At 44.2% G+C, this 68,211-nt stretch overlaps 1 long non-coding RNA gene across 1 annotated transcript; it reads right to left on the bottom strand.

Annotated features, from left to right (window-relative positions):
- Positions 1-7,556: 7,556 nt before the first annotated feature.
- LOC138855461 (uncharacterized) lies at positions 7,557-43,272 on the bottom strand. Its single transcript, XR_011394701.1, has 4 exons — positions 43,119-43,272; positions 41,829-41,962; positions 39,298-39,478; positions 7,557-7,692 (listed from the first exon to the last, which is right to left on the bottom strand). It is a non-coding gene; the product is annotated as an uncharacterized lncRNA (long non-coding RNA).
- Between the last annotated feature and the right edge of the window lie 24,939 nt (positions 43,273-68,211).

Raw genomic sequence — 68,211 nt, 5'->3', positions numbered from 1 at the left:
AGGCAACATGCTTAGCATCTAGTATATAATAAATGGTATACAATGCCGACAAATTGATATGATATAATATGGTGTTTTGGTACAAGGGGTGTGTCTTCAGCAACTCTTGCTAACAACTATTTAGCATGACCTACTTCCACTAGTGGACCAGCTCACCTGTGACCTCATCTCCAAGCTTGCTACACCTCACCTGCCTGTGTATAAGTTTATTGACGAAACGTCAATAAAGAGATCTTTATTGATACGTCAATAAAGATTCCTAGCGTTGTACGTATGTAACTTATCAGATACGTACACGTTAGGAAGTACTAGCAGTCTCAGGGTTGTAAATGGAACGAGTAAGAGAAGGTATTAGAGGCGAAGACCACACACATTCATGAGCCAAGTATGATTACCCCTGGAGGACAGGAATTATTTAAGCAGGGACGAGACCAGAAGTAATGATACGACCTTTACAAGCACAAACTAAGAAAGGTCAAGAGTAAGATATTAAGAAACAAGGTAACGCTTTCCGGCGCAAGATCATTAATAAGCAACCGATTGTGTTAGAACCAACGGATAACCTCCCCCCTCCACACACACACACATCCCACGGAAGACGCCAGTAAACAAACGCTTTTCTAGGATCAACGACTACTACTACACTCGATATTCCTAGAGCCAATAACAAATACAGTGGAACCCTTGTGTTTGAACTTAATTGGTTCTTAGGTGGAGGTCGAAGTGCGAAAAGTTCGATGTCCGACACAGTATCTCCCAAGGTTTTATCAGCCTCGCATACTGGAAGATGTTGAACTGACTCTTCCGAAAGTCTCTGAGAGTTAGGTCAGTGTCAGAGGTCACTTCAAAGCACTTTTGAAACAGGATTTTCTTGTAAAGTATTTTTAACAGCTGAATTTTAAACAATCCGACAGGTTTGGACTCCAGAAAAACGTTCAAAGACCGGGTCAACTTTTTCTGAACAAAACTGTTCGAACTCCGGTTTGTTCGAGGTCCGGTAAGTTCGAACAACAAGGTTACACTGTAAATTATTTACGTTGTGATTTTTATATGGTCTGACTCAAGTCCAAGTTTTCAGAGCAACTTAACTTTTTTTTTTAGCATAAACAAATACCTGGAGATACCTGGAGTATACCTGGAGAGGGTTTCGGGGTCGACGCCCCCTCAGCCCGGTCTGTGACCAGGCCTCGCTAACGTTATTATATAAATTCCACCATTAGCATTTTGCAGCTATATTAACCCCTAAAAAGGTATACTTATAAACACAGTTTTCATCCGTTATACCCGGGTATACCTTTGATATACCAAATAAAGTCATGTCTGTTACAAGTGTTTAGTCTACACAATGGGACTGCAGAGCTGCCAACACTGACGTTACTGATATACAGTACCTTTGATGAGTTAGAGTCTTTCTACTCCTGGAGCCCAGCCATGGGCCAGGCTTGTCTGGTGCTAGCCTGGTCAACCAGGCTCTTACTACTGAAGGCCCAATGACCCACATATCCATCACAGCCTGGTTGATCTGGCACCTGGTAAAGATACTTGTATGATACAGGTATGAGGTGTCCGCTGAGCACAAAATATTATAATATAGTCCATTTAATCAGAGTTTACTGTTAATATTGAGGAACATAAAAAGTGGTAACTAGTGAAGTGAATGTGAGATTTATCACACTCCATTTTCACCATCCACCACCACTATTAATGCTTATTTTATGCTATCGAAACAATCTATTATATTGTGGTTATGATATAACAAATATATCATAACCGCAGTGTAAACAAAATAACTAAGAAGATTGGTTGCAGTCCAAACCACATGTAAAATTTGTTCCAAGTGATAGGGATTTTTTTTCGTTATTTATGATAAGTTCTTAATAAAGCTGGATATTCAAACCGCTCAAGCGTATCCACCGCAATACTGATCGTGTTGGGGGGGGGGGGCACAACCATGCCACCACCGTAAGCCATCCACCGTCGCCAGCAAAGAATTCATAGATTTCCACCCCCCGTGGCTTGTCTTGGATTAAGATCGCCTGTCTGCGATTGTTATATATATATATATATATATATATATATATATATATATATATATATATATATATATATATATATATATATATATATATATATATATATATATATCCTACTAATAATCATTCTCAAATCAATCTCTCTCTCTCTCTCTCTCTCTCTCTCTCTCTCTGTTTGTAAATAGTTATAAATTATTTATAATCATGGTTGAAGTCAAACAGGGAGACCTGGTCTCGGACCGGGCCTGGGAGGGGGGGGGGGTGACCCTGGATGTCGACTTCAGTCAGGTAAGCAGACGGGACCTGCCGTCACTTACGTCCATATTCATGACGTAACATACATCTCTGCGTGGTTAGTACATTTCTGTAACTGTTTCAAGAATACACAAGAATGAAGAAACACTACAGTAGGCCTAGTGGTCCCTCTAGCCTAGGCAAGCCTAATTCGCACCCACTCACAACTCAAAAGTTCTAGCCTCTATGACGCTACATGGGAGTCTGTCCCATTCATCTATAATAATATTGGCAAATCAGTGCTTCCTTTAGTCCCTTATAAATCTAAATTACTCCAAATTGAATCAACCGCTACGAGTTCTGTCTTGGTTAGACACTTTCAACACTATTCAGTCTAAAAGTAGGAAGAACGAAATAAATTTATCAGAAGAAACGATACTGATTGAAGGCGCATCTAATATAGCGTAGAAGTGGAAAAGTTGATTGTGGTGCGGCTTGTAGTGGGAAGATGGAGGAGAAGATATATGGTTGATAAGAAGATGAATTACTCGAGGAGGAAGATAAATGAAGGAGAGGAGCAGGGAAGGTTAAAAAATGTTTAAAAAAAAAGGTGAAGAAGAGGGATAGCCGGGATGAGCAATTGTACGCACGGGAGGTGTGATGGACAAAGTTAGAAGGTGCCCAGGCTGTGTGCTGGTGGTGGTAGTGGTTGTTGTTGATGGTTTTTGTTGGTGGCTGTTCTTGGTGGTGGCTGTTGTTGGTGGTTGCTGGTTGCTGATGATGGCTGTTGGTGGTAGTGGTTGTTGTTGATGGCTGTTGTTGCTGGTGGTAATGGTCGCTGTTGATGGTTGTTGGTGGTAGTGGTCGTTGTCGATGGTTGTGGTGGTCGTTGCTGATTGTTGCTGGTGGTAGTAGTCGTTGTTGATGGTAGTGGTCGTTGTCGATGGTTGTGGTCGTTACTGATGATTGTTGCTGGTGGTAGTGGTCGTTGTTAATGGGTGTTGTTGTTGGTGGTAATGGTCGCTATTGATGGTTGTGATGGTTGCTGGTGGTCGCTGATGATAATGGCTGATGGTAATGGTGGTGGTTGTTGGTGGTGGTCGTGTTGGTGGCGGTCGTGTTGATGGTTCCATTAACTGTGGGTCAATCACGTTAAACAATAATTGTCAACATCATTAAACTTACGAAGATTAACAAAACTCTGCACAACAAGATTTAACACCGGCGATCGCGTCTGTTAATTTTGTTCCCATTATTACGAAACGTGTTTAACATAATGCATTACGACACATGCACTAGGGTCACTAACTCGTGGACCTTGCGCTGTATTCGACGCTTTAACTGATATTTTGAAACCATGAAGTTGCGTCAGATTTCACTGATCTACAGATGGCACAGTAAGGTTACTTGCGTCTCAGGGTCAGCATATCACCATCACGACGGTCACTAAATCTCTTATATCTAAGTTTAATAATTTACTGATCATTATTGTGATTAATATTTCAATTTATGTTTGACTAAAATGTCGGGACACTTCAACAAAAAACAGGAAATATTACAAGTTACTCCTGACGTAGGTCTCAGTCATATTATGACCCACCATTGCAGCTTCATGGTCATTTAACCATGACCTTCCGCTGGCTTATCTGTCCACTTCTTTAAAATGAAAGAAGTCACTATTTAATGTTGTGTGTTAAAAAAAAAAGTTCGTGACTCATCCCTTAAAGTAGTTGAATGCATTCAGTATTCACACTGATCGAAGGTTAAGAGACTCACCACCTCAAATATACTTCTTCAAGGCTAAGCAACTAATCACCTATCCACCTCTCCACTACTAAAGCTGTTTCTAATATTGAAGGCACCTCTGTATTCCCACTGAAGAAGTCTGTAGAGCAGGCGAAACGTCTCGGCAATAAGAATACCAAACTACTGGACATGCTTCTTTCTCATCTACTTGTGGGTACTGTATACCATCGATGCAAAGATTACCACCCTCGCTGCCTGATACCTCAACGAGGTAGCAGAAAAAAAAAACAGGAAATGTTTAGACCTTAACGTTTATCACTGGTGGTGAGAATATGGGCTGCAAACACCAATACTAACGTGAAGACTATAATAACACAGCCTATATTAACAGTATAATAAAGGGAAAACACGCAAGATTTTCTCTATTCAGCAAGAGCCCAACCTTTTTCCTGGCTGTTTACCTGATCTGTGCTCGAGGATGCTTCTTGTCCTTTCAAACACACACGAGCTTCACAAACAAGGCACTCATCCCCGGCACCCTATTCTTGCACCCCCACCCAGCGCTCACCTATGAGTGTGCTTCTGGGGTCGTCTTGACCCCTTCACAAAGTCATTCCAGGCACGGTCTCCTGGCCCTCCTTCCAGGCACTTCACCTGGAGTGTACTTGCAGGTTTATCTCGCCCCAGCTGACTAAATGATACCAGCCTCGCACCCCTTTCCTAGTGCTCTCCACTGGCACCATTTCCCGGATTTGACACCATCCTCTGTCACTTAGGAAGGGTGGCAGTGTGTGGCACCCTTCCTAGTCAATCAGGAGGCAATGTTCCGTGCCACTTGTGACTATTCTCCTCCCCTCACTTCTTACTGGCCCTCACTGACATACACAGGACATTCCTCTCATTACCTCACACAGGTGGTACTGCAGTCAGTACTTCACATAGGTGGTAGTGCAGTCACTGCCTCACACAGGTGGTAGTGCAGGCACTGCATCACACAGGTGGTAGTGCAGTCACTGCCTCACACAGGTGGTAGTGCAGTCACTGCCTCACATAGGTGGTAGTGAAGTCACTGCCTCACGCAGGTGGTAGTGCAGTCACTGCCTCACACAGGTGGTAGTGCAGTCACTGCCTCACACAGGTGGTAGTGCAGTCACTGCCTCGCACAGGTGGTAGTGGAGTCACTGCCTCGCACAGGTGGTAGTGGAGTCACTGCCTCACACAGGTGGTAGTGCAGTCACTGCCTCACACAGGTGGTAGTGCAGTCACTGCCTCACACAGGTGGTAGTGCAGTCACTGCCTCACACAGGTGGTAGTGCAGTCACTGCCTCACACAGGTGGTAGTGCAGTCACTGCCTCACACAGGTGGTAGTGCAGTCACTGCCTCACACAGGTGGTAGTGCAGTCACTGCCTCACACAGGTGGTAGTGCAGTCACTGCCTCGCACAGGTGGTAGTGCAGTCACTGCCTCGCACAGGTGGTAGTGGAGTCACTGCCTCACACAGGTGGTAGTGGAGTCACTGCCTCACACAGGTGGTAGTGGAGTCACTGCCTCACACAGGTGGTGGTGGAGTCACTGCCTCACACAGGTGGTGGTGGAGTCACTGCCTCACACAGGTGGTAGTGGAGTCACTGCCTCACACAGGTGGTAGTGGAGTCACTGCCTCACACAGGTGGTAGTGGAGTCACTGCCTCACACAGGTGGTAGTGGAGTCACTGCCTCACACAGGTGGTAGTGGAGTCACTGCCTCACACAGGTGGTAGTGCAGTCACTGCCTCACACAGGTGGTAGTGCAGTCACTGCCTCACACAGGTGGTAGTGCAGTCACTGCCTCACACAGGTGGTAGTGCAGTCACTGCCTCACACAGGTGGTAGTGCAGTCACTGCCTCACACAGGTGGTAGTGCAGTCACTGCCTCACACAGGTGGTAGTGCAGTCACTGCCTCACACAGGTGGTAGTGCAGTCACTGCCTCACACAGGTGGTAGTGCAGTCACTGCCTCACACAGGTGGTAGTGCAGTCACTGCCTCGCACAGGTGGTAGTGGAGTCACTGCCTCGCACAGGTGGTAGTGGAGTCACTGCCTCACACAGGTGGTAGTGGAGTCACTGCCTCACACAGGTGGTAGTGGAGTCACTGCCTCACACAGGTGGTAGTGCAGTCACTGCCTCACACAGGTGGTAGTGCAGTCACTGCATCACACAGGTGGTAGTGCATTCACTGCCTCACACAGGTGGTAGTGCAGTCACTGCATCACACAGGTGGTAGTGCAGTCACTGCCTCACACAGGTGGTAGTGCAGTCACTGCCTCACACAGGTGGAAGTGCAGTCACTGCATCACACAGGTGGTAGTGCAGTCACTGCATCACACAGGTGGTAGTGCAGTCACTGCCTCACACAGGTGGAAGTGCAGTCACTGCCTCACACAGGTGGAAGTGCAGTCACTGCCTCACACAGGTGGTAGTGGAGTCACTGCCTCACACAGGTGGTAGTGGAGTCACTGCCTCACACAGGTGGTAGTGGAGTCACTGCCTCGCACAGGTGGTAGCGGAGTCACTGCCTCACACAGGTGGTAGTGGAGTCACTGCCTCACACAGGTGGTAGTGGAGCCACTGCCTCACACAGGTGGTAGTGCAGTCACTGCCTCACACAGGTGGTAGTGGAGCCACTGCCTCACACAGGTGGTAGTGGAGTCACCACCTCGCCCACACTACCACCAGCTCCCTCCAGCACCACCTTCACTCCCACATTCTGTAGTCTCTCTGTGATCGATTCTAGGGGTTTCTCCTCCCCGCAGCCAGGCCTCCTGGTATATTTTTGTTAGCCGGATCACTTAAACTGTTGATGCTGGCTGCACGCACTCCAATGTAGGTATTACAGCCACCATCTGGAGGTGATAAACCTCTAAGCAAACTACAAGGATCCTGAAGAACCCGGCAACTCAGGAACTGACTTACCTGAGACGCTCTTGAAGACAGCTATGGGGCTGCTGATAATTCCCCTTAAGTATGATGGGAGGGTGTTGAAGAGTCTTGGTCCCTTTACATATATCACTTTAACTCTTCAGTGTTTTCGACGCGCCTGCATCACTACCACCACCACTAATCAGATCCAGCAACATTAGCACCACCAACACCTCCCACCAGCATCACCACCAACACAATCTCCCACCAGCATCACCACCAACACCTCCTACCAGCATCACCACCACCGTCTCCTACCAACAACATCACCATCACCATCATTTCCCACCAGCACCACAATAAAAATGAACAAGAACGACATAAATGGAGTCATTAACGGAGTGGCCTTCACAAGAGGCGGCCAATGGTAGCCTAGTCTCTGCATGTCCTCAAATTCCAAGAAGCTACCTAAATCTCTATTACCTCTCCAAAGCAGGAGTAGTGGGCCCATCATTACGAAATTAATGAAGACGAAGAAGTGAGCTAACGGGCTTCCGGAGGAAGTAATTAGTGGTTAATGTTATAATCTGGTAAGTAATGTGCTTCCACACCTGATTAACGACTTGATACATACTTAGCAGATTTTTTCTTCTCGTATTATGGTGTGGTAAATGAAGCAGTAGCCGCCCAGGCTGCCACCTCCACGCTCACATTCTGCCTCTTGTCTGCTGATGGCTCCTTCAGATCATTGCCCCCGCGGCCCGCTCTCTCAATAACGACTATTAAGAAACAAACAGGAAAGTGCAGGTAATTTTGTACTGTCATCATACACCTCTACGAAACAGACTTAAGCTTCACAATCGTATGGAAAATAGTAGTAATATTAATATGTACTTATGATGCACTGTGACCGTGTACTTGAAATTGCAACACACAAAAAAATAATAAAACTGGCAATAAAAACAACAACCATACACACTCAACACAATAAATACTATCGTAACAAGTTAAGATAACAAGTGTCAATTAAAAACTCCATTAAATTATTAATGTTAAAAGACTACCCTAAAAATAGCCCTCGAGGTCCCTACAAGCACTTCGGCAATTATAAAAACCATGATATATGAAGAAAGGAAGAAGCTGTGAACGAACTGTTAAAAGGTATGTCACAGTCTGTGGCAAGCTACACAGAACAGGTGGCTATGGGTGAAGTGCATGTGCCTGATCCTCAGACGATAGAGATTCGTCTCAAAATGATATTTTTTGTTGAAAAAGGATCAAACCTTGTATAACTTCTTAGTCTGCAGGACTCAGACCCGCCACTTCCCAAGGAAGTATCTGTGGATATCGTCCATTATGTCACTAAGGCAAAAGTCCGCTGTAGTGGGGGTTGCTACAGCTGCCTTTGCTTCAGCATACGCCCGTTCATTTCCTGGGACACCAAGAGCCTTCCACAACCTTGCCCCGTATGTGGAGACACACCAACCACTCCTGGTTCTTTTGGACCAGAAGCATACTTGATAAGGGCAGACGGAGTACACTGGGAATTTGAGAACACACTCATATGACAGAAGTGGCTGTCTAATACTACTACTATTAATATTTCTACTACTACTATTATTTATACTACTAGTGTGGAGGAAGGCTCATTCACATGACAGGAGGGCTGTGCCTCCCTGGATGGTTGGTGTCTTCCAAATTACTACCTGTGTGGGTGTTTTCACTGGTGTGACAGCTTAGTCCCTTCTTGAGGGTGACAACGCTTGTTCTTCCCTGTACTGATAACTGCCTAAGTTACGAGGCATACATGAAAAAAAAAAACACATTACCCAAAAAGCTTTGGCAGGAAACTACAAATTCGTGAGACAATAATAGCGTTAATTGTAATAAAAATAAAAATCACAACATTTATAATAATACTAATGGGAATAATAATAAATAAAACCAATAATAATAATAGTATATGCAACCATAATTGATAAAGCAACAATGGTTGTATTGAGAAGGGCTCCTCCCTAGCCTAGTGCTCCACCAGAGTTTGTCAAGACAGCTTCATTTATCATCGAGTACACAAATGCTGTCGTCTTCAGCTTTAAACCTTTAAAGCTGAGCCCGTGCTCATTTCCATACCCAATACACGACTTGCCTTTAAGAGGATTCCAGTCGAATGTGTATCCAATAGAGCGATATTCTGCCCCTCTCCCCAGAAAGCCTCCTCCCGCCAGCCTTGCCCAGACTATTAATATACGAGGCTATTCAACCTAGTTTTTTTTTCACAATAAAAGATCTATAGAATTTACGAGGATTCTTCCAGACCTCTTGAAACCCACTTGAAAACTAATATTTGTCAATTATAGAGGTTTCTAAATGCATATCAGACCCCATGATATTTTATATTATCTTTTCTCATCCTTGGGAATGTATTCAGTCTTTCTCACCCCGGGGAAAGTGCTCAATCTTTCTCATCCCAGAGAAAGCATGCAACCTTCCTCCAGCATCCTGTCATGAGTTTAGCTATTTATGGAACTCATCAGTCAAAGTGAAGACCCTCAAGAACGTCGAGAAACACACGTTCTCCCGGGTTACAAGGGGGTTCCACTGGATGGTCTCCACCGCTCCTGGATGTTCTCCACCACCCCTGGATGATCTCCAGCATCCTGGATGGTCTCCACTACCCCTGGGTAGTCTCCAGAATCCTAGATGGTTTCCACAACCCTGGATGGTCTCCGGAATCCTGGATGGTCTCCACAACCCTGGATGGTCTCCAGAATCATGGATGGTCTTCACAACCCATGGATGATCCCCACCACCCCTGGATGGTCTCCACCACACTGGATGGGGGGGGGGGGGTCTCAACGCACCTTCCTAGCAGCTCTTTCAGTATTTTAATGGATTGTGCGCCGTCAATACCGCCCGAGCGTAATTTTTCAATACTGCCAAGCTTCCTTCAAAACCTGGGGGAGGGGGGGGGGAAGGAAGTGTGCCATGAGACTTGTAAGGGGCTCTTAGTCCGAGGAATCAGAGTTGTCCTTCACTTCCCTAGATCAAAGCTAACGTATCTTCAAGTGTAGAAGTTTTCAAGAGAAAACTGGACAAGTTTCTTCACCAGGTGCCAGATCAACCAGGTTGTGATGGATATGTGGACCAGCTGGCTTCCAGCAGCAACAGCCTGGTTGACCAGGCTAGCACCAGACGCGCCTGACCCATGACCGGGCTCCCTGAGTAGAAAGATTCTCGAAATTCATCAAAGTTAAAAACAGGTGCACTGTTTGCAAAATAAGGGAACACTGTATCAACATCCGTTGTCCCGGAATATTTAACATCTTACAATTTAATTGGTTATTCATCTGGTAATAAACATTGTCAGTGCTCAATAATAACCCACATAGAGACAGAAATTCAGAAGTTGAATTGGTCTGCATATTTCGGGTCGAAATATATAGACAGAAGATGATCCCAGCAGGGGGTCGAAATATACAGACGAATTCATCTTCTGGGTTTGTCTCCATGTGGGTTATTATTGAACATCTTACCAGATATAAAAAAAAAAAAACTGCCAGAACTGTCTTCAAGAGGAAATTCGACAAGTTCCTTCGCCAAGTGCCAGATCAACCAGTTTATGATGGTTATGTGGGCTAGCAAGCCGCCAGCCTGAGTGGCCAGGCAAAAACCAAACAAACCTGGCCCAGAGCCGGGCTACGGGAGTAGGAAAACTCTCGAAACCCGTCAATGATATTTCAAAAGTAAGGGTAACGCTCCTTCTCCTAAGAATACTGAGTGCTCACTCTAGTGGTGCTTTGAATGGTCAAATATTAGAATAGAACACAATTCTTGGTCAAGTACTGGAATGGAACACAATTCTTAGTCAAGTACCAGAATGGAATAATTCTTGATCAAGTACCGGAAAGAAACACAATTCTTGGTCAAGTACAGGAATGGAACACAATTCTTGGGCAAGTACCGGAATGAAAATTCATGGTCAGGTACCGGAATGAAACACAATTATTGGGCAAGTACAAGAATGAAACACAATTCTTGGGAAAGAACCGGAATGAAACACAATTCTTGGGCAAGAACCGGAATGGAATACAGTTGTCAGGTCCTGGAATAGAATACACATTTCTTGTGAGTCCGGGAATGAAACACAGTTCTAAATCAGGTCCAGGAATGGAACAGTTCTGAATCAAGTCCAGGAATTGAACACCTTATACCTTTACCTTTGATGAGTTTCGAGAGTCTTCTTACTCCCGGAGACCGGCCATGGGCAAAGCTCATCTGGTGCTAGCCTGGTCAACCAGGCTGTTGCCGCTAGAGGCCCGCTGCCCCACATATCCATTACAGCCTGACCTGGTACCTGGTTGCTCTGAATCAGGTCCAATGGAACACAGTTCTGAACCAGGTCCAGGAATGGAACACAGTTCTGAATCAGGTCCAGGAATGGAACACACAGTTCCAGGAATCAATTCTCGAGACTCAAGATCAACTTGTGTGTTGGTGGAAGGGGGAGCCGAGGAGAGGGGAATGGGAGAGAGGGGGAGCCGGGGAGAAGGGAGATGAGAGGGAGGGGAGCCGGGGAAAGGGGAATGGGAGGGAGGGGAGCCGGAGAGAGGGGAATGAGAGGGAGGGGGAGCCGGGGAGAGGGGAAAGCGAAGGGGGGGGAACCGGGGAGAGGGGAATGGGAGGGAGGGGGAACCGGGGAGAGGGAGCCGGGGAGAGGGGAATGGGAGGGAGGGGGAGCCGGGGAGAGGGAAGATGGGAGGGAGGGGGAGCCGGGGAGAAGGGAGATGGGAGGCAGAATGAGCCGGGGAGAGGAGAATGGGAGGGAGGGGAAGCCGGGGAGAGGGAAGATGGGAGGGAGGGGGAGCCGGGGAGAGGGAAGATGGGAGGGAGGGGGAGCCGGGGAGAGGGAAGATGGGAGGGAGGAGGAGCCGGGGAGAGGGAAGATGGAAGGGAGGGGGAGCCGGGGAAAAGGGAGATGGGAGGGAGGGGGGATCCGGGGAGAAGGGAGATGGGAGGGAGGGAGCCGGAGAGAGGGGAGGGAGGGGAAGCCTGAGAGAGGAGAGATGGGAGCAAAGGGGATAGGTAGTGGGAGATAATATTGTCTTCACCTCTTCTCTCACGTCTCCCTCTCACTCCCTCCTCTCCTTACCCACGTCTCTCAACCATCCCTCTCTGTCTCCCGGAAAGTCTCTCTCCCTTGTATACCACATCTTTCTCCTCCCACGTCTCTCCAGCCAGCAAGACTAAGAAAACAGCAGTAATGAAAATAACATTTTCTCTAGACAATTGAATTTTTTTTAATGAGGTCCAAGAAGGCAGCTGTCACCTGCAGCCCCTCACACCCACTCTCATGCCCTAAGTTGTAGCACTGGCGCAAACTTGTAGCTTTCTCCCCGTCTCTAGGTTGTAGCTGTGTTCCTAGGTTGTAGCTGTGTCCCTAGGCTGTAGCTGTGTCCCTAGGTTGTAGCTGTCTCCCTAGGCTGCAGCTGTCTCCCTAGGTAATAGCTGTGTCCCTAGGTAGTAGCTGTGTCCCCAGACTGTAGCTGTCTCCCTAGGTTGTTGCCATGTCTCCAGATTATAGCTGTGTTCCTAGGTTTTAGCTGTGTCCCTAGGTTGTAGCTAGAAGTAACTATGACAGCTGACTTATCTTTCAAAGAACACAAAACTAATATCACGACAGTCAGGAAGATGACGGAGTGGATAATGAGAACTTTCAGAACTAGACAAATAGTGCCAATGGTGACACTTACCAAATCGTTTTTATTCTCTCATCTGGGATATTGCTCAGTATTGAACGGGGCCGTTCAGGGCAGGAGAAAAATCAAAGCTGGAAGAGACAGAGATCATTTACAGTCCGCATAGAGCCAATAAGGAACTTGAATTTCTGGGAACGCCTTAAAGTTTTCAATGGAGTGGAGGAGAGATACATGATAACATACACCAGGAAAGTTCTTGAAGGCCTTGTCCCAAATCTGCACATTGCCATAACATACTGGAATGAGAGATATGGGAGGAAGTGCAAAATATACTCAGTGAAAAAACAGGGATGCGGTGGGTACAATAAGATGACTAATCAACATCTTACCAGAAGATATAAATACTGTTAAGACAAGTGTAGAAGTCCTCAAGAGGAAACTGGACAAGTATCTTCACCAGGTGCCAGATTAACCAGCATAAAATCAAGTGGCTCATTCAATCAGACGCGATATTAATCCTTTTCCCAGACGCTTTAAAATTGAGGAATCTCTACAATGTGAAAGCCATTGAAGGTATCCTTGTTACAATCCAATTTACGAGTGAGTAGGTTTACAATGAGGAATTCATCTCAGCAGTGTTAGAAAATTGCGCATTTATCGTATACATTGTGTGATGTAATAGTTTGGAAAACCGACAAATTAAAGAGTGGTTGTCTTATGGTGTGGATGTTTGACTGACATACTAAGTAATTAGTCTGCTGCAGTCAGGTAAGGCCTTCTCGGACCGGCACCTGGGTCAAAGTAATCTATGGATGCCTGGGTCAAAGTAATTCATGAATGCTTGGGTCAAAGTAATCCACGGACGCCTGGGTAAAAATAATCCACGGACGTCTGAATCAAAATAATTCACGTAGACCTGTCAAAATAATGCACGTACTCCTGCGTCAAAATAATCCACGGACGTCTGGGGCAAAATAATCCAAAGACGATTGGGTATAAAGGTTCTCCACGGACACCTGGGTCAAAGTAATCCAAAGAATGCCTGTGTCGAATTAATCCAGGGAGGGCTAGATCAAAGCAAGGGAAGAGACAGCAGAGCTCGCAGGGCTGTGACCAGAAACCTTCCAGGGGAAACGTTACGCCTCATAAACAAGATGACTTTGAAGGAGCCTCGGCTGTGACAATCATCGTCAAATACGACGCTCTCTCAGGCAGGACCATAACAACTGATGGGGTAATAAATGGAGGAGAGGGGAGGGGATGAAGGATAGTGGGGGGAAGGGGGATTGAAGGGAGGAGGAGGCAGCTCTCCTCTCGCACGCACACCACCGCACAAAGGAGGCTTTCTCTGGAATACGACCGGTGGCATACATCAAGTGTTTTCGTTTAACTTGCGCATATAAACGATATGTTTATTTAAGCCCGGGGTTGTTGATTGGTACCTTGATGCAGTGTTTAGCGCCTCTGGTCTAGTCCATCTCTCCCTCCCCTTTATTTCTCTCTATCTCTCTCTATCTCTGTTGCATGTTCTCTGGGAATCGCAGATACTTCACTATAATTCACGTTTAGTTCACGATGAGTTGTTTTAGAGCTTAGGAGTGAGGTGGAGGAATCTGAGTGTCCAGGCTGCCCACTCCTGTGTCCACATTCTTGAGGCACTTGAAAGACAGGTAATGACATAAGATGGGTATAATTTCCAGCTATGCTGGAACTAAACCACTGAAGCGCCCGTAGCTGATGAACCCTTAACGGAATGCTTGAGGATATCCTCCTCACAGCCCTACTGAAATCTCCCAGCTCAGGCAGACAGACTAACACTGTATGAGCCCCAGTTTGCGAAATAAATTATGACTGGGAAACATACACAAATAACCCGCACAGAGGAGACTGAAACTTATGACGGGTTATTTGTATATTGTTCCAGTCACGGTATTGTGCCTTTTTTTTTTTATTCTTTACAGGGAAACATAGTTAGCTTTTGTTCCCACTGTGTAACTATCGTATAGAATAAGGTGGCAGTACAATGCTGACGTATCGAATTTTGTAAATAAACAAGGCTCGCCTTGCCTGTTTATCTGTTGATATTTCAGGGATCATTATTTCCGCAGCTCGATATCAGGTCAGGCCTCCCTCTCAATGGCTTGATCAATCAGGCTGTTGGTACTTGCTGCACGCTGTCCGATTGTAGCTGTTTACATTTTCAAAGGTAGGCAAATTGCAAATCAATCTAAGGAGTTTGACCTTGAAACACACAGGTTTAATCAAAAGCCAAATGTTAGATCAACCAAGCTGTAACGGTTATGTGTGTCAGCGGGGTGCTAACAGGAACAGCCTGGTTGAGAGGTAGTCAACGAAGAAGCCTCGCTTCAAGTCTGACTACGAGGGAAGAGAAGTCCTCGAAACCGATCACAGGTAAATCACTAGTAAGTAGAGACGGGAAAGAACATCGCCTTAAACTTGTTGATCATCTTCACGATGCATTTAACAGGCAGTAATAATGGTAAATTACCTACAAAATATTAAGTAAATAGACACAGATACAACTTATGTGACATTTAGCCTTGGTAACATTTCGCTAAACGTTGCCACAATAAAATATTACATTAATTGAATCTTTGTCCATTTATCTAGAATTAAATAGGTACCTGGAGTCTATCTGGAGGGTGTTTCGGGGGATCAACGCCCCCGCGGCCCAGTCCTTGACTAGACCTCGCGGTGGATCAGGGCCTGATCAATCAGGCTGTTACTGCTGTCGCAGGTGGTCCAACGTATGAACCATAACCCGGCTGATCGGGTACCGACTTTAGGTATCTGTCCAGTTCCACCCTTGAAGGCTGCCTCTTGGAGGTACCTCAATGTTGTGAGTGGCGTTCTCAGAGGTGGGAGAATATCTCAGGACGAATATCTTCACCAGGTGCCAGATCAACCAGGCTGTGATGGATATGTGGGCCAGGGGGGCCCCCAGCACCAGACGAGCCTGGCCCATGGCAGGGTTCCGGGAGTAGAAAGACTCAAAACTCATCAAAGGTATATCAAAGCCGAGGTAGGATAGTAACCCTAAGCCTTTAAATTGAAAGGTTTAGAAAAATATTATATATATATATATATATATATATATATATATATATATATATATATATATATATATATATATATATATATATATATATATATATATTATTTTATTTTATTTTTTTTTATTATCACACCGGCCGATTCCCACCAAGGCAGGGTGGCCCGAAAAAGAAAAACTTTCACCATCATTCACTCCATCACTGTCTTGCCAGAAGGGTGCTTTACACTACAGTTTTTAAACTGCAACATTAACACCCCTCCTTCAGAGTGCAGGCACTGTACTTCCCATCTTCAGGACTCAAGTCCGGCCTGCCGGTTTCCCTGAATCCCTTCATAAATGTTACTTTGCTCACACTCCAACAGCACGTCAAGTATTAAAAACCATTTGTCTCCATTCACTCCTATCAAACACGCTCACGCAGGCCTGCTGGAAGTCCAAGCCCCTCGCACACAAAACCTCCTTTACCCCCTCCCTCCAACCCTTCCTAGGCCGACCCCTACCCCGCCTTCCTTCCACTACAGACTGATACACTCTTGAAGTCATTCTGTTTCGCTCCATTCTCTCTACATGTCCGAACCACCTCAACAACCCTTCCTCAGCCCTCTGGACAACAGTTTTGGTAATCCCGCACCTCCTCCTAACTTCCAAACTACGAATTCTCTGCATTATATTCACACCACACATTGCCCTCAGACATGACATCTCCACTGCCTCCAGCCTTCTCCTCGCTGCAACATTCATCACCCACGCTTCACACCCATATAAGAGCGTTGGTAAAACTATACTCTCATACATTCCCCTCTTTGCCTCCAAGGACAAAGTTCTTTGTCTCCACAGACTCCTAAGTGCACCACTCACTCTTTTTCCCTCATCAATTCTATGATTCACCTCATCTTTCATAGACCCATCCGCTGACACGTCCACTCCCAAATATCTGAATACGTTCACCTCCTCCATACTCTCTCCCTCCAATCTGATATTCAATCTTTCATCACCTAATCTTTTTGTTATCCTCATAACCTTACTCTTTCCTGTATTCACCTTTAATTTTCTTCTTTTGCACACCCTACCAAATTCATCCACCAATCTCTGCAACTTCTCTTCAGAATCTCCCAAGAGCACAGTGTCATCAGCAAAGAGCAGCTGTGACAACTCCCACTTTGTGTGTGATTCTTTATCTTTTAACTCCACGCCTCTTGCCAAGACCCTCGCATTTACTTCTCTTACAACCCCATCTATAAATATATTAAACAACCACGGTGACATCACACATCCTTGTCTAAGGCCTACTTTTACTGGGAAAAAATTTCCCTCTTTCCTACATACTCTAACTTGAGCCTCACTATCCTCGTAAAAACTCTTCACTGCTTTCAGTAACCTACCTCCTACACCATACACTTGCAACATCTGCCACATTGCCCCCCTATCCACCCTGTCATACGCCTTTTCCAAATCCATAAATGCCACAAAGACCTCTTTAGCCTTATCTAAATACTGTTCACTTATATGTTTCACTGTAAACACCTGGTCCACACACCCCCTACCTTTCCTAAAGCCTCCTTGTTCATCTGCTATCCTATTCTCCGTCTTACTCTTAATTCTTTCAATTATAACTCTACCATACACTTTACCAGGTACACTCAACAGACTTATCCCCCTATAATTTTTGCACTCTCTTTTATCCCCTTTGCCTTTATACAAAGGAACTATGCATGCTCTCTGCCAATCCCTAGGTACCTTACCCTCTTCCATACATCTATTAAATAATTGCACCAACCCCTCCAAAACTATATCCCCACCTGCTTTTAACATTTCTATCTTTATCCCATCAATCCCGGCTGCCTTACCCCCTTTCATTTTACCTACTGCCTCACGAACTTCCCCTACACTCACAACTGGCTCTTCCTCACTCCTACAAGATGTTATTCCTCCTTGCCCTATACACGAAATCACAGCTTCCCTATCTTCATCAACATTTAACAATTCCTCAAAATATTCCTTCCATCTTCCCAATACCTCTAACTCTCCATTTAATAACTCTCCTCTCCTATTTTTAACTGACAAATCCATTTGTTCTCTAGGCTTTCTTAACTTGTTAATCTCACTCCAAAACTTTTTCTTATTTTCAACAAAATTTGTTGATAACATCTCACCCACTCTCTCATTTGCTCTCTTTTTACATTGCTTCACCACTCTCTTAACTTCTCTCTTTTTCTCCATATACTCTTCCCTCCTTGCATCACTTCTACTTTGTAAAAACTTCTCATATGCTAACTTTTTCTCCCTTACTACTCTCTTTACATCATCATTCCACCAATCGCTCCTCTTCCCTCCTGCACCCACTTTCCTGTAACCACAAACTTCTGCTGAACACTCTAACACTACATTTTTAAACCTACCCCATACCTCTTCGACCCCATTGCCTATGCTCTCATTAGCCCATCTATCCTCCAATAGCTGTTTATATCTTACCCTAACTGCCTCCTCTTTTAGTTTATAAACCTTCACCTCTCTCTTCCCTGATGCTTCTATTCTCCTTGTATCCCATCTACCTTTTACTCTCAGTGTAGCTACAACTAGAAAGTGATCTGATATATCTGTGGCCCCTCTATAAACATGTACATCCTGAAGTCTACTCAACAGTCTTTTATCTACCAATACATAATCCAACAAACTACTGTCATTTCGCCCTACATCATATCGTGTATACTTATTTATCCTCTTTTTCTTAAAATATGTATTACCTATAACTAAACCCCTTTCTATACAAAGTTCAATCAAAGGGCTCCCATTATCATTTACACCTGGCACCCCAAACTTACCTACCACACCCTCTCTAAAAGTTTCTCCTACTTTAGCATTCAAGTCCCCTACCACAATTACTCTCTCACTTGGTTCAAAGGCTCCTATACATTCACTTAACATCTCCCAAAATCTCTCTCTCTCCTCTGCATTCCTCTCTTCTCCAGGTGCATACACGCTTATTATGACCCACTTCTCGCATCCAACCTTTACTTTAATCCACATAATTCTTGAATTTACACATTCATATTCTCTTTTCTCCTTCCATAACTGATCATTTAACATTACTGCTACCCCTTCCTTTGCTCTAACTCTCTCAGATACTCCAGATTTAATCCCATTTATTTCCCCCCACTGAAACTCTCCTACCCCCTTCAGCTTTGTTTCGCTTAGGGCCAGGACATCCAACTTCTTTTCATTCATAACATCAGCAATCATCTGTTTCTTGTCATCCGCACTACATCCACGCACATTTAAGCAACCCAGTTTTATAAAGTTTTTCTTCTTCTCTTTTTTAGTAATTGTATACAGGAGAAGGGGTTACTAGCCCATTGCTCCCGGCATTTTAGTCGCCTCATACGACACGCATGGCTTACGGAGGAAAGATTCTTTTCCACTTCCCCATGGACAATAGAAGAAATAAAAAAGAACAAGAGCTATTTAGAAAAAGGAGAAAAACCTAGATGTATGTATATATATATATGCATGTGCGTGTCTGTGAAGTGTGACCAAAGTGTAAGTAGGAGTAGCAAGATATCCCTGTTATCTTAGCGTGTTTATGAGACAGAAAAAGAAACCAGCAATCCTACCATCATGCAAAACAGTTACAGGTTTTTGTTTCACAGTCATCTGGCAGGACGGTAGTACTTCTCTGGGTGGTTGCTGTCTACCAACCAACTATATATTCTTCTGTTCAACGAGAGTATTATGGCAGGACCATTAAAATATATTTGCAAACATACTTTCTTTTTATTAATGAAAAACGCTAGGAGGGAACATTAGAAAATGAAATGTGCACCTCATTTCGGGCGTTACCCGCGAGGTGAACAAACCTCATTTACTGTGTAAATACGGAGGATTAACGCTCTAAGCTGAAGCTTGAGGTTAGTGTTGAAGCCTCGTGGGGAACAAGCTGAAGCTTGAGGCTAATGTTGAAGCCTCGTGGGGAACAAGCTGAAGCTTGAGGCTAGTGAAGCCTCGTGGGGAACAAGATGAAGCTTGAGGCTAGTGTTGAAGTCTCGTGGGGAACAAGCTGAAGCTTGAGGCTAGTGTTGAAGCCTCGTGGGGAACAAGCTGAAGCTTGAGGCTAATGTTGAAGCCTCGTGGGGAACAAGCTGAAGCTTGAGGCTAGTGTTGAAGCCTCGTGGGGAACAAGATGAAGCTTGAGGCTAGTGTTGAAGCCTCGTGGGGAACAAGATGAAGCTTGAGGCTAGTGTTGAAGCCTCGTGGGGAACAAGCTGAAGCTTGAGGCTAGTGTTGAAGCCTCGTGGGGAACAAGCTGAAGCTTGAGGCTAGTGAAGCCTCGTGGGGAACAAGATGAAGCTTGAGGCTAGTGTTGAAGCCTCGTGGGGAACAAGCTGAAGCTTGAGGCTAGTGTTGAAGCCTCGTGGGGAACAAGCTGAAGCTTAAGGCTAGTGTTGAAGCCTCGTGGGGAACAAGCTGAAGCTTGAGGCTAGTGAAGCCTCGTGGGGAACAAGATGAAGCTTGAGGCTAGTGTTGAAGCCTCGTGGGGAACAACCTGAAGCTTGAGGCTAGTGTTGAAGCCTCGTGGGGAACAAGCTGAAGCTTGAGGCTAGTGTTGAAGCCTCGTGGGGAACAAGCTGGAGCTTCAGGCTAGTGTTGAAGTCTCGTGGGGAGCAAGATGAAGCTTGAGGCTAGTGTTGAAGCCTCGTGGAAAACAAGCTGGAGCTTCAGGCTAGTGTTGAAGCCTCGTGGAGAACAAGCTGAAGCTTGAGGCTAGTGTTGAAGCCTCGTGGGGAACAAGCTGAAGCTTGAGGCTAGTGTTGAAGCCTCGTGGGGAACAAGCTGAACCTTGAGGCTAGTGTTGAAGCCTCGTGGGGAACAAGCTGAAGCTTGAGGCTAGTGTTGAAGCCTCGTGGGGAACAAGCTGAAGCTTGAGGCTAGTGGTGAAGCCTCGTGAGGAACATCGATGACACAAGCAGGTCAGGCCAGGACAACTTACAACACAGTCAGAACAGTAACAGTGTTCCAGAGCTTATCCTGACACAGGCGAGTCATTGTTCCAAGAACAAATTGAGGTTCAGTTGTTCCTAGAACAAGCTAATTTAAGTTATTCTCCATCCAGGTGAGAGGGAGTTACTCAGGGTGACATGACTTCAAATATAATTAGGTTAGTTTAGTAAGAAACGAGATGTCAAATCCATGGACGAGGGGAAGGGGGGTCGCCGCCCCCTGGAGCCAGCTTTTATAATATAAGACGAACTACCAACAAATCACAATTTTTCAAGGCAGTCTATTCCCAAACAGCCAGATTGTGGTGCCTGCGGCGTGAGACTAATTTCTACAAACACCAACAGCCCAATTGACCCACCTTTGATATACCTTTACTCTTGACGAGTTTCGATAGTTTTCCTACTCCCGGAGCCCGGCCATGGGCCAGGGTCGTCTGGTGCTAGCCTTATCAACCAGGCTGTTGCTTCTGGTAGCCCGCTGCCCCACATATCCATCACAGCCTGGTTGATGTGGCACCTGGAGAAGATACTTGTTCAGTTTCTTCTTGAAGACTTACATACCAGAAGACCTGGTTTGAAACCGAGCCGCGGGAGCGACGACCACCGGAACCATGGGTAGGATGACACTGCCACCCTCCCGCCCCATCTCCTACGATACATATCACAGCTCTTCACCTCTTCAGGATACATGTAGTTTATTAAAGGTACCGTCTCCTCCCGCTGGCTGCAATAATCATTTAAAAATTTAGACGCTGCTAGGCTTGTTGAGGACAACTACACTTTAAGCATGGCAGAACAGCTTGCTGAATCACGACAGAGGCCACAGACAGACACACACACACACACACACACACACACATACCTCAGTAAGGATTCGTTTAAGACTCTGTATACCATCTACGTCAGGCCCATACTGGAGTATGCAGCACCAGTTTGGAATCCACACCTAGTCAAGCACGTCAAGAAATTAGAGAAAGTGCAAAGGTTTGCAACAAGACTAGTCCCAGAGCTACGGGGATTGTTCTATGAAGAAAGGTTGAGGGAAATCGGCCTGACGACACTGGAGGACAGGAGGGTCAGGGGAGACATGATAACGACATATAAAATACTGCGCGGAATAGACGAGGTGGACAAAGACGGGATGTTCCAGAGATGGGACACAGACACAAGAGGTCACAATTGGAAGTTGAAGACTCAGATGAATCAAAGGGATGTTAGGAAGTATTTCTTCAGTCATAGAGTAGTCAGGCCATGGAATAGCCTAGAAAGTGATGTAGTGGAGGCAGGAACCATACATAGTTTTAAGGCGAGGTATGATAGAGCTCATGGGGCAGGGAGAGAGAGGACCTAGTAGCAATCAGCGAAGAGGCGGGGCCAGGAGCTGTGAATCGACCCCTGCAACCACAAATAGGTGAGTACAAATAGGTGAGTACACACACACACACACACACAGGAATGTTAGGAAGTATTACTTCAGTCACAGAGTTGTCAGGAAGTGGAACAAGCTGGAGTGTGATGCAGTTGAAGTGGGATCCATTCACATTATTATTATTATTACAATCAAGGGGGAAGCGCTAAACCCGGAGGATTATACAGCGCCTGGGGGGGATGTGGAAGGCATTCAGGCTTAATTTGGGGAACTGGAGCACAGATCCAATTCCCTAAATCAAGAGCCCCTCACCAACATCAAGGAACCTTCCTTGAGGGGGGATCCATTCACAGCTTTAAGAAGAGGTGCGATAAAGTTCTTGGAGCAGGGAAAGAGAGTGGACCTAGTAACGACCCGTGAAGAGGCGGGGCCAGGAGCTATGAATCGACCCCTGCAACCACATATAGGCGAGTAGTCTCTCACACATACATACAGTCACACACTCGCATACACACACACACACACACACACACACACACACACACACGCGCGCACACGCACACGCACACGCACACGCACACGCACACGCACACACACACACACACACACAGTTATTTGGTTAATGTGCGCCTGGCAAACCTGAGAACAGCATTCCGACATCTTAATAAGGAGTCATTCAGGACCCTGTACACTGTGTACATTAGGCTTATACTGGAGCATGCAGCGCCAATTTGGAACCCTCACCTAGCCAAGCATGTAAGGAAACTAGAGAAAGTGCAAAGGTTTGCAACATGACTAGTCCCGGAGCTAAGGGGTATGTCCTACGAGGAGAGGTTAAGGGAAATCAACCTGACGACACTGGAAGACAAAAGAGATAGGGAGGATATGATAATGACATATAAAATACTGAGAGGAATAAACAAGGTGGAAGAAACAGGATGTTCCAGAGATGGGACACAGTAACAAGGAGTCACAGTTAGAAGTTGAAGACTCAGATGAAAAACAGGGATGTCAGGAAGTATTTCTTCAGTCACAGAGTTGTCAGGAAGTGGAACAGTCTAGGAAGTGATGTAGTGGAGGCAGGATCTATACATAGCTTTAAGGAGACGTAGGAAAGCTCACGGAGCAGGCAGAGTGACCGAGTAGCGGCCAGTGAAGAGGCGGGGGCCAGGAGCTGAGACTCGACCCCTGCAACCACAACTAGGTGAGTACACACGCACGCACACACACACACACACACACACACACACACACACACACACACACACACACACACACACACACACGCACACGAACACACACACACACACACACACACACATACAGTCTCACACACACACACACTGAATTCCCCAGCATAAATATGACAGCGTCGCCGACTGCCGCATATATATTGCCTTTTATCTTGATAGTTACCAAGTGATGTACACCTGCACATATACAAACATGCACACACACATATACATATACATAAAAACATGCCTGCCTAAATACATTTACACATGCATACATACACACACGTACAGCAGGTCCTCGAATAACGTTTCGTTCAACATAGTTTCGTTATAACGATGAGAAAAAGTTTAATAAATACAATGATATAAATTATTGTGAAATAAAAATTCGTAGAGTATACGACAATCATACAGACGCACGACAATAAACGATGCGGTACGACAGCACTCAGCGAGGCCGCCATATTTGTAGTTTGTTTCTGAACTGTGTGGTGGTAGGAGGCGCTCCTTACAATTTTCGCTTTGCAAACATTTATTCCTTGATTTAACACCGTTGTAGTGAGTGCTAAAGGTGCACTGTGCACCCCGGATGCACAGTGACCAAAAAAAAAAAAAAAGAGAAAAAGTGTGACAGAAACAAAACTTGAATTTTTTTAAGAGGTCTGATGATAGAGTGTGAGGTGTGGTTTTGTTATACGTTGTTGCGCTTAAAGTCGCAGTTTCCAAGAACGTATCAAGGACGTTAAGTGAGGACTTACTGTACATTAGGCCCATCTTGTAGTACACAGACCCAGGAGACAGACCCAGGATGAAGCACATAAAAATATATAGATCAAAAGTTGTACAACGAGATTGTTGCTGGAAATGGGGGAAATGAAATACGAGGAGACTTAAGGAACTCAAACTAAAAATAGAGAGAAAAAAACAGTGAAAACATGATCACGACATGCAAAATATTCTGGGGGATTAGGGTGGATAAGCTGAGACTGAGATACCTAAAGCACATTTCCGGGGGTCACCGCCCCCTCTGCCTAACTGATCAGACCAAGCCTGATCAATTAGGCTGTTAATGCTGGATCAGGCCGCGGGAGCGTTGAACCCTGAATAACCTCCAGGTAGACCTCTGACGCTCATCGAGTTCTCTCTTAGCATATTCGTCGCGCTTCTGCTTTTTAGTGGAGGTTTTGCACCGTCTGCCAAGTATCTTATCATGTGGAGTGATTTCAGTGTTCAGGTATGGGACTAGTCCCTCCAAAACTGTTTGTGTAAATTATTAAGTACCTTTTTTGCCTACGTTTCAAGGAATAGAATTGAAGAGACTTCAAGCGTTCCCAGTAGTTCAGATGCTTGACTGAGAGTATACGAGCAGTGGAGGTTCTCCTTTCGATTTCCAGCTCAGAAATCTTCCCTGGCTTGAATATTCAAGTCTGGAGAGAACCAGTGACTATCATCAACAGCTCAACATCTCTGGTCTTGAAGGTTCTAGTTACCCAACATATTATTTTCCTTGCGTAAGCAATAGCAACATTGTTTTAAGGAAAAGTACCCAGAAAACATAGATGGCAGCTAAAGACGCAGAGGATTCACTGAAATGAAAAGAAGTACATATTATGAAGAGTACATATTATCAGGTCCTGGAGGTCAGAACTCAATGAATCAGACTGATAAGAGTATATGACGGGGACAGGAGCTGTGAACTGACCCCAGCAAACACAACTGAGCGAGCATATGCATACAGACACATCAGCACTCATGACTACATATACACATCAATACCTACATACATGTGCACATGAATAAACAGAAGAATGTACAATACACGCACACACACACACACACACACATATATATATAGTGCCGAATTGGTAAAACTGGTCAATTAACAAGAACTCATTAAAAATTAAGTCCTTTCTAAAATTTTCTCTTATATATTTAAAGGTATATTTTTTTCATTTATGTTAATATAAAAATTAATGATTTTGTACCAAAAGAACCTTAGGAAGCTTACCTAACCTTACTATAACATTCTGAACCTAACGAAATATATTTTTTTCGTTAGGTTAAGAATGATTTTTGCGAAATTACTGCATACACAAATTTTCGCTTGCCTTATTCGGCAAGAGCCATTTAAGGCAAAATCCTAAGTTTTAACTATTCGGCACACACACACTTTTTATATATATATATATATATATATATATATATATATATATATATATATATATATATATATATATATATATATATATATATATATATATATATATATATATATATATATATATATATATATATAAACAAATCAACAATCACTGATTATGTAGCACCAGCATTAAATCAATTCCTACCTGACAAGGCATTTTCCGAAAGTTTAAAGTGCTGAGGTTAGCAGCCAACCTGGTGCCATAATTGAAGGGAATACAGTAAGAGGTGAGACAAGAGGAAATGATTACAAAGACACAGGATTAATTAAAAAGTTTAAGATATTCAGTGTAATAAACAGGAAGGATCGGGAGAGGTTGAAATGCGAGAGCCTGAGACAAGAAGACAAAAACTAGAACTACAGTCGAGTCATAAAGCTTTAGGAAAAGCTTTCAGTCTAAGGCTGCTACGGAAGTGGAATGAATTAGAAGTATTAGATTAATCTGAGGCAAACTTCTTGCACAGCTTAAAGAGCAGGTATGACAAAAGCATGAGAGCAGTTACACTGGTTTCCAAATTCTGACAACTTTGTGCCTCGGAGGAAAAAGATAATTCACTTTTAAGGTTTTTGGAGCGTAGATAACAAATATAACCACAACAACAATCCACTGAAAATTATTGACACACTGCGTATATGTATACAATATACTATTAATATACCTGTATTAATGATTTAATTTAGACTGATTCACCCCCGAGGCTTCTGTACTTGTCTCTTGTATTCCACTTCTGGATCCTCTCTAGTTAATGTCCACCAATAATTTGGTAACAATGATGAACTCCATTTTTCCCTGGTAGTGTTGCTTCCATGACTGAGATGTCCTGGTGACAACGTTCATCATGTTCATCGCTGACTGCTCCGAAGCCGGCCGGAATTAAAACTAGGTGGGAATGGAGGAAATGTATCTTTAAAGACTTACTGCAGTCGGTTTTTTGCTAGAACAAGAGGAGGTTTTCCAGCAGCTCCCTGTAATTGTCAGCGTTGGTATTTCCCAGTAAATTGGTTGCGACCAACAGGAAAACATTCTACGCACTTTTTTTCTTCTGTTATAGAACACTTTCGCAATGAAAAAGTCCACTCTCCACAAACATGACAAAAGTTATGTGCACAGTTCATGCAATTACGAGGGATCTTAGTCAAAATTTGACTAAAAAAATTTCAATGTTATGAGCAAACGTCAAAAAAAAGTGTGACACGTGTGGATTGTATGACTTTCAAGAATGAAATGATGCAGTCCAGTTAGTAGGGTGACGTAATACCAGAATTCCGAGTGAAATATCTATTTTCTGTCAGAGTTGACATACAGTGCCCAAATCAAAATAAGTTGCACAATTGGTGGTCCATTCAATAGAGGCCTGTCCCCATCCTCCCCCTCCAAAAAAAAAAAAACTTGATAACAGAGCTACTGATGTGAAATATGGGAAATTGTGTGGATTTTTTAAACAATTATGCATTGTGGATTTAAATCAAAAGCTTTTACCCTGTACAGATTATTCATCCTCCTCCCTTTGCAAATCAATGATAACTGTAACCATCCTGAATTTATATCTTTATAAATGTTGCCAATTTCCTATTTTAATCATCATTCCTGTATTCAGTGACTCAAAATTAGTAACGAATAACTAATTTTATTTCTGAAGCATTCTGGCTGTGGATCAGTGTTATCCGTAACCAAATATGTAGTATAAGCAAGTATGAATATTTTGAAAATGGTATAAAATATCGACAAGTTGATGAAGAAGACACATGTGTGACAGTTCAGCTACATGTTTGGAACGATATCGTTCCAAACATGGAGCTGAACACTTATATAGGCTGAGGGACTGACCACCTCAAATACTATTTCTCCAATGTTGACGGACTGATCACATTATCTTGACTTCACTACTACACCTGCTGCCTCTGTATTTGACTGAAGAAGGCTACTGTGTAGGCGAAACGTTTCAACAAACTGTTGCACATGTATCTGAACTCATCAAGTATACACTTGCAAACTAAATCACAAACAGAGATACTTAGGGGGACGAGCGTGCAGGAGGCAATCCAAATGTTTGGCTATCCTGAGATTATGTCTGTCCCTTTACTCCTGCACCACAGAGGGTTATAAGAAATGTGCTGCCATACATTTTCTTCACTGAGGGATGGATACTGCATACCAGCAACACAAGTCTCGTACACCTAACTGTTGACTCTACTTACAATAGTAGCTAGAAATATTTGCCACTACTCTATATGCCTCACACTCTAAATCTAATATAATCGGGAATGGTTATAAGCGTAATGTAATGCTAGGCGTAGTTTCTTATAACTCTTGCCCACACTCTTACCATCGTCCAGGCTACCACCATCCACCCCTATATGATGTCTACCCCTAGATGACTCTTTACACAAATATCTTTATTAATAATATTTGGTTTTGGATATTATTCAACAATTTAAAACTAGCTACATAAAAAAATACTCAAAAGACAAATGAACAGGGGGCTCTGGTGGCCTGGTGGTTAACGCTCTCGCTTCACACGGTGAGGGCCTGGGTTCGATTCCCAGCCAGAGTAGAAACATTGGACGTGTTTCTTTCCACCTGTTGTCTATGTTCCCCATCAGTAAAATGGGTACCTGGGTGTTAGTCGACTGGTGTGGGTCGCATCCTGGGACACTGACCTAAGGAGGCCTGGTCACAGACCGGGCCGCGGGGGCGTTGACCCCCGGAACTCTCTCCAGATAAACTCCAGATAAACAGTGACAACATGGTGAAAACAGAAGCCTAGAAGATGTATGATGACTCACATAGGCCTTACCTAGTCTTCTCAGTGCCTTAATTAACCATGGTCATAGTCTTAATGCATGTACCAAGTATTTAATAATGAAGGTACATCCTGCATAACTCAGGATGGGTGAAAGCATGTGTGGATATTATGACATACTCTTGACTTGTTTGGATTAATTGGCTGTTTAACCAGGCTGCTGCTGTTAGCGGCCCAATGATCCACATAAACATCACAAATGGCTGATCAGACATCTGTGCCAACTCTGGTGTTCCCGGTTTTGTCAGACTTAACTCTGTCCAATAGTTACTTAAGCTGATTTATCTATATACTGTACTATTTTATGTTAGGACGTGATATTAAACTAAAGCGAAATTTAACCAATTATAATATAAATTAACACAAATAAATGCAATAATATACAAGCCAGACTATGTTCTAATGAACCAATAGAAAACAGGAACCCAGGAGACTGAGAAAGAAAATATGCCACAAAACCAACGTTTTTACGAGGCTGGGTTGATAGCTTGGTGGCTGGGAAGCACTGAGAGTAATCTTGCAACCCAGCCTCATTTTACGACTTTCGCTTTCTTAGCTACTGTCAGCGCCAGTTTCTGAACGTTTCTATATGCAGATTTTTTTTATTAAGTAAAAGCAGGTATTCTGCTTTACAACGGTGGATCTTCTGTCACTTTTTGCATAAATATGTTAGAAATCCACAGACTGTAAAAGAGTTCAACGAGCTCGTTGTTCCTCCTTGCCAATGCGCTAAAATATATGGCAAAAGCCAATAGACGCTTACTTGTCCCTTGATGTATAAATTGGCAGTAAAACAATCGCAAAAACTGAAGATTGACAACACTGACATCACATATCAATATTGCCGAAAAGGCTGTAAAACAGCTGAAATCTCAATATCTTGACAACCACCCAGGACACCATACGTTTGACGCAGGTCCCTCCTACCACTTGCAACTGCTGGACCATTGTAGCACCACATGATGTTGGATACACTGAATGACAAGCAAACTGACAACGTAATATACTCGGACTTTCTCTCTCTCATAACTAACATATACAAAATCACAAATGACTGTAGTATCGTCATCCTTCGAGGATACACAAATATTTGTATAGGTAGCATTACTCTAAGCGCGGCATCATCCAGGGATCGGCATCCTCCTGGGCACGGCATCATCTGGGAACGGCATCCTCCAATACGAAGCAAAATAAGACTTCCAACATAAACTTCAAAGAAGAAAAATTTAAAGTCGACAGCTAAGGAAAAAAAAATTAAAACAGTATAGAGTGTGAACAGTACTATAGAGATCTGGTAACAACCAATAGCAATATCACAACTGTGGAAATAATATAGTCTGGAAAATAAGATATTTCCAGTCTGCGAAATTGCAGACCTGAAGAATGTGGAGAGAATATTCACTGCCCGCATCCATTCAGACACCTAAATTATTGGGAATGCTCGGAATTTCTCAAATTGTACTCTCCGGAGTTCAGGCGAGAAATATATTATAATTCAGTCCTGGAAAATACTGGAGGGACTGGTTCCAAATCTGTCCGCTGGAATAACCCTTCACGAGAACGAAAGTCAGGAGACACGATGTACGAAGTGCGCATGTCAACGATTGTTGAACAAAGTAATATATAAACTAAGTGAAAACGTAGATCTTATAATGACACTGCAACACACTTCCTTCACGTATAAAGATAGCTAATAACAGAGTAATGGAGTCGGTGTTCAGCCCATCACTCGTGATGGACTGAACACATCGACTCCAGGCTAAGTGATTACCTCATTTTCTTCCTCATCTTCACCGTTCTTCTCTGTACTGGACTGAGGAAGCTACTGACTGGCGAAACACTTCCTCAGCAGAAATTTCAAAATGTTACACAAGTGTTTCAGTCTTCAGAGTAATGTTTGTAGTGAAAACATGTTAAGTTCCGGGTAATAATTCTGATCAGAGGTGACAGTGTCAATTATAAGACTAGCAGCTGCAAATACGAATAATCTTACTGATAAAGTCGTCAACTAGAACAACTCCAAGACTGGAACGAGGAGATAAAAGGGAATAGCAGTGGTTTTAGAAAGCACGCGAAGGTTAACTATAGTATTTACTGTAACATTAATACTCTCATTAATATTAATTTTATTATTACGGAAGAGTCACAGCCCAAGCTGCGCTCAAGACCAATCACCAGTGAGAACGAGGCTCGAGCATCACCAATCAGGTTGAAGAAGAGTTCCAGGAGGGGCGCTTCCCTCGCTGTCAGTGGCGGGCCACAGAGGCCGAGGGAGCCCTGGGGAGCGCACCAAATAATTATCCTTCGTCTTTCATTAATTATTCAGGACTTCCTCAAGCCTCCCTAAATCAAGCATTTCGCCCCTAGTCGAGTCAACTCTAAATGATAACTGAAGTGGGAAAGTCTAGGTGCTGAGGTGAGCTCTTGTGGGAAAACTGGTTTTTCTCAGTGTTGTAGTACAATACCTACAACAGGTCTGTTGATGCGGGAACGCACTTAAATCACTGAACAAAGATTTTAAAATAAGGACACCCCTCTAGTCCATGATGGAAATGATGGAATAAATTCCTTACTCTTAAGATACACCAAAAGACAGTGAGTGAAGATGTACTGATTAATCTGTCTTGCTGTGCATCTGAAGTAACAATTGAATAATGTTAACCAACTGAGACTGCTAGTCAGTTTATACAAACATTTAAGTTCGTCGACAATTTCTTGTTAAATTTTGTGCATAATATGGGAGTATATCTCTCTTGATATATACACCCTGAGTATGGCATTTTATATACGCTTTGAGGATGTATATCTCATTATGTATACAATTCAGTTTCTTTCATTCCTTATACTAAAAATCAAAGTATTTTTAACAGGTTTACAGCTGACATTCAGCCTCAATGACTTCTGCAGTCGACAGACCTTAAACCTAATAAACAAAAGTAATTGTCTGCATCGCTCTTGGGCTGTGTAGACCCCCTTGCCTGACGCTCCTCAGTAACCTGACAGCAGTGGTACGAGGAGGTGGTGTTGTGTCTCTGTTGACACCGCTGGGAAATTACTGGTGTTGAGATGGCGGTTTGTTATCGCAGACGCGTTAACACTATTGGTATTGAACTGCTTCGAGGTGCGATTACACCTAGTTCAGCTCAAATACTCTTACCCAAGATAATCAGGGAGACATACGGCATACAAGATAGTGAATTGTATGGGGTAGCGCTGAACGGAGCGCATAGAGTATTTGTGAAACTGCTTGCTGCGACAGTTTATGAATCGGTGGTTACGCGCTTTCAAGATGTGTGTTTTGACGTTACTCCTGCTGTGCGTGTGAGACTGGTGGACGTGTCTCGATATTATACCTGGATAAAATTGAGGAATGTCCCCTTCGAGGCAAACGAAGCTGACATCAGAAACGTATTTGAGAAATATGGAACTGTGCATTCTGCCCAGCAGGGTAAGTGGATAATGGGTGCCTACACAGGTATGCCGGAAGGTACATTCAGCCTTAAGATGACGTTGCGCCAACCCATACCGTCATATGTGTATCTTCAAGATTTTAGGACACAGGTAATGGTTTTATATCCTGGACAGCGGCGTACGTGTCGCATTTGTGGAGAGTATGACCACATAGCGGCGGCATGTGAAAAGAACAGACGCGTGACCAAACCTGTGCAAGAAGACGTAGCCCCAGTCACACCTGATGAAGGTGAGCATCGTTCGTCAGAGGAAGGGCGTGGTCGTTTGTGGAGTGAGATGGTGGAACAGGCTTTTCGAAATGAGACTGAGTCCTTCCCTCAGCTGCCTGCACCTGAGTCGTTGCCGATACCATCTACTGGATTGGTACCCCGGCATGACGTGTTGAGTATTGGTCGAGAGACGAATGTCGGTGAGGATTTAGACGAAGTCTTAAGGACCTTGTCACCGCAAGTGGTGGAAGCTCCGTCTTCGGAAGACGTAGCTGGAGACTTTCTGAGTCCGGATTGTCAACAATACGAGACTCCGCAGAAGGACGACGAGACTGGGACATCGGGAGACTTCATACCTCATTGTGAGGTGGATGTTGAGGTACACCGTGAGGCTTCCTCGGATCTTGATATGGAGGATGAGAACGTTACCAGGAAACGGGCAGCTACGTCAGATTCGGATGACGTACTGACGCTGGCACAGAGGACTGGGAAAAAAACTGAGAGGATGGGTGAGGGGAGGGGTGGGGAGGGGGGGGGTCATGAGGGACGCCATCGCAAGAAGGGAGGCGAATGGGAAGGTACTGTAAAGAAGACACATAGACGTAACAAATCAAGTGGTGAACCACGGGAGGAGAAGAGGAAAGGGTGGAAAATATAACAGGCCTTAGGTGTATGACTGCTAATGTTAACGGTTTGTGTACTAGATTAAAGAGAGATTGGTTGAGTAGTTTTCTTAGCAAACATAGAATTGATGTTCTCTTCCTTCAAGAACACAATTTCAAAGAAGGAGAAGTGTTGCAGGTTGCAGGTTATACAGTACTGACCCTGCCAACTAGTCGTTTGAAAGGTGGTGTGGGTCTTTTAATAAAAGAGACGAGCCCGTTTGTGTTGCAGAGATGTGAGGGGGGTGGGGGGAGGGTGTTGCGAGTGGATGGGACTTGGATGGGAAAGCGTGTATCCTTGGTAAGTGTCTATGCCCCTGCGGAGAATGACACGAAGGTTCGAACGGATTTTGTGTGTGAGGACCTTGTTTATTTTTTGCGTGGTCTTCCGGAAGTAGCGATAGTGGGGGGTGACTGGAACTGTGTCATAAGGGCGGCTGACGTCGAACCCAAAGGGGCTGGGCATGTGTCTGCACCTCTCAGAGATTTGTTGAGGGATGTTAAGTTAAGAGATGTGTTTGGGGGAGGGGTGTGGGAAACAGAACATACTTTTATCAGAAGGGGATATGCTGCAAGGTTAGACAGAGTGTATATTTCGCAGGGAGTAGTTGTAAAGTCTTTTAATACGGTGGAGACGGTCTTGTCAGATCATAGGGCAGTTGTAGTGGAGGTAGGGTGGGAGGAAATGGCCGAAATTTATAGGAATTATTGGAAATTAAATATTAGTGTGTTAAGTGATGAGGAAGGGTTGGAGGGTTTTTCTATGCTGTGGAATGAGCTTTCAAGGGAAGCTCAGGAGGTGGAAGACATTGTAACGTGGTGGGACTCGGTGGCAAAGGAAAGGATAAAGTCCTTTTATGTGAGGGAGGGTAGGCGTATAAACACTTTAAAATATGGGCTAGCGAATTATTTAGAGGATCGATTACGAAGTTGTTATGGGCAGGGATCGGTTAGTGGTGTTTACCCCATGGACGAGATTGTAGACATAAAAGAGAGCTTGCGAACGTTGCATAATGAGCGGTTTCAAGCGGTGAGGGTGCAAGCAGGATTAGAAGAAGTTTTGTGGGGAGATAGGCCATCCGCGTGTGTGTTGAGACAACAAAAGCAAAAGCAGGCGCTCACGGCAATCCCGAGCTTGGAGGTAAACGAGACGATGGGAATCCATAGAGCAGGTCAAGTGATACGAAACACAAAAGCTATGAGTGCATATGCGGATACATGGTATAAAAAACACTGGACTAGTAGTGGCGTGGATGAAGTGGAATTAAGTAAGGTGTGCACGTATGCTGAGTGCATTTTGGGTCACAGTGATAGGAAGGCATTGGGTGGGGTTATTACTGAGGAGGAAATTGAAATTGCTTTACACGGAATGAGGAAGGGTAAGTCCCCGGGTATTGATGGTTTACCGGTGGAATTTTATTTGCAGCATTGGGAGTTGATTGGGAAGTTCATGGTAAGATTATTAAATTGTATGAAGGAGAAGGGTACGTTAGGGGATAAGCAGAATACGGCAGTTGTGGTGTTGGTCCCGAAAGGCAAAGGGCAGCCAAACCTTGGGAAGTATAGGGCGATATCGTTGCTCTGTGCAGACTATAAGGTTTTCTCAAAAATTTTGGGTAATAGGGTAAAATGCGTGGTGGGGAGGGTCGTTTCGCCATCGCAGTATGGGTTGCCGGGCAGGTCGATGTTAGAAGGTCACGGGCTTATAAGAAGTTTTGTGGAGTCAAAGGGGGGAGGGGAGGGGGCGGCTTTACTGGCCTTGGACTGGCGAGCCGCCTATGATAGAGTGGAAAGAGGTGCACTGCAGAGTATTCTTCGGAGACAGGGTTATGGAGAAGAAATAGTTGGGTGGGTAAACACTCTGTATAAGGGGGCAAGGATGAGGGTACAAATAAATGGGTGTATGGGGACGGACTTTGAGATGGGTAGAGGTTTAAGACAAGGGTGCCCTATGTCACAGATCTTATTTGCATGTTTTCAGGATCCCTTTTACAGGATGGTTGAGAGCACAGTTAGTTCCCGGGGTGGGGGTGGGGTAGGGGAAGGGGTTTGTTGGCCGGCATTAATAGGTTATGTGGATGATACGACTGTTTTGGTGTGTGAACGAATGTCTATGAAAGGGTTGGAAGATGTTGTGCGTGTGTTTGAACGTGCCACGGGTATGAAGGTAAATAGTGAAAAGTCGATGATCATGGGGTTGGGTACCTGGAAAGGGGGTGGAATGGAGAGCTGTAACGTGGTTAACACAACTGCGATGTCATTAAAGATTTGCGGTATTATTTATAGAGACGATTTGGATGTGGCGCGGGAGGAAAATTCAGTAAGGACGTTGGAAAAGGTCATTGGTCGTCTGGGTGTTTTGAGGCCCCAACATCTCACTCTGGCCCAACGTGTGATTGTTGTTAACGTTTTATTGTATAGTAAGGTGTGGCACGTTGCGGCTGTATTCCCAATTACAGGAACAGCGATCAATGGAATATTGAGAAGAGTATTTACCTTTCTGTGGGGATCGAGGTGTGATTGGTTAAAACGTGAGGTTGTTATGTTACCTGTACGTCGAGGAGGTTTAGGATTGTTGGACTTAAAGCGTAGGGTGAAATGTGTTTTTCTAAAGTGGGAGGTTTGGCGTGTGGGTGTGATGGCGGGAAATATAGACCAAGTATATACGAGGGTGAAAAAGTGGTATAGGGGAATGGAGTTAAGGGAATGTGAGATTGTACTACGAGCTTTGTTGATGGTAAAGGAACGGAGGAACATTCGCATAAGGGTTTTAAGTAGGTTACTAGGGGGCACGTGCGCAGCTCCAGTAGAAGGTTTGTTCCCCATGTACTCGTGGGAAAATATATGGCTCCGATTTAGCAAGTTGAAATTACGGCCTAGGGTGCGTGAAGTCATGTTTCGTTTTTTACATGGTATATTGCCGTCAGGGGCAATACTACGATCCAGAAGAGTCGTGGTGGGAGGCGGGTGTGGGTTTTGTGGTGGGGAAGACACGGCTTTTCACGTTGTCTATTTTTGCGAAGGTTTAGAAGATGTCAGGAGTTGGTTGGGTAGGGTGGTACAGAGGGTGGGAGGCAGAGGAGTGCAGGTCCTGCGTGCGTTAAGTCTCGACATCGGTGGATTAGACCAGGACGTTGAACGGGCTTTAGATTATATTATCGTGGATTACATTTATATTTCGTGGGTAATGCGGGGAAAAGGGGTCAGTGAGGTAAGAAGGCGTGTCCTTGCAATAACGTTTTATCGTACAATGTGTAGGAATAGGGAATTGTATGGGAGGAGGTGGGATAAGGGTTTTTCGGACGGTTATAAAAGGCTCACTCTTGAAACCCTTGTGAATCTGTGATAAATATACGGGCATGCCGAATAAGTTGTCGTGTAGGTCAGTGGGCAATAGCTGGCTCGTCTCTTGGGGGGAAGGATGTGAGTTGCGTGAATATGAGTTTGGGCATGAATGTTTTTTAGTTGTGGATGTGTGGTTGTAGATTCAGGGATTAGGGTTACTTATTGTACCTTTTGTGTACAAAATGACTGGGGTGCCTTTATATATTTGTTATATTTTTGATGCTTCCTTTGTGTAAAGACTCGTTGTATTCTTGAGTCACTAGTTTTCTTAGTTTTGTTTTTGACTGTGTTATGGAGGTTCAGATATTTGGGCATATGAACGTGCATATATATGTGTATATGTATATGTGTGTATGTGTATGTGTGTGTATGTATATATGTATGTATATGTGTATATATATATATATATATATATATATATATATATATATATATATGTATATATATATATATATGCATATGTATGTATATGTATGTGTATATATGCATGTTTTATCCCTTCCCTGTTACTGTTCAATTAGTCTGTGAGTCACCAAAGTATTAAAGGGATATAATACGTGTACATTACCCTGAGTTATCCAATTGTATCCTATAAATATGTAGCAACATTATGATTTTTGTTTGTGATTCAAACGTAGTTCTTAGGTATCAAGATTGAACACTTATGGAATGGATGGAAATTGCTGATGATTAATATGATCGTCAATTTATATAATATTTATTATGTTAATGAATTTGTGTTAGAGTAAATCATTGAATTTGTGTCTAAGTTGGAATTTCTATAAACAATTTTATATTTTGTATGCAAATTACATAAACTATTGTTTAAACATCAATGTAACATGTTTGTATGATGTGCATGTGGGTTATAATGGGTTAAGTGGTGTTTCCACCAGTGTTATATTTGTTACGCAGTTATATCTTTTGGTATTGTGTGTGTTTAGTGAAACGTACGTATGCATTTTATGGTGTGTTTGTCGTATATATCTATACGTATTAGTTAAAGATTGGTATTTATGGTGTGTACCTCGTTGTACTCTATGGATTATGTATGGTGATGCTATTTAATTTTTAAGCAGCCTTGTATTTATGATGTTTTAAATAAAATATAAAAAAAAATAAACAAATCTACAAATGTGAATTAACATGTGTTAATTAACATGCATTAATTAATGTGTTAATTAATTAACGTGTGTTAATGTCAAAACTAATTTGAGGTAAAAGCGTGTACTGGTGATTATATATGGTCATTCACAGCTCCTGAAATCGATATTAACTCCGGCTAGAGGAGGCGAGGTGTATTAAGTGGTGATCATCCACTACAACTACACGAAGTGGTGATCATCCACTATAACCACACTAAGTGGTGATCATCCACTACAACCACACGAAGTGGTGATCATCCACTAAAACCACACCAACAACTTTAGTCCTGAGAACCCTGACAGCCGAACAATTCCCACTCAGCACAATAAAACCCAGTGATGTTGCTCTTGTTCACCCCCTTCCCTCCCACTTAGCTCTATTTCTTACGTTAGAAAAATCATTTAAATAATCTCCAAGAACGGATATAGCCCGACTCAGCAAAGATGGCAGGAAAGCAACTGAAAAAACTATAGACCGAAAGCGATGACATTCCACATTATAAAAATGTTTGAAAGAGTTAAGAATCACATGGATTCACAAAAATTGCACAACCCAGGGTCACATGGGTTTAGAGTAGGTCGCTCTTGGATGCACTAGAAGACCAGCAAAATGCAGATCACAGACTTTTGCAAAATCTTCCAAAAGTGTGATCGTGGTGTGACAGCACACGAAATGCATGCAATAAGAATAAATGGAAAAGTGGGTAGATGGTGGATATTTAACCTCCTAATACATGAATTTAAAGAATAATAGTGAAGAGAGTGAAATCACAGGTTGCTACAGTGAGTAAAATCATAGGAGCAACGAGTGCACTAACAAACAACTCTATAAGCGTAAATAAACCAAGATTTTAACATCCCTCCCTTCATGATTAAGGGGAATTACCAATCAACCCCTGGGCTATCTTCAAGAAGCTAGACAAGTTCCTCAAATCAGTTCTTGACCTGTAAGGTTGTAGCATGCGTGGCTAGCACCAACAGCCCGGTCGATCAAGCCAGCAACCAACTGGCTTGGTATGGGACCTTGCCATGAAGTCGACGACCCTCGAAACCGTCTACAGGTAACCTACAGGTAACTACACACACTGCCTGGTCTCCCACCTCCCACACACACACACACACACACACACTGCCAGGTCTCTCACCTCCTACACACACACACACACACACACACACACACACACACACACACACACACACACACACACACACACACACACACACAGCATGACTAAGAGGCACAAGTCATGCACTGCAGCGACCCATAAAACTCGTCCTGCTCACAGCATTCCAAGAGTTCTTGCCAATACTGTTGCTCAGCCAACACTGTAGCTCAAGAGGACGACACTTGGCAAAACTGCTGCTCAAGAGGTCGACACTTGGCAAAACTGCTGCTCAAGAGGTCGGCACTTGGCAAAACTGCTGCTCAAGAGGTCGACACTTGGCAAAACTGCTGCTCAAGAGGTCGACACTTGGCAACACTGCTGCTCAAGAAGTGCACACTGGTCACCACTGTTGGTCAGGTAGACACGGTGGTAAAACACGCTGGCCGCACGACCTACTCTGAAGTGCCGACCCTCGCTTATTTCAACCCAGCTGAGAGAAAGAAAAAAAAATAAAAGGTTCGTCGGTCCCAGATACTCTGTAACCTATATCAAGACTCTTGTTTCTTTCCATCATCCTTTCTCTTATAGAACACAAAGGCACAATACCGTGACTGGAACAATACACAAATAACCCGGTCCAAGAAGGACCAAAACTTCGTCATAAGCCTCTCTCTTCTATGTGCGGGTTAAATGTATCCTTTCTCTTATTCTTTAGACCTGTTCAGTATACATACCTGAAAGCAGCAGATCTGCATCAGAAAATACTGTACTGAGGATCGATTCTACGACAGTAGATATGGAGGGTAAGAATACACGGAAAACTGTCAAGCGTGGAAAAGTCAAGGAAGGAGTTACATTAGAGGAGTGTTAGGTAAGTAGACACAGACGTAACTAATGTAACATTTTAGTGTGGCAACGTTTCGTTCTCCAGAAGGTTAGTCAAGCCGTTACAAACATTACAAGAACACAGAGGGAATATATAGAGGAAACTTGCGATTTTGGCTCAAATAGCAACGCTGTTCTTGCCAAATAAGGCAAGTGAAAATTTGTGTGTGCAATAATTTCGCACCTGGTGAAGACACTAGTCCAGTTTCCACTTGAAGACTTTTACACTTGTCCCAGCAGTGTTTCTGATATCTTCTGGTAAGATGTTGAACAGTCTGGGGCCACGATGTTGATAAAGCGTTCCTTTATTGTGCCCACTGCACTCCTGCCAGTGTGGACAAATCCACCAACAGCGACACCCAGAGCTAAAAAAAAAAAAAAAAAGCTGAACACAAAAAAACAATGCGACATACTACGTCACCGTGGATACTGAAGCAAAGGAAAGAATCTAAGTGTAAACATAGCAAGAATCTTCAACATACAACTCTTAAAAAGTCACCTGTCAGGAATCTTAGAAAAAGGCTTACGTTATCCCTTTTCACACAAGGAAACAGGTACAAGACACTGACTTTAAGAACTGGTGTCACTGGCATGTACACTGCCTAAAGTTCAGGTGAAGATGGTATGAGCAGGATCGTGGAACACACACACAAAAAGGGAATTTTTACCAGAGAAAGCCTCCACAGATTCAAGAACGGAAATTCTCTCTCATAAACCTTTCAGGGTTTTATGACAGCCTGAAAGAAAGAGAGAAAAAATGAGGAAGGCAGGGATGGGTGGAAAGAACCTAATTCACATACCATAAAAGTGTAAGAAGGAGTAAAAGCGATTGGACTAAAAGTGGACAAGGAAGTACATGAAAAATAGGAGACCCAGAAATGCGTGAGGTTAGTATCAGTGGATGTACGTAATGTGTGGTTCCAACTAAGAATGAGCTTGATGAGCAAGCAAACTCTACAATAGGACCCCAAGAAGTCAGGAAAAAAAAACAATGCCGGTGACTGTTGTTTAAAAAGGCGGATCCAAAAGAGAGAGAGAGAGAGAGAGAGAGAGAGAGAGAGAGAGAGAAACTCTTGAGTACACGCACACAGCCAGCACTACTGCGCTGGTCAGGTGGATCAACTCACAGTGGAAGGACCAAATCCTGGGATGGATGGCAGAGTCGTGACCCCTGTTGGCCAGACCCCGCCCCCCTAGTGTGTGGTGTATGTGCGAAAGAGAGAGAGAGAGAGAGAGAGAGAGAGACCCATAAATTTCCCACCTCGCCACTCGCGCCCTAGTACCTCACCCACCATTAGTCAGGAGATGGCTAACTACGTCATTAAGCTCGCCACACTGATGGTGCTATCACAGGCATATTAGCCACACTACGGTTCCCACTGGACTTGCATTCACTCGTATTTGGGAAGTAAAAAAAAATATCCGTCCTCGTTCGTCAACGCTCGTCTGTCATTCCAACCATCACAATGGTCGTTTGCCATACCAACCATCACCATGGTCTGCCGTAGCAACCACCATCACCATGGTCTGCCGTAGCAACCACCATCACCTTGGTCTGCCGTAGCAACCACCATCACCATGGTCGTCTGCCATATCAACCATCATCACCGTGTAGTCCCCAACAATACAGATCACAACTAAAAGCGATTAGTGAAACTGAAAGAAATTCGAAACATTTCTTTTCACATTCAGAAAACAAGACAATACCCCATCTAGTACAGGCTCAGACAAGATAGGACTTACATAGAAGACAACAAAGAAATGAGCGAGATACTGAAATCTCAATACGTGTTTAGCGAGCCACTATCAGTCTAAAGATTGACAATTCGAATATTTTTTTTCATGAATGGGCCTCACAACTCCGTCAATGTATACTAAATTTCTGACATTACCCTAACTCCACTAGACTTGAGAAAGCCATTGACAGCATGCCCATGCACTCAGATCCAGGCCCAGACTCGTGAAACTTTGTGTTCATTAAGAACAGCAAGAAACCCCTTTCGCGTGCCCTAGGTATGCTATGGAGAAGGAGCATAGACACAGGCGAAATTCCAGTAACTAAAAACAGCAGATATAGCCCCACTCCATAAAGGTGGCAGCAAAGAATTAATTGAGAACTATAAACCAATAGATCTAACGTCCCACATCATAAAAATCTTTGAAAGAGCACTAAAAAGCGATTGCAAACCACTTGCATTCACAACAACTCCACAATCCAGAAGCAGATCACAAGAAGTATTCTTTAGTTACTGAATATGAACGAATATCAATATTTATTGAATAAAATTGGTAACCTGGATTTATGGCAGCCAATAATAGTATGAATCTTGCGGTAAGGAAACCACTGCAGTGGTGAAAATTTCAAGCCGATCAGATGAATCATTTTCCAGTTATGACACTGGTTCCAACGATTAGTCTACATAAACTGCCTCCCTCACTCTTTTGTCAGTGTGACTTGTAATTGGTCTGTCATACCGAGACGTCGTCGTAAGCTTCTCTCTCCTATGTGCGGGTTATCTGTGTATTTTAAATTATTTACTACACTGACAAATTTTCCTGCATACAAACAAAACCTAAGAGGTACTATCCTGGCTGTAAGATGCATCAATCATTACATACCAGAAAGGTTCAGAAGAGGTAAACTTACAAACTGATCTGACGTGATTTAACGGGAACAAAAGGGTATTATAGTATTTTACTGACCATTTTACTTACCTTGTCTTGTAAGTATTACCAAGTCTTTAGCAGCGAAGGAACTGTAGACTACGAGGACTTGGGAAATGGATGTACTGGTGTGGATATGTATTCTTCCTTGCCTTGACTCTGAAAGGTCTTAAGGCTATGTCAGCCTCAAGAATTATTTCATATGTTATTAAAAGGTGATATAAGGGTGATTTCGGAACTGTAAGGAATACCTTTTCTTAAAATATGGCAAGTAAAACGTGTCAGTAACCATATACTAATAAAAGGTATTTCGTCACAAGAGGGGTACGGGGAGGGGTTGGGGAGATGGGTGGAAGGGGTGGGGGAGGATTCTTGGGTGTTAGAAGTGGAGGCTGGGTGGATGGGATGGGAGGGAGGGGGTGGATGGGATGGGAGGGAGGGAGTGCATGTGGGTGGGGGAGGGGCATGGGGTGGGAGAGGGTTCGTGATCTGAGGAACTGAAACAGGGTTGGCGGGTCTTGATCCGAGGAATTGGAGCATGGCCTTGTGTGTTGAGAGTGGAGGGTGTCTGGGGGAGGGCACGGGAGTGACATGGAATTGGGCAAAGGGTAAGGAGCAGCCTTGATCCATTGACTTTGTCAATGGTCCAAGTCGGACTGAAACGTCGTCGTAAGCTTCTCTCTTTTATGTGCGGGTTATTTGTGTATTGTTCCAGTCACGGTATTGTGCCTTTTTGTTATTTATTTATTAACTGGAGCACCTGAGGGCGAGGTAGAGACATGGAGTAAGAAAGGGTTCATGATCTGAGATGAAGCAGTTGCATCTTGATCCAAGGAGATGGGGCAGGGAAAGAGGGTGAGACTGTGGGCAGTCTCAGGGTCGGGGCTGGCGTATGCAGTAGGAGTGGAGGAGGGGTGGTTTTGATCCGAGGAATTGGAGTAAGGGTGGTGTGTTAGGGAGGGGCGTCGGGGCGGGGTGGTGGTGTTATCATTAGTCACTTCGAGAAAACATCACAAGCTAGGCAGGTCTTCCTCGAATCCAATTTCTTTCAAGCCATATGTTTGCCCAGCCTGTTATACAAGAAGTCAACTTCAACATATCTCACCTGATTCTTCATGTCACCACATTTCCTATAAATATACGCACTCTTCACGTCATTACATCCCTTATATATACGGACATCCTCCCTTCCCAGTTAGATCTGTCTGTGACTTAATAAAGCCAACTATGTGGGCGAAACACTGTCAATAAAGGTTTGCATTATATTGCATGTGTCTTCATCCTTATAATAAACGATCTTATAAGGCTGAAAGCAAAGTTTTCTTCAAATGTTTTATTTACCTGTCTGGTGGTGAGTCGTGTAGATCAGAGTGTAATCTAGCGCTACACGGTGGCCTTTGTGATGCAGAACTAGGCAGGGCCGTTCAGGTGATTACTCCTACCCCTTAACCAAAAGAGGTAGGTAGAACATGTGAAGAGCAGCACAACATACCTGCAAGGAAGAAACACTCATTCAAGTGTGAGAAACACATACACACATTTGGTATCGGTAAATCACTCTCAAGTAAGCCCCGTGTGTGAAGGATGAAGTGGGTATAGGAGAATAGTGGGGAGGAGACAAAGGACTGGTGAAGAAGAGAAAAAGCCGGGACTAAACCCAGCAGCGGGGCATCGAGTGGCAGATTTGCAATGCTCATTCTGTGCTCTTTGTCCGCAATGCCAAGCAAGCAGCACAAGTCGTGGTCGGGCGTGAGAGGCCCTGGATCAACCATGCCAGCCAGGCACCAAAAACGACATATGCAAGATTCATTACTACTCTGATCCATGACTATGGTGTTAGCATGTTTGCATGGCTATGGTGGAGGAAAGTTTTGGATAGAGGATGGGGTTGGTGGGTTAAATAATGGATGTTTTGAAAGGTCCACCCCTGCAGAACTCAGACCTAGTATAAGGTCTAGCACAGCACAGGAAACCCCCTACCAAGCCAAAGTTTTACAAAATATTTGAGAATGAAGGAGTTTTGAGTGCCAGCTTAAGTATACATGGTGTGTTTACAGTCCTCAGGACGAACAATGTGCCAGCGTGCAATATTAAAATGCAATATTTAAATATCAATATTTAGAGAGAAAATTTTCAAGAGCAATATTTAGAGAGGGATTCCACTCAGCGTCTACCAACAATCATTATATTTCGTAAAAAATCACTGGAAATATAACAGATTAGAATAACTCGCGTGTGGGCAACCCTAAAATCATGCTCCAGTGAGCTGAGCAAGAAACAGGCAATACCTGGTTACCAAGACAACAGCAACCAATGGCCACCCAGAGGTCACCAAGACCACAACTGGTCACAAAAGATCCGCCAAGCCACAACTAGTGATACTGGTTGGTGATGGTGGTGGCGAAGGTAATAGGTGTGGAGGAATATATGAGTATACTTGATTAACTCTGCTAATTAGTGTCAGTCTATTCAGCCATAACCTGCCAACAGCAATACAAGACTGTCAAAGATTAGGTGAACACTTTACAGGGTGCTGTACACAAAACAGGTAAACTGGACACAGACTTAATAATATGGTGTCCCTGTTGACACCTGGTTCCTGGTTCATTACCAGGCAGACTTGAGCAATGGACGAAGTTAGGGACTGACACAAGGGTAAATACATGATGTGTCAATATACCACTTCGACAAGCTCCAAAAGTTTATCACTGTACTTGTCCTATACCAGCAATGTGTATATACCAACAATGTGTATATCTGCTTAATGATGAGTTGTCTCTGTATCCAAATGACATCAGTTATCACAGTCCACACTCAATTAGCACACATGTAGGTAATATTCTTGGCATCACTGTCCCCTCTTGGAGTGTGGATTCTAGCCTAAGCCCAGAAAGTCCAGTGGTCACTTTAATGAGACTTGGTACTTAATGATCCAAAGAGCACACGATGGAGGTGCCAGGTCTTCTCTCAGTAATACCTTCAGGAAGCAGCATTAAATTTGGCTCCCTGGATTATGAATTCCGAATGCCTCTTTCCTGACACAAAACTGGCCTCTGGGCATTGAAATAGACTTAGTAGATAGCAATATAATTACACAAAACTTGCCTCTCAAGCAGTGCAGAACGTCATTAAACCCCATTCTCCCCCCTCCCTCTTTCCAGAGAGGACATAATGGTCACACTGACCACTTCGTCACGGACACTATGGAGGGCACTGCTACACGGCTCTGGATGCTCTGGAAGACAAACTAAACGCTGATGCAATGTACACTGATTTTGCAAATGAGTTCGACACATGCGACCATTGTGTCACTGTGTACAAAATGCGTGCAAAAGGAATAACTGGAAAAGTGGGAAGATGGATATCTAACATAAACAGAACACAGAGAGCAGTAGTAAAGAGAGTGATGTCGGAGGCCACCACAATGGAATGCTCTGTTCCTCAAGGCACAGCATTCGCCCCACTCCAGTTTCTCATTTTTATATCTGACACTGACAAGGACAAAGCACATCACCGTAACATCCTTTGCTGATATCAGAATTTCTATAAGAACATCTTCAGTGAATCTTCAGGCGGATATAAATCAAGTCTTTCAATGGGTTTCAGACAATAATGTGATATTTAACAAGGACAAAGTTTCAATTGCTCCACTACAGAAGAACGGAGGAAATACAGATTGTTACGAAGTAAAGGACAAACTCAAAGTATATAATAGAGCGACAGTCCTAAGCGAGAGACTTAAAAGTAATGATGCCGGAGGATGTCAGAGTCAAGGTTCACAATAATGATGCCGGAGGATGTCAGAGTCAAGGTTCACAATAATGATGCCAGAGGATGTCAGAGTCAAGGTTCACAATAATGATGCCAGAGGATGTCAGAGTCAAGGTTCACAATAATGATGCCAGAGGATGTCAGAGTCAAGGTTCACAATAATGATGCCAGAGGATGTCAGAGTCAAGGTTCACAATAATGATGCCGGAGGATGTCAGAGTCAAGGTTCACAATAATGATGCCGGAGGATGTCAGAGTCAAGGTTCACAATAATGATGCCGGAGGATGTCAGAGTCAAGGTTCACAATAATGATGTCATTGGTACCACAAGGAAAATGGAAAACTAGAACTTTTAAGACGAAACGTTGAGACATTAATGATACTCTTTATGTTACTTATTCTTTTCAGGCTGGAATACTGTTATATACTGACGGTCACCTTCAAGACAGGTGAAATTACTCAGCTGGAAAACATACAAAGAACTTTCACTAAAACATCTGAACTACTGAGAATGCTGCAAGTTCCTTCTGCTGTAAAATCTTTGAAAAACCAGGGACACGACGAATACACGAAGAGAGGACTCAATAAGTGTCAGAGGGCCCAGACTCTTCAACGTCCTCCCTCTGTCGGTCCTCAAGAGGGAACCGGACAAGTTCCTCAAATCAGTGTCTGACCATCTAAGCTGTGGTTTGTAGGTCGGACTGCATGCAGCCACCAGTAACAGCCTGGTTGATCAAGTCTTGGTCCTCCAGGAGGCTTGGTCTGGGGCCAGGCCGGGGGAACATTGACCCCTGGAAACGTTCTGCAGGTATTCAGTCACAGGTGTTGGTTAATGATGGTGGTGAGTTTTGAAGGATACGTCTGCGATGGTGGGGGTGGTTGTGACAGAATATACAATGGTAGTGATGGTGATGCTGGAGGTGGTGTTGATGATGGTAGTGGTTCTTATAGTGGTAGTGAAGGTGATGTATCTTCTATGGTAATGGTGGTGGCGGTGGTGGTGTTTGCGATTGTGTTGGCGGTATTTGCTATTGTGTTGGTAGTGTCTGTGATTGTGGTGGTGATGGTAGTGGCGGTGGTGATGGGGCGGTGATAGGGATGTGGTGGTGCCTTTGATGTTGGTGAGGGTGGTTTCTCTGATGGTGGTAAGGGTCTTTGATGGTGGTGATGGTGATGGTGGTGTCGATGATGCTGAAGCTGATTCCTAGTGTGGCAGGCCTCGCGACCCGGTCCTAGACCAGACTTCCCTCATGGAACAACAGTAGCTGTGGACCTAAGAGAAGAGGAGGGAAACACTTCATCCGCTTCAATTCGGCCCAGCGACTTCCTTCCCCTACACCAGTTTTCCAATTAACAACACCCGAAGGAACTGCTGCTCTAAAACAATAAGACTCGAGGGACCCCTCATCCCCTTCTTTTCACGCGGTCGCCGTCTCGAACTGGCGTGATCCACACACACACGCAGGAGCCGAGTGGTGCCTGGAGTGTCACAGGTGAAGAGGCCACAGCCTCCTGGGGACTCATTAATGCTACTAACCCCCGAACCACATTCTGGGAGGAGTAGCACCAGGAGTGGCTGCTTGTGGTGCCAGGGTGAATGCCAAGAGGTCAGAGCCCTAGGTAAAAAACTGTGAATTACATAGCATCGCAACAAAGCACCTAAGACTTTCAACTACTGAATACACAGAAATTTCACTGACCGCATAAATTCAACACCTAAATCATTGGTAATACCTAAAATACCTTAAACTGCAACTCTAGAATGCAGGCGAGAAAGTTACATCATACTTTATACCTGGGCAATTCTAAATGTAATGGTTCCAAATCTGCACACTAGAGGTTTGGCGCAACTAGCACACTAACTAGAAGATAGCTCACTAGATAAAGGAAATTATTATAAAGCAAATTTACACGGCAGGATGTGCCATCCTTAAGCCGTTCTCGTTTTCTGTGAGAATTTTTACTCTGGGTGTATAACTGTAATGTTGTGTAATGTAATGTACTGGTTACCTGGAGGTTATTCCGGGGATCAACGCCCCCGCGGCCCGGTCCATGACCAGGCCTCCCGATGGATCAGGGCCTGATCAACTAGGCTGTTACTGCTGGCCGCACGCAGTCCAACGTACGAGCCACAGCCCGGCTGATCCGGCACTGACTTTAAGGATCTGTCCAGCTCTCTCTTGAAGGCAGCCAGGGTTTATTGGCAATTCCCCTAATGCTTGATGGGAGGCTGTTGAACAGTTTTGGGCCCCGGACACTTATGGTGTTTTCCCTTAGTGTACCAATGGCGCCCCTACTTTTTATTGGGGGCATTTTGCATCGCCTGCCCAGTCTTTTACTTTCGTAGGGAGTGATTTCTGTGTGCAGATTTGGGACCATTCCTTCCAAGATTTTCCAAGTGTAGATTATGATATATCTCTCCCTCCTGCGTTCCAACGAGTACAAGTCAAGTGCTTCCAAGCGTTCCCAGTAGTTAAGTTGCTTGACAGAACTTATACGTGCAGTAAAGGATCTCTGTACACTCTCTAGATCTGCGATTTCACCTGCTTTGAATGGAGATGTTAATGTACAGCAGTATTCCAGCCTAGAGAGAACAAGTGATTTGAAAAGGATCATCATGGGCTTGGCATCTCTCGTTTTGAAAATTCTCATTATCCATCCTATCATTTTCTTTGCACGTGCGATCGTGGCACTGTTGTGATCCTTGAAAGTGAGATCCTCAGACATTACTACTCCCAGGTCCCTTACATTATTTTTCCGCTCTATTGTATGGCCGGAGTCAGTAGTATACTCTGTTCTAGTTATTATCTCCTCCAGTTTTCCATAACGGAGTAGTTGGAATTTGTCCTCATTGAACATCATATTGTTTACCGTTGCCCACTGGAAAACTTTGTTTATATCTTCTTGGAGATTAACCGCGTCCTCAGCAGATGACAGCCTCATGCAGATCCTAGTATCATCCGCAAAGGATGATACGGTGATGTGGTGTATATCTCTGTTTATGTCTGATATGAGGATAAGGAATAAGATGGGGGCGAGTACTGTGCCTTGTGGAACAGAGCTCTTCAATATGGCAGCCTCCGATTTAACTCTGTTGACCACTACTCTTTGTGTTCGATTTGTTAGGAAGTTGAAGATCCATCTCCCCACTTTCCCAGTTATTCCTTTAGCACGTATTTTATGGGCTATTACTCCATGATCGCATTTGTCAAATGCTTTTGCAAAGTCTGTGTATATTACATCTGCATTCTGATTTTCTTCCAGTGCATCCAAGGCCATGTCATAGTGATCCAGTAGTTGTGAGAGGCAGGAGCGACCTGCCCTGAACCCATGTTGCCCTGGATTGTGCAGATTTTGGGAATCCAGGTGATTTGCAATCCTGCTTCTTAGCACTCTTTCAAAGATTTTTATGATGTGGGACTGGAGACATTTATTTTCTCTTATATTAACGGTATTCAGTAAACACTCGCCACTGTGACCACCACCACGCTCTCACCGCCTGAGTCTCCAGCAAGGAACCTTGCATCGTCAGCTATGCTAAGATGCTGCTCCTACATAACAGTCTGCGATTTCAATCCTCATGAGAGCAGCACAACATCGCGTCTTCCAAGTTCTACTACCAATACCAACCAATACCTCTCGGTTAATTATTAAGCTTACACGTGGACACTGTCTCTCCCCCAATATATATTCCAGATGCCGGTCTCCGCCTCCTGAGACTCTAGCAAAAGCGAAGAAAAAGAAAATACTCAAGATTTCCATCTTCTGGATGATATCTATTGGTGAGCGAGGCGGTCAGACACCGGGTGTCAGTCTTGAGCGGTATATTGATGAGCTCGGGGTGTTGTGAGGGAGGGAGGAACACTCACTGCTCCATGGAACTTGGGGCAGTCACGTACCCGTGCCTCCTTCCAGGTGTCAGACAAGCCAAGAAAATAAAGAATACTGTTTTAGTGTGTGCGTCACACTCTCAGATTATACGAGAACCCGCGATTCTCTGTCACACCTCGTCACTCTATTCTGTTTACCACACTTCTGATGGTATTGATGGATCAATTTTCATCGAATAAAGTTTTCTTTTCTTCCTGATCTACCATACTAACGGCATTAAATATATGTTATTCTGGTTAAGTTAGTGTGTTGCAAACCTTGAAACCTTTTGCAGCTTCTATGTGTGATAAATGAGACACTTGTGCAACATTTGGGTATCTTCATTGTAGAAACGTTTCGCCACGCAGTTGCTTCTTCAGTCTAATGTAGAAGATGGAAGATGAGGAGTTTGAGGTAATCAGTCCATTAGCATGGAGTCGATGGGTTCAGTCCATATATCTTGACAAAAGTGCAGCATACACATGGAGATGGGGTTTACATACTTATGACAGATGAGGTGAAACAGTGGTAGGCGAAGTCACCAGCGGACAAAAGCACTTAATGGAAGTAGGTTGTGTGTGTTACCCAAGCGAGATCAAGCTGGGACAGCAGACACTACGACGACTCTCATGTGTGTCAAGTTCAGCATCCAGGATTCTTTGCTTAAGCTAACTAAGCTTAGTTTGGAATATACGATTTACAAGCAGCTCTAGTGGTACATCTGAGGTCTACTTGGAGTTTACCTGGAGGGTGTTCTAGGGGTCAACGCCCACAAGGCCCAGTCCCTGACCAAGTGATGCTGATTCCTTTGTTGCAAGTTGACGTTGTATAACCGTTACCTCAAGAGCCTATACATCATCTCTCGCCAACTTTCTTCTTTCCTCGGTGGTTATGTTTGTATGTGTACTCGTTGAACCTCAGTAAACACTCACTAGCACTGCCTGTCCTTATTTCATTGTGTTATCGTTGAACTTCAGTAAACACTCACTAACACTGCCTGTCCTTATTTCATTGTGTTCTCGTTGAACCTCAGTAAACACTTGCTAACACTGTCTTAATTTCTTTGCAGAAGTGTCACATGTGATTTCACGTGGCTTTACTATGCTGTCCCAGAGAACTATCATGCCAGAGGTAAAGTGGAAGGGGAGAGGAGAAAGAGGTTACTAGTTAAAGGAAAGATTACGAAGGAAAGGTTATGAGAGAGAGGGAAGATGAGGGGAAGGTGATGTTATAAGGGAGAGGGAATGTTATGAGAGTGAAAGATTAGTATGGGAGGAGAAAGGTTAGGAGGGAAAGAGAGAGATGAGTGGAAAGGATGAGAGAGGTTAAGAGGGGACGAGAGAAGTTAAAACAAGTTGAGAGAGGTTAAGAGGGGGCGCGAGAGGTTAGGAGGGAAGGAGAGAGGTTCAAGAGGGACGAGAGGTTAGAAAGGCCTGAGAGAGTTTAGGAAAACACGAGAGATGTTAAGAGGGGATGAAAGAGGCTAAGAGGGAACGAAAGATGCTAAAAAGAGGACAGTGAGGTTTGGAGTAGACTAAGAGGGGACACGAGAGGCTAAGAGGAGACGAGAGAGGTTAAAAGGGGACGAGAGAAGATAGGAAGGGACTAGGAGAGAGCAGATTAACAGTTAAGGGAAGAAGTTAAGAGGGAAGAGAAGACGAGCAAAGACAAGTTAAGAGGGAAGGAGACAGTGGAAGTTAAAAAGGGGAGGGGAGAGTTGAAGTTAAGAGGGAAGAAAGAAGGTTATGAGGTTAGGGGAGAGGGGAACTAAGAATAATACGAGTGGCTGTCATAGCTCCACTCTCAGAGGAGAGGCAATGAAGGAAGGGATGGTGGAAAGGATGGAAGATGAGGTAGGGAGAGGCAGGGGAGGAAGGGAAGGATAGGATGCGTAGAAAGTGGTGGAGGAAAGAGGGATAGGGTAGAGAGGAGTGGAGGAGGGGTGGTGGGGAAGGAAAGGTATCAAGTTTGTGGCTACCAACATCTTCATATTCACAGGAAGGTCATGTGTATACATCCCTCCTGGGAACATTAATAACTTTTCCTTCCTCCCTCCTCCTCCTCCTCCTCTCTCTCTCTCTCTCTCTCTCTCTCTCTCTCTCTCACCCCCTTTACTGCATTTTCAGTTGTGGCAGGAGAGAATGAGATGTGTTCCCCACAATCGATGATGTGTAGATTTTTTAATTGCAAATATGAGTGTGTGAGAGAGTCCTAAAACTAACGTGAGGGACTTGGGAATAATGTCATAGAATCTCACTTTCAAGGATCACAACAATGGCATTAATACAAGTGCGAGGAATATGATAAGCTGGATAATGAGAGCCTTCAAAACAAGGGATGAAAAACCAATGGTGATCCTTAAACTCGTTCTCTCTAGGCTGGAATACTGCTGTACAGAAATAGCCCCTTCTAAGGCAGACGAAATTGCGGATCTCGAGAATCAACAGAGAACTGCACGTTTAAGTTCCGTCGACCACTTAAATTACAGGGAACATATGCGGTTCCTTGGAACACAGTCGAGAAAGATGCATCATAATTTACACCTGGAAAACTCTAGAGGGATTGGTCCCAAATTTGTACACAGAAATCACTTCCTACGAAAGCAAAAAGACTTGGTAAACGTTGCTATATATCCCCAATGAATAGCAGGGGTGCCATGAGCACACTGACAGACAGCATAATAAGTGTATGTGACCCTAAAGTATTCAACAGCCTCCCCATCAAACATAAGGGGGATTATCAATAGACCCCTGGCTAGTCTATGTTGGGTTGTAAGATCCAGAGGTGACGTCACAATGCCAGCGTCATATAAATACCAGCAACACCCAACTATATGGAGTACTAGCAACACCCAACTATATGGAGTACTAGCAACACCCAACTATATGGAGTACTGACAGCACCCAACTATATGGAGTACTAGCAACACCCAACTATATGGAGTACTAGCAACACCCAACTATATGGAGTACTAGCAACACCAAACTACTGGTGGTCGCTACTAAGAGCACTGTCTACGTACTGGTGGTCGCTTCTACCAGCACTACCTAACTACTGGTGGTCGCTACTACCAGCACTACCTAACTACTGGTGGTCGGTACTAACTGCCAGCACCGCCTAACTACCTAAGTCCTGGAGGTCGCTGCACACAATTGAGCGCTCTTCCACGAAGTAGTAATTACAGAGCATTCGTCTCAACACGCACAGCTCTCGTTCCCCTTACCCCTTCCTCTCTCTCTCTCTCTCTCTCTCTCTCTTATAGTCGCTCCCTTGTCTCCTCCTTTTCCCCTCCTTCTTTTCCCCCTTCCTTTCCAACCCTTCCTATACCACCATTGTGGTGTAAGCATCTTTCCACTAGTGCTTCTAAATTACAGATATATCATGCTTTTCAGGTAGAATTTTCCAGCTTGGCTTATTCGGCAAGGATATTTTAAAAAGTGCCAAGTATATTTTAGCTAAAACCCCACGACATTTAACCTGTAATTCAAGATATTAATATATTTGATAGATATTACTAATTTAAGATGAAGTTATTAGTGTTAGGAAGTGTGATGGAATATTAGGCTACATATATGTTAGGAAGGCCAGCTCGAATTTCTAAGTTATTTTTCGGTGCAAATGACAGTGGTAAATGCAAGGATAGTAGTTATATGTGCAGAGGCTAAAGATGTGATTAGATAAGTGGCTGCTGGGCCTCTACCTTCAACAACTACAGAAACACCACAGACGGAGTACAGCCTATAAGAAAAACCTGAACATACAACAATAGCTATATATGAAAAGCCTGGTAGGTAACGCTCTCGCCTCACACACAGTGTCCGTGGTTCGATCCCCGGAAAGGTTGGAAGCATTGGGCGTGTTACCTTACACCTACTGTCACTGTTCACCGAAATAAGTAGGTTCCTGGGTGTTAGTCGACTGGGTCGTATCCTGGAAGGCAGTTTGATAACCCCAGTGGAAATAAGACAGACAGCCCCTCGATGACACACTGACTTTCTTGGGTTATCCTGGGTGGTTAACCCTCCGGGGTTAAAAATCCGAACAAAATCTTATCTTATCCTTTACGAAATTACTGCAAGATCCATCATTGATTATGCGGACCCAGCGGTGGAGCCCTCACCATACACACACGAAAACTCGAGAAGGCTCAAGGGTTTGCAAAAAGGCTCGTCCCAGAGCTGAGAGATATAAATTTGAGAAAATCACTCTGATGACCCTGGAGGTGAGGATGACTACGTGAGAGATTACCGTGTATAAATTCTAAGAGGGACTGCGAAGATAGAGAGAGCAAGAGACTTTTGATATAGGAGGACCAGGAACAAGGATTGTAAAAGCTACAGGCAAAGAAGGAGTCATGGGGACATTAGAAAATTTCATTCTCAGGTTGGTAGAGAAATGGAACGAGCTAAATGATTAAATGGTTTAAGCAAACTGCGCACACAGCTTTAGAAACAGGTATGACAAGGCCAGCGAGGGTAGTACCCAATAAATGATGAAAGTAGTTTGAGAAGCTGTGTAAGGACCAGAGACCCGTCTCGCGTAAACACAATACACTAAGTACATCACAGCCTCCCTATGAAGTAGAGAGGATCTCATTTTCAAGGATAAGAACAGTGTCATTATCACAACTGCGAGGAAAATGACAGGATGGATAAGGAGAACCTTCAAAACAAGGAATAGTAAACCAACGATAATCCTCTTGTTCTCTCTAAACTGGAATACTGATGTACACTTATATACTTCCGTTACTATAAAGCAGGAGAAATTGTAGAATGTACAGAGAACCTTCACTGCACATGTAAGTTCAGTCAGGCACCTAATTACTGGGAATATTTGAAGTCCCTTAACCTGTTGTCTTTGGAATGCAGGCGAGAAATATACATCATAATTTACACCTGAAAAAACTAAGAACGGCTGGTCCCAAATCTGCACACAGAAATCATTTTATAGGAAAGCAAAAGGCTCGACAGACGGAGTAATATTTCCCCAGTGACAGGGAAGAATGCCAGTACACACAAAGAGAACATAATAAGTGAAAGGGGCCCAAGAATATTTAACAGCCTCCCATTATACATAAGGGAAATTACCAATAGATCCCTGGATCATCAGGTCCTGATTCACCGGGAGGCCTGGTTATGGACCGGGCCGCCGGGGCGTTGACACCCGCAACACTCTCCAGGTAGGCAGAGCCGCGGTGCGGGAGTCTAATCTAGGGGAAATAGATGAAGATCCAATGGCTACAAGGAAGCTAGGAAGGTAAACCCATAAATTAAGGAACTTAGTAAACTAGGAAGGTAAACACACGACCCCTTTTCAATGCAGGTGAATAGGTAGAACTGGGGAACGAACACAGAACAGTCACTGCTCGTACAAATTCGGTTAAGCACCTGAATTACTGGGAGCGTCTGAAGTGCAAGTCCCACGGCCCGCATGTACGCCTCAGAACTTAGGCGAGAAAGATGCAGTATAATACGTATAGAAAATTCTAGAGAAACTGGCCATAAACTTGCACATTAAAATCTCTCCGTATAAAAGTAAAAGGCTTACCAGACGGTGCAAGATATCCCCAATGAAATACAGGAATGAAGCGAGTACACTAAAAGATAACCCAATTAGTGTAAAGGAACCAAGAGTCTGTAACACATTTCCTTCATACGTAAGGGGAAATTACCAACAGACACCTAGCTCTCGTCAAGAAGGAACTTGATAGGTACCTCAAGCCAGTTCCTGATTAGCCGGACTGTGGTGCATACGTTGGACTGCAGGCAACTTGCGCTAACAGCCTAGTCGATCAGGCCAACAACCAGGAGCCCTGGTCTGAGACCGGACAGCGGGGGCGGTGACCCGAGAAATCGTCTCCAGGTAACCATCAGATAGGTCGGGGTAGGAAGCAGCCTCCCGGGGAAACTAAGAAGGTAAACACGCACCTGACCCAGGGCGGGTAGGGCTTCAGCCTCTCGGGGAACTACAGAAAAACCCCGCCTGACCCAAGGCAGTAAAAGCGAGAGAGAACAACAAGGAGAGAGTTAGTGAGGGGAACACAAGACCTCGTTTGAAAATTCCACGACACAGACAACGCAATTTGGAATTAAATTATTTAGGGAGGGCGAAGAATGTTGAGCGGGGCCATTTTTGCCACCGCCGGCTAGCAAAGCCTCGTCCCCACCTATAAAACACACTAAATCCCGGATTACTCTACCCCTCCCGCCCCGTCCCTTCCAAGTTTCTCTACCTTCCCAGTGGGTGTAAGCAACTACGAGTACTCCTGAGTTTATTCAGTAGGTGAACGCGGCCACATACACACCTTTCACCTACACCTGTTAATAATGAATGCGCCTTTCTCTCCCCATCCCCCCATACACACACACACACACACACACACACACACACACACACACACACACACACACACACACACACACACACACACAGAAGAGTAATTTCGTACCACTAAAAGTTTCTCTTCTTCAAAACAAAAGCGTACACAGGAGAGGGAAACAGTTCTGTTCCTTTTTACTTAGCTGTTAATGTGGGTGATGGTGGTAGTGGTGGTAGTGTTGCCTGTGGTGGTGGTAGACATGTTGCTTGTGGTGGTAGTGTTAACTGTGATGATGGTGCTGTGGTGTTAATTGTGGCGGTGGTGTTAACTGAGGCGGTGTTGTGATGGTGTAATTGTGGTGATATTACTGAGCACGAGCGCGCACACACGATAACGAAAAAACAAAATACTCAAAAGGTTTGACAGGGTGGACAGGGAGAGGCTGTTTGAGAGGCGAAAAACTCGTACAAAAGAACATAGGTAAAAGTTTAAAACACAAATGAGTCACTGGGATGTCGGGAAACATTTATTCAGCCTCAAGGTGGTCAAGAAGAGGAATAGAGTCGACGAATTAGTCGTTACCTATACTTGTAATGGAGACAGATTCCATACATAGCTCTGTGAATAGGTATGACAAGATTCACGCGGCTAACAGTAATTCCGACGAGCGGCAAAAGGCAGAGCCAGGAGCCGGGACTCCATCCCTTCAACGGCAACCAGGTAAGAGAAATAAAATAGTCGGGGACACATAAAAACACACTTGATGTAGGTCAAGCCAACTCTGGAGATAACCAGGAGTGTTGTGACCCACGTAAACACAACACAATACAACACAGCACAACACACACACACACACACACTCTGTGTCCAGAGACTGGACACAGTAACAAGGGGAGACACAGTTGGAAGTTGAAGACACAGATGAATCAAAGGGATGTTAGGAAGTATTTCTTCAGCCACAGAGTAGTCAGGAAGTGGAATAGTTTGGGAAGCGATGTAGTGGAGTCAGGATCCATACATAGCTTTAAGCAGAGGTACGATAAAGCTCATGGTTCAGGGAGAGTGACCTAGTGGCGACCAGTGAAGAGGCGGGGCCAGGAGCTTAGACTCGACCCCTGCAACCTCAACTAGGTGAGTACAACTAGGTGAACTAGGTGAGTACACACACACACACACACACACACACACACACACACACACACACACACACACACACACACACACACACATACACACACACACAACTACTACTACTACTACTACTGAAAAGGCCAAGTGTCTATTCGACAAGTGCCTTTAACAAAATGGTAACTAACACACAGGAACAGACCCTGACGACCTTGGAGAAAAGGACAAAGGGGTTGCCTGTACGTGACTTGTGGTCGTTTCCGAGGGTGAGCGTCCCCACGCCCCGGTCCCAGTCCAGGCCTCCTGGTTGGTGATCTGATGGATAAGATTGCTGGTGCCCGCAGCACGCACTCCAATATATAGACCACAGACTAGTCAGTCAGGAATCGACTTGGAGGTATTTTGCACTGACTAGCCTCTTGCTTCTATACGGAGTGATTTCAGTGTGCAAGTTTTAAAGATGTAATTTATGATACATCTTTCTCGCCTACGTTCCAAGGAACCCAACTGAAGGGACTTAAAGTATTCCTAGTAGTTCAAATAATAGACTGAATTTACACGAGCAGTAAAAGTTGTCTGGACGTTCTCCAGTTCTGCAATTTCTCCCGCCTTGAAGAGGGCCGTTAGTATACAGCAATATTCCAGCCTAGAGAGAATGATCAATGGCTCAACTTTCCTGCCCCGAATGTTTTAGTTGTCCGTCTCATCATTTAAGAAAATTGTTTGAATTAAGAGGACTAGAATCAAGTAGATTCATGTGGAAAATGAAGACAGAGATGAGCCATAGGGATGTAAGGAAGTATTTCTTTAGTCTCAGGTTGGTTGAAAAACGGTACGACTTGGACGAGGCAGAGGTGAAGGAAAATTCAATATATAGCCTAAAGAGTACTAGAATTCAATGATATCAATCAAGTAGTCGAAGATGAGGAGTTAGGAGCTGAGTGTCGAGTCCTCGACCCCCCACAAACACAACTTGGCGTGTGCAAGTCGGTGGGCACAGACTAGAAATTCATCACTTAACGGAATTAGTTAAGAAAACACAGGCGCCGGAGCTACGCTGCTATTTCAGCTTAAATCCCTAATGTAAGCAGCGCAGTTCTGTGGGAACGGCGGTGGCAAAACTGTGTAGTTACGGCTGACAGTTGTGTGGCAGATAAATGTGCGACAGACAGTTGTGTGACTAACAGTTGTGTGGGGAGACAAATCTGACAACACACAGTTGTCTACCGGGATCATCGCCCCCGCAGTCTGGTCTGGAACTATACCTCGGGGTAAAGTCAACCGTTGGTGCTCGAGGCGCCTATACAAGCCCTAGATCTTTTATATTTATTAAGGTCTCCCTTAATGTACTCATTGCACCCGTGCTTTTCACAGGCAGGAAGAATTTTCAGTGTGACGATTGGGAATCATTCCCTCTCGTATTTTCCGTGCATGCATTACAATGTATCTTTCTTGCCTGATTCAAGGGAGTCTGATGAATTTGTTGGGTTTCTAACAGTTCGGCTGCTTTGACAATAGATACGTGCAGTGAAAGCTCTCTGTACATTCTCCAGATCTGCAGTTTTATCTTCTTTAAATGTTTTTTTTTTTTGTAGCAATACTGCAAGTACTGCTTGCTGGTCTGGGACCGTGGTGGCAGTGATTCCCAGAGGCATCTATAGGACTGCTCCTGCATCTGCATCTTCATCTTCTGCTCCTTCATGTGGCTTATTGGTAGTTTTTACTAATCCAATTTTCATTTATTGCAGTCCATAGCAAAGTATTACGCTCTTACAGAAGCCAATAAAAAAAAAACTTAAATGGTTAACAATTCAATACCTATTTTCCTCCCGAAAAGCTGGCTTGTGTTGCACAAATTAAATTATAATCTTCCATCGCGAAACTCCTTTTTTCTTTTCTTCTACTGTTACTACTACTGTCGCTGCCGCCACCATCGTTGCAGCAGTGGTGGCAGCTCACCACCCCAACCACATTATCACCAGATTCTTGCTCAGCTACCAACTCCAAGACCAGGACTCCTGGAGGATCAAAGCCTAATCAACTAGACTGTTACTGCTGGCCACATGCAGTCCAATGTACGAACTACAGCCTGGCTGGTCATGTAATGACTTCAGGATCTTGGCCAGTTTCCTTTTGAAGACCGCCCGAGGTTGGTTGCAAATCCCCTTATACATGGAGGAAAGGCACTGAAGAATCGGGGACCTCTGACACTCATCGTGTTCTCTCTTAGTGTATTCGTCGAGCTTCTGCTTTTTTAATGGAGGTATTCTGCATCATCTGCCAAGTCTCTTGTTGTCATATGAAGTGATTTCAGCACAAGTTTGAAACCAGTCCCTCCAAGATATTCCAGGTGTAAATTATGTACCTTTCTCGTCTACATCGCAAAGAATACAATTAAAGAGATTTCAAGCGTTCTAAGTAGTTCAGATGATTGATTAAGCGTATAAGAGCAGTAAAAGTTCTCTGTACATTTTCTAGTTCAGCGATCTCTTCTGCCTTGAAGGAGGCTGTCAGTATACACCAGTATTCCAGCCTAGAGAGAACAAGTGATTTAAAGAGTATTTTCACTGTATCAGCATCTCTTGTCTTAAAAGTTAGTTATACAGCCAGATTCCTGCTTTTTCACCACCACCACCAGACTCCAGCAGCAATTCCGCCACCACCATTAGACTCTTGCTTTTCCATCACCATCCGATTCCTGCTTTTCCACATCCAACCACCAGACTCCTGCTGGGTCACTACCACCACTACCAGCATCACCAGACTCCTGCTAGGTCACTACCAACATCACCAGACTCCTGCTAGGTCACTACCACCACTACCAACATCACCAGACTCCTGCTAGGTCACTACCACCACTACCAACATCACCAGACTCCTGCTAGGTCACTACCACCACTACCAGCATCACCAGACTCCTGCTAGGTCACTACCACCACTACCAACATCACCAGACTCCTGCTAGGTCACTACCACCACTACCAGCATCACCAGACTCCTGCTAGGTCACTACCAACATCACCAGACTCCTGCTAGGTCACTACCACCACTACCAGCATCACCAGACTCCTGCTAGGTCACTACCACCACTACCAGCATCACCAGACTCCTGCTAGGTCACTACCACCACCACCAACATCACCAGACTCCTGCTAGGTCACTACCACCACTACCAGCATCACCAGACTCCTGCTAGGTCACTACCACCACTACCAGCATCACCAGACTCCTGCTGGGTCACTACCACCACTACCAACATCACCACAATCCTGCAACTTTGTTTTCTTAAAAAATTCAAAAAAGAAGGTTTTACGAGCATTCAAGATTCTCTGGAGAGAAAAGTCAGGCCTCGTGTATCATTCTGGAAGTTTGAGAGTCAGTGACAGTGCCACCTCAAGGAGTCAGCGAGAGCCCAAAGAACCGTGGAGGGGAAGTTTGAGACCTACTGACAGACTCCGTTAAGAAGTCATCCTCCTCAAAGAACCGTGGAGCAGGGTGCTTAAAAATACAAACTTCAGCGTGACTGAATAACTCGGAAACCCCAGCTAAGACAGTCATAAGTAAGTTATCTATGCTAGTGGTAATGGGGATTATTTTCCCCACGGCCTAACTTAATTTTTTCTTATGAAGACGAAAAAAAATTATACAAAAAAAGGCCCATACACCTGGACAGTGAGACGCACGCGCGCACGGGCACGCACACACACACCTGGATAGCGATACACAAAGGTCTAGAGAAGGTCCAAGGGTTTGCAATAAAACTCGTCCTAAAGCAGAGGAACACAAAATGTTTAGTGTAACAACACTAGGTGGTAATGAGTCAAAATCGAAGAAAGCACAAAGCTCCCTGTGGTAACAGTGACATTACTGCTAAAACAAATAAAAGTAATATACTAGTCCAGTCTTGCATCATACTGGAGTCTGTCGTCACCCAAGTCAGTCTACATCATTAACTCGCTCCAATTAGATACGCTGCCCCGCGGCACTTAAAACAGAAATAGGTTGGTTGATCAGGATCGCCACAAAGGTTGCTGACGGAGGATAAAGCCACGGGAAATGAAGTGGGCCCCGTAAGCCAACCGCGGTAATTACCTCACCATGGCCCCCCTCGTCATGGGTGATGAGAGGACTAACAACCTGTTTTGCAAATAGGTCTTGGTGTATCGTTACAGTGCACTAATTTCGTCATGATCTCAACAGACAAAATGCCAATGTAATATACACAGACTTTGCACAAGTCTTCATTATATTTCTAAACAATGGGATCCAGAATAACAGTCAAGCGAGTGGAATCAGGTGATACACGTGAGGCAAATGAGATGATAATGACCCGACTGACGAGGCAATACACTAGCGCAGATACAACTATGTTCGGAAAGGAGGGGGTCTACCTGGAGGGTATTTCGGGGATCAACGCCCCCGCGGCCCGGTCCACGACCAGGCCTCCCAGTGGATCAGGACCTGATCAACGAGGTTGTTACTGCTGGCCGCACGCAATCCAACGTACGAACCACAGACTGGCTGATCCGGCACCGACTTTAGGTATCTGTCCAGCTCCAGTGGCCATTAGCACTGTTAAAACTAGGTGGACAATGGCCAAAGCCCAAAAATGGGAATGGAGACACTGGTAGATATGAGGATCCATTTAACAGAACGTTTCGCCCAAGGCTGGGCTTAATCAAGTACGAAGAAATAAACATCGCTCGTTCCCCTGTTCATATGCATTTGTTGAAGACCCAGCACTGGACGAAATGTTGTATTAAAAGGGTCCTCCACTCTAGTCTCTTGATTCCCACTGCTAACAACGACACTTTCACTCGTGATCGAAGTTTGCAGGCGGGCAACACTGCTATTACCAGTAGATCACAGAAATATTGCCGGTACGAAGATAAAAAGTCTTCCAAAGAAAACTGAACTACAATCTCCTGCAAGTGCTTGATCAGTCGGGTTGTGATGGCTGTGAGGGCCAGAGGTCCACTACGTCACATACCTGTGACCCGGCCCCAGGCCAGCTCACAGGTATGACCCGTGTAGGTGCAGGTGTGTGTGTGTGTGTGTGTGTGTGTGTGTGTGTGTGTGTGTGTGTGTGCGCGCGCGCCACTACTGTGCCTTGCTGACCCTGGCACTCCCGCCAGCTGGGCTGCTGGCCACTTGGGGCTCATGACATCAAGTTAAGTTCGGTTAAAGTGGTTAAGTTTAGGTTAATTTGGTTATTCAACACACGAAGCTGCAGTTACTGATACCAACTACTCTCACTGGCATGTTCACATCATCCTCATTTCCCTACGATGTTTATGCTTCACGCATTTACAAATCACCTGTTCCATAAAACGCCTTATTCACATATCGTCTGATCCATAAATCGTCTAAACAACAAATCGTCTAATCCACTGTCTAATCTACAAATCGTCTAATCAACAAATCGTTTGGTCCAAAAATCGTGTCATTATACACAGAGGGTACTACAGTTTGTCACTGTTAGTGTTCTAAGGACCTGCGCCTCACCACTATGAGAAGACACCAGCACAAGATGTTCTAAACACTCGCGTCTTCCTAACACCTCCCCAGGACAGGGAATCGGCAGAGGACTCCCCCAGGAATCCCCTGGTCCCAACCTCTCCTACAGGGAGGTCTAAGTGCTTGTGAAAGCAACGTTTTAGCTTTTCTTTGGGAAAATAGAATCGTAGGAGTCAGTTCACGCGCTAAGTGCATGCAAATATTCCCCATTTAAGAAGCACTCAGGATGACACATAGAAACATATTGTATCTGCTTGTATTCTGTTAAACCATGGGTAGTGAATCTTGTGGTGGTGGTGGTGGTGGTGGTGGTGGTGGTGGTGGTGAGTGGTGGTGGGTGGTGGCGGGGGCGGTGGTGGTTGGTGGTGGGTGGTGGTTGGTGGTGGGTGGTGGTTGGTGGTGGGTGGTGGGTGGTGGTTGGTGGTGGGTGGTGGGTGGTGGCGGGGGCGGTGGTAGGTGAATGATGGGTGATGGATGGTCATGGTGCTGGCGGAAGTTATGAGTGGTTGATGCGTCTGGCAGTTCGGTAGGTGGTGCTGGAGTTGGTGCCGCTACCTACCTGGAGAGTGTTCTGAGGGTCAACGCCCCCGCTGCCCGGTCCTAGACCATGCCTCCCGGTGGACGACCTGATCAACTAGGGTGTCGGTGTTAATTGCACGAAGTCCACCATATATACATGTACATTGTACTACAGTCTTGCTGATCTGGAACTGATTTGAGAAACTTTTCCAGTTCTCTCTTGAAGACAGCCAGGGATTTATTGGTAATCCACATTATGTATAAAGCGAGGACACTGAAAAGTCTTGATCCTTTTACACTTACTGAGATTTCCCTCTGTATATTACTTTCATATATTGTTCAAGAAAGTGGCCATAAGGCTGACCACATACCACTTTTAGTTTGATCATTTGTATCTCTGCCAAACTGCCAGAAGTACTTGTAACCAAGCCTAAGCCTGGCTACTACAACATCAGTCAGTTTGTTTACACTGCAAGTTGCTTCATAAACGTACTTATCTACATCTATGTTATCATAGTGGGTGAAAGATCTACTTAGGCTTCTAACCGTATTCCTATGACATTCACTTTCATTATTTATTTCTCTCCTAAAATTATTCCTAACGCCTGACACAGACACACCAAAGTTATTTTCTACATTTTCCTTCGGGTTACTTTCTCTGAATAACTTAACAACTTTATCATGAAGGAGTAATGCAATGTGCTATGGAATCCATCACAATTGTATATTCTTTTTTTTTTTCCTGATTTTTGAGTATCTGTATCTGGCTTCTCCAATGAGCATGTTGTTAGAATCATTATGCGAGTAAAAAAAACCTTCAGTAATGACAGACTCAGTAACAGTAACAATCATTTCCAAGCTCTATGTCATAAGTTAACTTTAGCCCCACTAGGATGGCAAATAATTTAGTTTGCAGTGCAGACGCCCAGTTGGCAACAAGAGATGTATCCTTGCCAGCAAACTCCTGCTTAGATCCATCAATGTACATAATTTTTTATTTATTATTACCAACAGTTAAATGAGAAATTTCTTCTTGAGCAGTTGCTTTAGCAAGTGATTTAAGGGAATACTAGTGATGAGCTTCTTGGGAGGAGCTTGCAGGTACATATTAAATGAACACATCTCCCATAGAGGGGTGAAATGCTCTTGTTGTCTACAGTGATACAATTCATGCAGGTTACAACTTAATGTTTTCACAACACATTTAGATCTGGAACAGGTGTACAAGTCTTCAAGATGAAACTAGACAATTTCCTTTGCCAAGTGCTGGATCAACTAGGTTGTGATGGGTGTGGGCCAGTGGGTTGTCAGCAGCAATAGCCTGACTGACTAAGCAAGTACCGCACAAACCTAGCCCAGACTCTAAGAACAGGAAAACTCATGAAACACGTCAAAGGACTGGCAGCATCCGATTTCACTCTATTACACTTTGGGCTGTATTCCTTAAAAATTAAATATCCATCTGCCCATTGTTTTAGTTATTCGTTCATGCACCCAATTTGTGTTATTACACCAAGGTCACATTCAACAAAGACTTTTGCAAAGTCTGTGTACATCACACCTGCATTTTACTTGTATTCCATTGCATCCCAGGGGAAAACAACCCCCTAAATTGTGTCACAGGTATTCTATTACTCTTATTGTTCTAAAGCTATCTCATTAAATGAGATAAAAGTGCCAGAGCCCAGGAGATGGTTCCTAGCGACCAGATGGTTACGTGTGCTGCTGTTCCACCTTCTCTGGTGCTATTATTCCACTTGCCTGGTGTTCCTGTTCCACCTTCTCTGGTGCTACTATTCCACTTGCCTGGTGTTCCTGTTCCACCTTCTCTATTTTTGTCGTATAATAATATTGGCGCTAGTGTGTGCTGCTCGCTGCTGTTTATGAGAACCCTGAAATTAATTTGTTACTTCCCGAACGATCACTTTCACCCTCCTCCCCAAGCCTACTTCCTCCCCAGGCCCCTGTGCCTCCACACTCCTCTCCCCATCCAACTCTCCACCCCCTCCATGCCACTCTGTACCCTCCCTTCATGCTCCCCGTGTCTAGCTTTTGGTGATGGCTGTCTGACAGCTCTCATTATCACAGTAAACCAACCAATTATGAGTACAAGATCACCACAACACACCATCCCTCCCTCACCATACCTTCCCACACCATATCTCTTCCCTCACCACACCTTCCCTCTCTCCATGCTTTTCCCAACTATGAAAATGGAATTTTTCAGACTGTGTTTATCTTTGCAGTGATATCCAGCATTTTTCTGTGAATTAACGTGATGTGCATTTTTTTTATTTTACATTAAACTAACTTGACCTCCCAGTAACATGATGATTATTCCTACCCAACTTATCTAGGGTCAGCCTAAATTTCGTTGGAGGTATTTCATCAGTGAAATGCGTTAGTTTCGTGATATTCAGGTTCGCTCTTGCCGAGGTATTGCAACAATGAATTTACACTTGATGTATGTGCATGTGTGATCATCCTCAGACATAGTAATTCCCAAGTAATATTAACTCCAGCTCTTCTGGAACCCTTTGAAGCTGCCGTAGCTACTGAACCCTTAAGTGGAATACCTGGCGATATCCTCATCCCATTACTAAACTCTCCCAGCTCAGGCTGATAGAGATTTAATCACCGCATGCACGAAACACATTCTATGATGGAATATGGCAGAGAAACATGGGTAGCTTTTGTTCCCACTATGTAGCTATCAGAGAGAATGAGGTAGTAACACACCTCACATATACCGAGTTTTAATTAAAAATAACTCTCAAACTCCACGTTTCTCGCTTCCGTCCACTTTCCATACTCTCAATTCAAAAATTTAAAAAAAAAAAAAAAGATCTTCACAACAATGACAAACAACCATCTACAACTTCGTGTCATCACTTGACAAGTTCTTTAAAAAGTTCATGAACAGAAAAACTGTGGTGCTTACGCCAGACGGCGGTGCATACGTTGGACTTCATAGGGCTGGGACCAAAGACTGGCTGATGAAACCATCCACCAGGAGACCAGGTCTGGGACCAGGCCGCGGGGGCGTTCACCCTCACAACACTCCAAGGTAGACTCCATGTAAGGCTGCCTATTATATACCTGTGCCCGGTTTCGAAAGTCTTTCTATTCCCGCAGCCCGGCCTGGACAAGACTTTTTTTTGGTGCATACCTGGTCAACTAGGCTGTTGCAGTTGATGGCCAGCTGCCCAACACATCTAAGACATCCTAGTGATCGAGTTTCCTCTTAAAGACTTCTACACTTCTTCCGGCAGCATTTATATCATCTGGTAGGAGGTTGGGCAGTGCAGATCCATGGATGTTGATACAGTGTTCTCCTACTATGCCCATGGCACGCCTACTTTTCAATGAGTTTATTTTACATTTCCTCCCACATCTCTCAATTTAGTGCATTATAGCAGTGTTTATGTTTGTGACTAGACCTTCAAGTAAATTCCAAGTATATATTATCATATATCTCTGTACCTCTTCCAGTTGTAATATCTCTACTGCCTTGAATAAAACCATCAACATTGAACAATATTCTAGGGAAGAGAGCACAATTTATCTGAAATGTCTCACCATTACTATTATTTTATGTCTTGTTTTATAAAATCTTGTATATGAATGGTATAGAGATTCTTCAAGACTACAGTGATCACCACTAATTCCAAGGTTGAGGGACTGACTACCTCGATATTTATATATAGTTCCACGGTCTTCACATGATGTCCTTGAATTGTATTGATAATGCCACTGGATGGCAAAACGTCTACAAATAAAGATATCCAGATGTTGCACATGTGTCTAATTCTTCATAAAATCTTATTATCCACCCAGTTATTTTTACATCTTTCGCATCATTTGCTTTATAGTGTTCTCTAAAAGACAGTTCAGATGACATTATTGCACCCAGGTCTTTCACATGCTCCCTTCCTTCTATTAGGTTTGGGACGATGATCCCAGAAACCATTTTTGTGCATTATTCTTCAAGTAATAGCCAATGAAAAACTATAAACCAAAACTCTGAAACAAGAGAAAACATGAATGTTCACCTGTGACCAGTTTCGAGGGCTCTTTCACCCTTGCAGCCCGAATTGTGACCAACTTTCCAAGTTGATTGCCTGGTCAACCTGGTTGTTTGTGCTAGTGGCCCGCAGGCCCAAATGACCATCAGACTTCAGTGGAAGTCTACCTGAATAGTGTTCAGTCAACGCCCCCGCGACCCGGTCCCAGATGAGGTCCCCTTGGATGACCTCATCAATCAGACTGTTGTTGCTAGCCGCACGAAGTCCAATGTATGCACCTCAGCTCAGCTAACAAGGAACTAACTTGAGAAACTTGCCAAACTATCTTGAAGACAGCCAGGGGTCTGTTGGTAACCCCTTGCTTTCATTGGGAGTATTTACCACCGCCTGCTAATCCTCTTACTTTCATGGGGAATGATTTGTGTGTGCTGATTTGAGACCAATCCCTTAGAATCTTGCGGGTGTAGATTACAATGCATCTTTCTTGCCTACGTTCCAAGAAGTGCAGATCAAAGGACTTTAAGCGTTCCCTGTAATTTAGGTGCTTACCTGAATTTATACGAGCAATGAAAGTTATCTACACATTCTCCAGGTCGGCAATTTCACCTGCCTTGAACGGAGATGTTAAGAGTATAGCAGTATTCCTGCCTATTCAATATTTTACCAAAAGATATTAGAAACACCACTGGGACAAGTGTACAAGTCTTTATGAGAAAATTGAAGAAGTATCTTCATTGGGTGCCAGATCAACCAGACTGTGATGGATATGTAGGCCAGCGGGCCTTCAGCGGCAACAGCTTGGAAGACGAGGCAAGCACCAGAAGAGCCTGACCCAAGGCCGGACTCCGGGAGTAGAAACTCTCGAAGCTCATCATAGGTGTATCAAGGGCGTATATGGAAAGCTAAGAGCAGCCATCTTCACGTGGTGAACTCTGGGTATTTTGGGTGACTAGCTAGGTACATAATCAGATATGCAAAATAGCCAAAAGCTGCTCACAGTGTATATATTGTTTATGTCTGGACTATATGCTATACTTGAGATCAAATTTTACTGAACTCCATTCCATAAGGCGCTATATGATCCCTCATGGTTCATGGTTCTCCATGACATATATATAATATTTCTATGATATATGAATATATATATATATATATATATATATATATATATATATATATATATATATATATATATATATATATATATATATATATATATATATATGTCGTGCCGAATATGCAGAACTTGCGATCTTGGCTTAAATAGCAACGCTCATCTTGCCAT

The sequence above is a fragment of the Cherax quadricarinatus genome, chromosome 5, assembly GCF_038502225.1.
Source record: "Cherax quadricarinatus isolate ZL_2023a chromosome 5, ASM3850222v1, whole genome shotgun sequence".
Classification (NCBI taxonomy): domain Eukaryota; kingdom Metazoa; phylum Arthropoda; class Malacostraca; order Decapoda; family Parastacidae; genus Cherax; species Cherax quadricarinatus.
The sequence above is the reverse complement of the archived record's forward strand: the minus strand, read 5'-3'. Positions and strand labels throughout refer to the sequence as shown.